At 49.9% G+C, this 69583-nt stretch overlaps 3 protein-coding genes across 4 annotated transcripts; 1 reads left to right on the forward strand and 2 right to left on the reverse strand.

The window, feature by feature from the left end:
* Positions 1 to 6843: 6843 nt before the first annotated feature.
* SF3A3 (splicing factor 3a subunit 3) lies at positions 6844 to 13330 on the reverse strand. The gene is made up of 17 exons (XM_030964553.1): positions 13194 to 13330; positions 13069 to 13116; positions 12885 to 12937; positions 12331 to 12436; positions 11866 to 11938; positions 11385 to 11476; positions 11177 to 11259; positions 10707 to 10845; positions 10319 to 10387; positions 9830 to 9897; positions 9385 to 9492; positions 9112 to 9181; positions 8489 to 8653; positions 8266 to 8376; positions 7794 to 7884; positions 7456 to 7511; positions 6844 to 7126 (listed from the first exon to the last, which is right to left on the reverse strand). Exons 1-17 carry the CDS (start codon positions 13287 to 13289, stop codon positions 7049 to 7051), a joined length of 1506 nt encoding a protein of 501 aa, XP_030820413.1. The 5' UTR covers positions 13290 to 13330; the 3' UTR covers positions 6844 to 7048.
* A 2880-nt stretch (positions 13331 to 16210) lies between these two features.
* Positions 16211 to 41739, reverse strand: FHL3 (four and a half LIM domains 3). 2 transcript variants are annotated; one of them, XM_030964660.1, is made up of 6 exons: positions 41612 to 41739; positions 20638 to 20819; positions 20359 to 20533; positions 19584 to 19753; positions 19236 to 19422; positions 16211 to 18104 (listed from the first exon to the last, which is right to left on the reverse strand). In XM_030964660.1, exons 2-6 carry the CDS (start codon positions 20791 to 20793, stop codon positions 17953 to 17955), a joined length of 840 nt encoding a protein of 279 aa, XP_030820520.1. In that variant the 5' UTR covers positions 20794 to 20819; positions 41612 to 41739; the 3' UTR covers positions 16211 to 17952. The 2 variants fall into 2 exon arrangements, with proteins under 2 accessions (XP_030820520.1, XP_030820519.1); XM_030964659.1 differs by having other exon boundaries at positions 20638 to 20822; positions 41612 to 41735.
* A 380-nt stretch (positions 41740 to 42119) lies between these two features.
* On the forward strand, positions 42120 to 47640 carry UTP11 (UTP11 small subunit processome component). Its single transcript, XM_030964575.1, has 8 exons — positions 42120 to 42266; positions 42382 to 42443; positions 42927 to 43029; positions 43274 to 43387; positions 44937 to 45030; positions 45256 to 45386; positions 46685 to 46795; positions 47351 to 47640. Exons 1-8 carry the CDS (start codon positions 42204 to 42206, stop codon positions 47432 to 47434), a joined length of 762 nt encoding a protein of 253 aa, XP_030820435.1. The 5' UTR covers positions 42120 to 42203; the 3' UTR covers positions 47435 to 47640.
* Positions 47641 to 69583: the final 21943 nt, after the last annotated feature.

A 69583-nucleotide genomic window follows, 5' to 3' on the forward strand; every position in this document is an offset into this window, starting at 1 on the left:
TTTTGCACTGTCGAGACGGATGTAGCTCCTTCCACAGATGTAGATGTAGGTCGAAAAACCCGAGTGGTGTCGGTCAGTGACAGCTCTGCACCAATTCCCCCCAGACCAGAAGTGGGTGAGTCCCACCTCTCTGCTCACCAAAGTACAAGAGAACAGCCTGAAAACGCTGCTCTAAGCCCCAAACCTTTCAGGAATTGTGGTGCTGGGCTGTGTTTTTGAGACAGAAGAACCCTTGACGTGAATACACTGTCACTGGCCTGAAACAAATTAAACACACACCCCAAAGGCTGAGCTGCGGTTTTACTGTACCAGAACAGGCTCTGCAGCGTGGGAAGGGCTGGCTGTGGTAGAATGACGTGTTATTTTTTTTTACATCCACCCCGTTAGGGCTGGCACTGCTCCATGAGGGCCAGCACCACTGATTCTCCTTGCTGGGAAAGCACACGAGGCTCCAAGGGCTCAAACCCACCCAGCCCAGCTCTGCCGCCCTCCCACGGGTCACACTGTGCTCAGCCACACTCCACACACCAGCACCAAAGGGGGCTGACACAAAGAGTTTTTAATATTTTGCAATCTTTTCTCTAAGGAACAGCAGAGGACAGTGGTGGCAGGGAACAGCACCAGGTAATTCTGCCTGGCCATGCTCTGTGTGCTCGCCTCTGGGCTCTGCCTTCAGCAGCAGAGAAGCCACAGAGGTGAAACAGAATCATCTAGAGCATGAGATGCTTTTAGATTAATCCCACTTCCCCGCCTGAGGCTGGGAGATGAAACACAAAGTTACTGTTTTATGTACACGGGCAAGAAGCATTTCATTGCCAGAGCACTTTAGAGCTGAAAAGTCAGAGGGAGCGCAGGGAGACTGTGCCACAAGCAGGTCATTGATTAGAGCAGCCCCTGTGCCTCAGTCAATGCAGAATTTTGGGGGTTTTAAGGAGGCCTAAAACCCTCTTGTTCCAGCTCCTGAGGTCCCCCATTCCAGCACCACTCCCAGGATCCACAATTAGCTTGCAGGTCTCTCAGACCTACAGGATTTGGGCAGGGCAGGGTAGAATCCCTTGATGTAGCTTTCTAGGTGCACAGATGAAGTGCTTTTCCTCTGGGAAAATGGGGAAATCTTGTTTTCAAGTACTTAAACTTTACTGAAACGCCAGGACTCACCCATGCTGGGGGGGTGCAGGATTCAGAGTGCAGCTTAAGGGGTTAGGATCAACAGCAGGGTCCTATGGGCCTCAAAGGTCTAAAGGGGGGTTTAGGATCAACAGCAGGGTCCTATGCAGGGTGAGCAAAGTGCCCCCCAAGGGTGTGCAGCTGCCCATGAGCAGATGCAGAGGGCTCAGACACCTTGTTGGTGGGACAGGGACAGTACAGAGGGCGTTTGCTAGCAGCCTTGGCTGAAGCCAGAGAGCAGCAGATCCTACTGATCCTACAGGAGAGGCTGCAGGGCTGCCTGGCTGCTGCCTAGCCCCAGAGGGAGGTGGAGACCCTGTAATTCAGGAGAAGGACCACCCCACATGCCATGAGCTTCAGGAGTGGGGCCAGTGTTGCCTGCCCAGCACTGTTGAGGTGAATTTTGCCATCCAGTTTCAGACAGCTGCCTTTTGGGGTGGCTGGGCAGCACTCCTGGTAGCAGGCAGCCTTCATCCCGCCAGCACAGACTGGTTTGGCAGCCTTGCAGGCTTTGCTACATCCTGCCATGTAATTCAAGCCCATCTTCTTCATCTGGAAGGAGAGAGACATGAGCCTGGGGGTCATGCCTTTAGTATTAGCATTACAGGAACACAGTGCTCTGCAGCCCCAGGCCATACCTCACAGAAGTCCTGTCCCAAAATGCATCTAGTGGTGGTCTTCCTGCCTTTGAAACACTGGTCCCCATGACAGGAAAATGCTGCACACACTTTGCCCTGTGAGAGAAAGGACAGGGAGACACCATCTGTCCATCAGGACAAAAACTGCCTTTAAGACAGCCCTGGGCTTCTCTCCACCCCCCTCTGTTCTGCTGGTTTTTGTGCTATCAGGCATTTTAGATCCAGAGACAAAGGAGTATTCTGAAACTGCAAGAAACTACTGAAAGACCCGCAGAGCAAGAAAGTTTCAAGCCTCTTTTTCCTTCCTCTTAGGAGGGCTCTGCAGAGATAAGCACCTTCCCCTCCTCTAGGCTCAGGAAAGGGCTGCAGAGCCCAGTGGGTGCTGCTGCAGGAAGGCTCATCCATCCCATGGTCAGGTCAAGCTGCCTGAGGTGGTGTGAGTGCTGCACTGGGGAACAGGACTGATGGACAGGGACAAGGCCCACTGCACAGGGCTCCTTATGGGCTCCTTTCTTCCAGTAAATACTCATTCCAGTGCTCATTCCAGTGCTCATTCAGGATTTGTTGCCTTCCAGAGCCAGCATTTACCCCATAAATCAAATGGAGGGGGGACCTTTTCCTGTCCCCTGGCTCAGGGGGGAGCTCAGCCACGCCAGCAGCCCCAGACCCCGTGGGTGCAGCAGCCTCTCCTGCTGGGGTACCTACGTTCTGGGGGGGAGCCCGAGGGGTGCTGCTGGTGCTGGTGGTTGTCAGGGGCGCTGTGGTGGTGGTGGTGGGTGGCACGTCACCTGCAGGCACAGGAGGAGCCCTGTGAGGCTGGACACAGCCCACACAGGGCCAGATCCACCAGCACTGCCAGGGCCACCCTGCCCCTCACCCAAGGACAGGGTGGGCCCAGCAGAGAGGCAGAAGCAGCCACAACCCCTCTGGATTGTGCCCAGCAGCAGAAGGCAGAACAAAGCTGGGCCATACCATAGGCAGTGGCGTTGAGCTGCAGGCAGAGAGGGCCAGCACAGCACTCCAGGGCACACTGCTGCCTGCTGCTGTTGGTGCTGCAGGGCTCTGCACTGCACCCCCTGCTGCAGCCCGCCGTGTAGTTCGTGCTGGAGGAACGATAGAGCTGCAAGGAAGGGGTAGAGCCAAGGGATAAAGTGAGTGTGGAGAGGGGCTGCCATAAAAAAACAGAAATAACTGATAGGCTGTCAGAGAGGAGAGGGAGATGGAGGCAGATTTAATAGAGCAGTGTGGATTATTGCTGAGATGGAGAAAGGGGAGGTTTTCCCTGCTGCAGCCCCCTGGCAGCTCGTACCTGGCAGTGAGTCTCGTTATGGCAGGTGGCTGTTCTGTTGGCGTGGGCTCCATCCTGGTAACACCTCTCTCCCGAGCACTGAAAGCTCTGGCAGGTTTGCTGGAGAGACACCAGGGTGTCACCCTGCAGCACTGCAGGGCTGTCCCCAACCACAGCCTCGCTGTCTGCAGGGGCCACCCCCACCTGGCCACCCTCTGTGCTCCCTTCCACCACAGGAGATGCTCCCATGGCACTCCTGTGACCAACCAGCCAGGCAGGTGACGCTGCCCATGGGGCTGCAACAGCCCAGCAATACCCCTCTTTCCATTCCTTGCCTTACCATTGTCTCCTCTGCTCCCTCCATAGAGGTGTTGGTGGCCACCACCACTGAGGTGTTCCTGGTGGCCACTGAAGCCTCCTTGGTAGTTGCCACAACCACCACGGCATTCTTGGTGGCTGCTGAGGTGTTCTTGGTGGTCGTGGTCACCACTGAGGTGTTCTTGGTGGCCATGGTCACCACTGAGGTGTTCTTGGTGGATGCTGAGGCCTCCTGGACGCCACCATCACATTGGGGCTGCTGAGGTGCTGTGGTGGCCTGGACCACTGAGGTTTGGACCATTGAGGTGTCCTTGGTGGTTGCCAATGCATTCTTGGTGGCCCTGACTACCGCCAAGTTGTTCTTGGTGGCCATCGAGGCCTCCTTGGTAGTCACCACCACCATGGCATTCTTGGTGGTTGCTGAGGTGTCCTTGGTGGCTGCCAATGCGTTCTTGGTGGCCACAGAGGTGTTGGCAGTGGCCACCACTGCAGCATTCTTGGTGGTGGCCACCACCATGGCATTTTTGGTGGCCGTCACCACTGCAGCATTCTGGGTGGCCACTGAAGTGTTCTTGGTGGTCACAGCCACCTTCTTGGTGGTCACTGCTCCTACCAAGGCTTTCTTGGTGGCTGCTGCGGTGTCCTTGGTGGCCATCACCATGGTGTTGGCAGCTGTGCTGTGCGCTGGAAAACAAAAAGCTCCTGCTTGGTGAAGGAGACACCAAGGAAGGAACAATGTGCTCAGCAAGCCCTGTGTCCCTTCCTGAGCCATGGCACGGTCCAGAGGGACCTGTGGGAAGCGCCTGTCACACTGGTGCTGGGAGTTGAAATGGCAATCAGACTCAGGATGTCCCCAACAGAGTCCACTTGCAGCCACCAACGGGGCAGCCCAAGAAGCAGGTGAGGGCCAGCAGCCACCACAGCAGCACTGTGTGGATGTCACAACAGCCTCTCCCTCCCACTTCCAGCCATGTTGCCTGGGAAGAACAGGCTCTATGGGGGCTAAACCATGGGGAAAGGTTTCTCACCCATCCTGCAGCTCTGTCCTACAGAGCACAGCCTGGAGAGGACAGGCACAAAGCCCCTGGTGCACCACTCTGCCTTTGCCCCACTCCCTGCAGCACCCCAGATTTCCCCTTGGGATCCAGAACTCACCTGCTGTGGCAGGAGAGTCCTGAAGACAGAGCTGCAGAGCCAAGATGCAGAGCAGCAGGCCTGGAATGGAGTGGGAATGCCTGAGAGCACCACACCTGCTGTCTGCCTTACCCACCCAGCAGCACATCCTTGAACAGACAAGCAGGGATCTCCTCCACCTCCCCAAAGCCCCAGGTGACCTCAGGGAGGCCTCTGGCACAGCCCCCAACAGCTGGAGCAGAGATGGAGCCAGGATGGGGAACAGACAGACAGACAGACACTGCTCCTTGTGCTGTACCACAGCCCCCTTACCTCGAGTGGGGGGCACGAGCCATCGGTGTCCCGCCATCCTCATCCTCCAGCAGCTGCACCTGGAGCTGGCAGGGGGAGAGGGGTCAGAGCTCACCGAGGTGCAGGGGGGACACCCCAGGACAGCTCTGTGCTGTCCCTGCAATGCTCAGCCCCGGGACAGCCCCTCCTGGGCGGCTTCAGGAATCCACCGAGGCTGCTGACGGGATCAGGAGCCCCGGGGAGCTCTGTGTGTGCTGTTGGTGTGGCAACAACTCCCTGGGGCTCACAGCCCTGCAGAAACTGCCACCAGCAGGGCTCAGGGTGACACAGGGAAAAGTGCCACCACGAAGCAGTTCAAGTGAAGATGGCACCTGGCTCTCCATCCTCTATTTGCATTCCAAATGTTGAGCTGTTTTGCTAAGGAAATGGTGGAGGTGTGACCCCAAACAGGCTCCAAGGAGAATGGTAATACTCCCCTCCTGTTTTATGATTTAGGCTGAGTCACCATTTCCCCAGGACCTGGAGGGGCTGAAGCTCATTCAGAGACCTCCAAGGCCATTCCCTCAGAGTGACAGAAGGAGCCAGCTGGCACCTCACCCTGCAAACCAGCCCAGAACAGCTCTGGACATCCTCACTGAGCCCAGAGCAGGCAAGGAACCAAAATCTGCCTGACACAGCCTCATCCCAGAACAACCTTCCCCCCAGGCAGGGAAATACCCCACAGCACTGACTCACCTGTCTGCTGCTCCTGAAGCCCCAGCACAGCTGCAGGCACTGCCAGCACTGGAGCACCTCTGAGCAGCTGCTGTGGCACAGCCCCACCCCTGGCAGCCTGGCCCCAGGGAAGTGTCACATGCAGCTCCGCAGGGACAGAGACACAAATGTCCCTGTACAGCACTGGGGAAAGGGCTTGTGAGGTGGACATGTCACACAAAGGGCTTGTGAGGCTGGACATGTCACAGACATCTTTTATGAAAAATCTTTTCTTTAAGATTTTTCCTCCTGAGAAGCTGAGAGGCCTCAGGAACAAAATGTAAGCAATGGTTATCTGCTGCTGTGGAATGCAACAGGTAGATCTTTGATTGGCTTATGTTAGTTGTTTCTAATTAATGGCCAATCACAGTGAGCTGGCTCGGACAGAGAGTCCGAGCCACAAGCCTTTGTTATCATTCTTTCCTATTCTATTCTTAGCTAACCTTCTGAAAAAATCCTTTCTTCTATTCTTTTAGTATAGTTTTAATATAATATATATAATAAAATAATAAATCAAGCCTTCTGAAACATGAAGTCAAATCCTCATCTCTTCCCTTATCCTAAGACCCCTGTGAACACCACCACAGGACATGTCACACAAAGGGCTTGTGAGGCTGGACATGTCACACAAGCCACCTCTGCACTCAGGGGACCGGAGGACACAAGTGCCACTGCCACACCTGATGTGTGTGAGTGGCCTCTGCACAGTGGAGCTGCAATTCTTGAGGCATCATGAATCCATGGGGTATGTACAGACATCTCCAAGTGTGACACCAGGGGCCAAGGATGCTCCTAAAGCCACAACAGGCACCTCTAAACACAGTCTCTGTTCCCATCTCCATCCTCCAGCACCACAGAAGGATCTGCACATGAATGACCTACCAGGACACTCAAGCCAACAGCAGTGCCACAGAAATCACCCCAGAGCCAAACGTGAAGCTCAGTTGGTAGTTCTCTGAAAAAAACAATGGTCAAAGCTCCCCAAGGAGACAGACCCAAGGTAAGAACAGTTCTGTAAGCCAGGTGAGCTTGTTTTTTAAAGAAAACCACAAGTTCACAACAAGATCTAGAAATAGGACCAGTACCTGTCAGCACACAGTGTCCATGTGCTTCAGTGAACCCTCACCATGAACATTTCCAGCAGAGTGGAAATGAGAGAAGGAATTTTCTGACAGCTGTGTAAAAAGCATTTTAAACACACTGTAATCAAAACTCTTCCTTCCAGCATATGAAAGAAGACAAGTCTCTCAGCACTTCCTAAATTACAATGACTTTATTTTTCAAGGTATTTTTTAATATAAAACAATGTCACAAGTCTAAGGGGCTTACTAGAAAGTGACTCTATAAAGTATTCTTGAAATCTATATTCATGCACATACAAAATCCAGACAATGAAGAAGTCAAAGCTGCTGCCAGATCCACTCTCTCTGCAGATGTGGGATCCATCACCTGGGGACAGCTACAGCAGCCCTTGGCGCTTCAGGTCTTCGTAGGTCTTTTTATTCACCACATTCCCACTGGAATCCTCATATTCCTCCTGGAACAGAAGCACAGTTTAGAGACAGCACTCAAATGTTAGTTCCAAGAGCAGTCACTGAACATGAGCACCCTGCCAGAACTTCTGTGCAGGAAGGCAGGCAGTGGATCTGGCAGCAGGTCCTGGGAGAAGAGCTCAGCCAGGGCCAGAGTCATTAGAGGTTGTACTACAGATTTTACTTCCCACTTTTGCCCTGTTCCCTGTTGAAAAATGGCTTTGGAACAGAAGTTTAGGAAAAGACACCAGAGTAAGTGAGGCATTGCTCACACCCAGAACAAGGGGTTCCCATGGACACGGTGGGGAGACACTGAGTGCCTCTCACTGCTCACCTCTGTATCAGGCTGCCACCTCTCTGAAGCCTTCTGCTGTTTCAGCTTCGCCCACACTGCAAACACAAAGTCAAACAGGATCTATGACACCTCCCTCGAGATACTGGTTTCTAAATAATACACAATGAGATTTTTCCATCCCTTTTAAATCCAGGGATGTACCTAACACCCATTACAAAGTTATCATTCCACTGTGTGCTCACTGAAAGGCACTGAACTGCAGCAAACAAGACTTCAAATAGATTTTTGGGATGGGACATGAGACCAAGGTCCAAAGCCAGCCCTTCAGAAAAGGTGGTGCTCTTTAACATGTTCCCTACCCTGCCATCACTACTTACACGAGACTGCATCCTCAATCTGTGTGACATTGGCAAAGTGTGCTGTGTTGGGAATGCCCAGGCACCGCATCCCGTGGGCATGTCTCCACTCCTGGGGAAGAGATGAGACCAGTGTGAGAGGCAACACCACAAGACATTAACATCTGAACAGGGTGCAAGACATGCTACCACAGTACAAATCTACCAGTCTTCTTTAAAAACATTATTTTCTTGTCCTGCAGACAGTAACACCACACCAGCCATCAACAGCCCCACTGCACCCATCAGACCTGAGCAGTGGGTGTTCAAATGGGCAGGGATGGTAGCAGAAGAGATTTCTGTATGCCTAACACCATCTCTGCATGGCCCTGCAGCACAAGCTCAGACCCACATGGCAAAAATGCTGCTCAGGGACCCCAAGGACTCAGCAGTGACTCATTACAATCACTGAATGAATGAATTCACGGCTGTTCCTGCAGTGAATGTCACTTACTGCAAAGTGCCTCTGGAAAGCCTTGGGCCCTCGGTAGGTGTAGTTACCACAAATCTCACAGTTGTAGTTGATGTTCAGTCCATGGAGTTTATACAACCAGTATGGGATGGGCTGGAGCAAGGAGACAGCAGGATTAGCTCACATGGCAAAGAAGCTCAAACAGAGAAGCAGTGTGGAGTCAGTGACCTGTCCCACTTCTCCAGGCCTGCTAAGTCTCAGTTACCTTCCCATCCCAACCAAGAGGCAGATTCTTAGGATTATAAATGATTTCATTTTCTTCATCTTCACTCTCACTCTCACTGATCTGCTCCTCCTCCTCCTCCTCTCTCTCCTCCCCTGTCCGTGCCTGCTTGCGCTGCACGTTCTCATGGGTGAGGTGTCTTTGTTCCTGGAGGGGAAGAAAGGAAGGGATTGTCCACACACCATGGCAGCAAAAAGTCAGGCCAAAATCTTGTAGTGAAAAACTCAGCGCACAGAGGGAGGAAACAGAAGACCAATGTGAAGCAGAGAACTCCCACCTTACTTACAGCCAAACAGTTTCAGTTTGTAGTACCCTGACATTTCCTATTTGCAAAGAATGAAACCTTGTATCACCTATTAGCACTTCCAATGTTACTACAGCAGCAGCCACTCCCCTGAAAACAATCCCCCACCACTAAAAACAAGGAGCAAGGCAGACCAAAGTAAAGGTTTGCAGTACTGTATGACTTATGCACAAAATAGATGTGGTGCAGCACACTGATGTGATACTGTCTATGAAAGCACTATCTAAAGATAAGGACAACATTCCAGTCGCTATTTGACAGCTCTGAAATAAAAAGCTTAAAAACAAAATAAAATCCTTACCCCAAGAACTTCCACATACTCATAAATCTGAGCTTCCAGGAATGCAAGATCCTTATTTCTTTCAGTGTCCCTGAAACAGATGAGGTATCTTCATTAAACACACGAGTTCAGCTCTGGTTCCTTCTGTTTGGTTCACCACTGTTTGGTCCAACATGAAAAGCTTCTAATACTCTAGAATCTCTGTCCTAACTACACAGGAGTGGTGATTATAGAACACTCCTCATCCAAGAAGAGAGAACATTGCCAGCCTCAGAATGACCTCTGAGAACTCACCTTTTGCTTCCTTTTGTCTTTGGATTCTTAGCAAACAAGGAAGGATCAAGTGCTTCCAGGGATTTGCCTTTAGTGCTAAAAAGCCTCTGGGCACGCTCCTCCAGAGTCCTGCAGAGAAGCAGGGAAGGGATGAGTCTAGACTGCAGTTTTAATTTCCTGAGAATTGAATTCATGCAATAAAAATCTAAATCTAGCTTTTAGGAAACCATGAGATTCATTTTATCTTTGTCTTCATTCCTCAAGTCAAAGTCTACTGTACCAGAGACTCCTGTACAGGAGCAGTTCAGAGCAGCAGATCCCACTGCTTGGTTCTTAATGTTTTGTCTTTCAAACATCAATAAGGTAATTCTAGTACAACAGAGATAACCACACAAGTATCCCAGACAGAAATGTGATACAGGAACACCTCAAAAACTGAAGGGAACTCTACAAAATTGCACCTTACCCGCCACACTTCAGCCCCAGAGCCAGCAAAGCTGATTTTAACCTGTCCAGTCCCAGGGAGGCCAATTCCTGTTCAATTAAATAAACCACTGTAAGAGACAAGCTGTTCAACACATACAATATAGATATAGCCCACTTTATCTTAGTAAATATAGCTAAATACAGCAAATAAATATAGCTTATGAAATATAGCTAAGTATATCTATTAGCTTATTAATGATGAAAAAACCCTGATGAACAGCATTTAAGAAAGGACTGTCAACAGTGTACCCCTGCTCCCAGGAAAATGAGGAATGTGACAAATCTAACCAGGTCTTTCAAGTTACACCCCCCCAATGGAGAAATCACACCATCAGCACCATCAAAGTTTTACCCAGGAAGCACAGAGCCAGGGACAAAAATACAGCACTAAAACTACACAAAAAACCCAAATTGCTGAACTTCCATCTGCTCAAAATGTGGTAGTAGGTGCAGAGCACTGGAAAATTACCTCCCAGGAGGAGAAGGCCGAGAGGTCCAGGTGGGCACCAGCATGGGTGAGGGCACTGCTGGTCTCTTTCTGCCAAAAAAAAAACACATGCAAGAGCTGCACAACAAACTACAACACTTGTGGCCATAGAGCATTTTAATCTCCAGTAAAGCAGTTCATTTCACAGAGAAAAATCCTCTTCCTAAACTGAAAATGGAGCAGTAGTAAAGACGCAAAATAAGCCAATCTGAAACAATGCTCGTTTTAAACCAATTATGCTGGGTTTTAAATTCAGGTCAGTATGAATTTAAACACAGAGCTGCAGCCTCACTGTCATGGTCCCCCCAGCACAAATGACTCCCACAGCCTCCTCCCAAACACAGAACATCAGCCAGGCTCAGGTGCTCACCGGCCAGCCCGGGAACGTGCCGTTCTCCCACTTCTTCTCAAACTCCGTCTGGATTTTCCCAAAAAGTTCATTCTGGTCCAGTAATGGCTTCACTCGATCTGTGTAATCCTGCAGGTACTCAAGGAGCATTTCCAGATACCTGGCAGGGGAATCATGAGCACAGGGAATTCACTGTCACCCTCTCACCACATCTTCGGACAGGCACCACCCTCCTGTGCTGCAGAGGGACGTGACCAAGGTCAGGCCAGTTTTCCACACAGGATTTTCTTGACATAACAGTTCCAAGGGTACATTAAAGCTCTTCCTCCAAGCTGAATGTGGCTCTCCACATCTCTCCAAGTTTGCTTGGGGCTCAGACACATGATTGAGCTCAGGGACCCAATTTATGTGAGTTAAGTTTGACTGTTAATTATAATCTCTGGACACTTCAGAAGCAAATTCCTTCTCACCAGGCAGGCAAACAGGCTCACCTCTTATATTCAGCATTTTTTCTCTCCTTGGGAATATCGAAGAGCTGGTCAAATGTGGATAAGTAAGTGATATAATCCAATTTCTAAGAACAGAAAGTCTGAGTCAGAGTTCATACATGGCCAAATTAACATCCAGCTCCCAGAAAAGAGAAGCCCCAGCCTGTGCAGGGCCTGGAGATCCCCGAGGCCACACACAGCAGCCACTCACCTCTGATGATTTCAGGTTAATGTACTTGAGGTAACAATCATGCAAATCCAAGTATCGCCCATACCCTTCCTCATCTGTGAACTCCACCAGATCTGAAGGAAAGATCAGGAAAAGCTTTATTTTCCCTACTTTAACATTCCCTACTTATTATTAAAGCTTTATTTTCCCTACTATAATATTCCCTACTTAATATACAACTGCTTTTGAACTGGAAAAGGATCAGCTGTGAAGTCATTTATGCTTAAGGAAGGGGCTATCATGCCTCTGACACTCATTGAGCAGCCCCAGCTGCAAGCACCAGAACATTCCTCAGGAACAGCAGCCTCACTGGGGAACATTCCATAAACTGCAGTTCAGAAACATTTAGACAGGAGAATTTTCAGAATTTATTTAGTGAAAGGGAGGTGATGCCCTGAAACATGCAAACCAGATCAAACAACCCATTAAATAATGCCAGAGCTGGAGCAAATTACAAACTTACTCTGAGCTTCTTCACTGGGGTTGTCTCTGGCCTTCAGCAGCTCCTCAAACTCCACTGACATAGGAACACAGATCTGCAAGGCACACAGTGATTTACTTCAGCTCCTGTCCCAGAATAACTAATATAAAATCACACAAGGTGGCACATAATGAAACTGCAAACAGAAAAGAGACTCAAAGCTTTGTCACTTTTCTTTTTGCACAAAGGTAGAAGTGTGGCTTTAGCCAACACGAGAAAGGTGAGATCTGATCCCAGCTCAGCTGAACATCCCTGTTCTAGCAGGGAACAGGGTGAGTGTCCTGTGCTGCTCCCTCACATGCTCCTGACCCTGAGCAGCTGTGCTCAGTGTTCTCACTACTTGTGTATTAATGCAATAAACTGGGGAAACAAAAGCTCTGTTTCCTGTAGGGATGAGACCCAACAGAGCACATCTCACCTGTTCCTACGGACCAGGTATCAACTCACCTCATTTGGGTGCTTCCGGTGAAATTCCTTAATTTGCTTCAGTCTGTTGTAAAACTCAGCAAATTCATTTGGCCCGGAGATGGCACTGAGCTCTTCCTTACGCAGGCTGTGAGTTCATGGACAACAACAGAGGGAAGGGAAGGGAAGGGAAGGGAAGGGAAGGGAAGGGAAGGGAAGGGAAGGGAAGGGAAGGGAAGGGAAGGGAAGGGAAGGGAAGGGTGACACTGACACAGCCTTAGTCCAGGTCTGTGCTGCAGTGTCTGACTGCAAACCTTTGAGTTATGGGGGACCTCCCAGCCCAGCAGGATCAGGGGCTTGTGGCCACATCCCCCTGTACAGGCTGCAGCCCCTGACAAACCCCCGGAGCAGCCAGGGCCTCCCCACGACATGACACAACACAACAAAACGTGTCCATCCAGCACGGATGTGCCCTCGGGTCCTGCCCTGCCTTCAGTCGCCACATCTCCATTCGCGTGTCACTCTCGAGACATTCACACTGACTTCAAACAGCAGGACACGCTCGGGCACACGAGGCACACCCCGGGCACACTCACCCGTCCTTGTCGTCGTACAGGTCCCGCAGGTTGCCGCTCACCTCCATGTACCTCTGCGGAAAAAAGGAGAGGCCCGAGCGCCGCCGAGCCCGTTACCGGGACGGGCCCCGCTCGCTCCGGGCAGCCCAGCCCGCCTCGCCCCCGGCCCCAGCCCCGCTCCCGGCCCCAGCCCCGGAGCACTCACGTCCTGCATGGCCCGGGTGCGGTGGTCCGAGTTGATCTGGTCGCGGAGCTGCGGGCAGAGCAGAGCAGAGCGGTGAGCGCGGGCCCCGGCGGCGCCTCCCGCCCCCCTCAAGGCCCCGGACGCACCGTGGACTTCTTGGTGAGCATCTCCTTCACCATCACGTCCATGAGGCGCTCCCGCTCCTCATGGTACCGCCGCTGCTGCTCCAGGATCGTCTCCATCCCGCGCACGGCTCCCGCTACCGCCGGAAGGTCCCGGTGAGGCCCCGGTGTGTGCGCGGGCAGGTTCCGGTTCCGGGGCGCTGCGCGGTGCCGCGGGCCGGCCGGCAGGAGGCGGCTGCAGCCCGGCCGGGCCCCTGGTAGCGCGGGGCCGCGTCCGAGAGCGGCGTCGGAGAGCGGTGTCCGAGCGCGGAGCAGTGGCCGAGCCCGGGGCCGTGGCCGAGCGCGGTGTCACAGCGCAGTGTCCGAGGGGGGCCCGTGTCCGAGGGCGGTGTCCGAGCCCGGGGCCGTGGCCGAGCGCGGTGCTTGGGGCACTGAGTGGCCCCCGGTGCCGGTTTGGGTTTGGGGCTGCCCCAGCCTGGAGGCCTCTCGGGGTTGCCCGGCCGCAGCAGCGTTGCTCGGTGCCGAGCCGGGCCGTGCCGTGCTGAGCCCGGCCGGGCTGTGCTGAGCCGGGCCGAGCCGTGCGGGACGCGCCCGCAGCTCCCCGCGGCCGGTGCCTCGGTGCCCAGCAGTGCAGGCTTTGCTTTCAGCCCCACAATCGCGGTGCGAATCCTCCCACAGACACCCCACTTGTTTTCAAATCCCTTCTTCAGATCCACCCTGCATCCAAGGGTGTCTTGCCCCAACATTGCCAAATGCAAAGCTGTAATTACGTTTTGACTCACTGTATGTGAATGAATTATTCGTATTTTTTCTGCCATGCACAATAACTCTAAGCCAAAAGCAAGAAAAAATTTTGTTTTAATTAATGGAAGACAAAGATGATCCTTCACTGAGGAGAGGATGATGCTGCAGGTATGAATATTGTCTGTAATTACTCCCTTGCATTATAGGCTGCCCTGAAGTACATCACTTTTCTTCATGAATGCCTGCCTGAAAATAAAAACAGAGATATGATTCTGAACTTCGTGTTCTTTCATTTCTCTTTGCATGAAACTTCATCTCTGGGAAGGGAAGGAGTTGAAATCCAGCAATGTCCCACACAACCACATGGCCTCCTTGTTTTGGGCTGCTGGCATCAGGAGGGTCAAGGTGGGACAAGTCCAGCCCTTGCATGCCCACCCTCCTGCTCACCCCACAGGTGGCAGTGCACATGGGAGGAGGTGGGAGAAAGTTGCCCCAAGAGATGCTGTTTCATTTTGGGGCAGCAGTGCAGCGTATCAGAGGCTGGGAGCAGAAATGTAGAGAGCCACAGAATATCCTGAACTGGAAGGGATGCATGAGGATCATCTAAGTCCAGCTCCTGGCCCTGCACAGAACTCCCAGGCAGTGGCTTGAACCTGGCTCTGCCCATTGGGGCTGCAAACGCTGTCCCTGATCCACAGTGGTGCAGGAGGGCACAGCTTGGGCAGATTTGGTCAGTGCCAGGGTCTCTTTCTACCCCTGCAGTGCTGCCCCACTCCCACCTCACTAGCACAGCAGCCCTGGCCTGATCCCCCTCACACTGCTCCTCATGCTTGATAAAATTTCCATGACTGTTTCAGACCCACACTCCGGAGTCTCGGGGGATGTTTGTGCATGACATCACCCTCCCCCTCCTGTAAATCAGGCACCGGGCCATGTTCAGCCATGACCCATTCATGACAGGGATAAAATCCAGATGTTCCAGTGCTACGTGCAGCTGGGTCATTTCCTTTTTTGGCTAAAAACGTGAGGCTCTGGAGGCTGACTGAAAGAGGAGCCTGGGGGCCCCTTGTACAAAACCTTCTGCGGTTAATCCCTGGAAACAGCCCTGCAGAAAGCCCAGCTTGTGCTGCTGCTGCTGCTGCTGGAGGACAGGCTCAGCTGGGAACCTCGGGGCTGGAGCTGCTCAGTCACCCTCCAAGGCCCAGCACAGCACCAGAGCCCAGCCCAGGTCACAGGGCAGCAGCAGCAACAAAAACTGTGCTAGAGCTCCATCAGCCAGCAGAGCAGAGCCTTTGAAGGAGCCAGGAATGTGCACACACCAGTGCCATGGTCCTACAGAGGCACCCCATGGGCTGTGCCCATCCTGCCACCAGAGCAGCACCCACGGGAGCCCAGCCTCTGTGCTGGGAGGGCTGGGGCGGGCAAGTCCAGAGCAAGTCATGGCAGCTGTTGGTAAATGTAAAGGATCTGTGGCAAATAGTTTCATATGTTAGGGGATACATGGCTCCCTGACTGTTAAACATGAGTAAAGAGTGTGCAGCACTTCAGGGAAGGCTGCCAAGAGAGACCACGGATATCCTGGCTGGAGGCTGCAGCAACATCTACCCAAGGAGTGCCCTTGGAATGTGGTGGTGTGGGCAGGCAGTACTCACTGCAGGGCAGGGAGGCAGTACTCACTGCAGGGCAGGCAATGCACACTGCAGGGTCAGCAGGCAATGCACACTGCAGGGCAGGGTCAGCAGGCAGTGCTCACTGCAGGGCAGAGAGGCAGTACTCACTGCAGGGCAGGCAATGCACACTGCAGGGTCAGCAGGCAGTGCTCACTGCAGGGCAGAGAGGCAGTACTCACTGCAGGGCAGGCAATGCACACTGCAGGGTCAGCAGGCAGTGCTCACTGCAGGGCAGAGAGGCTGCTCTGCACAGCAGGGCTGGGTCAGTACCACAGGGATGCCCACGGTCCCACAGCCAGCCTGCAAGCACAGAGCAGCACCCCACGTCCTGCTGGGGCCTGTCCTGCAGAACTGCCTGCCTGGACAGAAAACAAGCACGGACAGATGGACAGCCCCAGCCCCAGGAGGCCACTGCAGCCACTCAGCAGGAGGAGGGAGGTGCTGTTGCTGTGTCACACCCACAGGGCCGGCAGGGCTGATGGGGCTGTGCTTTGGGAAGGCAGGCAGGAGCATCTGGGGCTGCCAGTCCCCAGAATGGGATCAGGGGTGAGGCAAGGCTGAGCAGAGCCCAGCACACACTCAGCACTCTGCCCTGTGCCTGTTGTTCAAGAGACACAGAAGAGAAAGTGTCACGAAAACAGTTTATTGTATAAAGCTGTAGGAAATACAGAGGACGCTGAGGTTTAGGACAATTCCTTCTGGAGATGGCTCCAAGCTCCTCTCATAATAGCAAACCCACAAACTCTGATTTGCTGTCATCAAAGCTTCCAAACAAGGATTCAACAAGGATCTGAACACAGAGTAATAACACTTCAACATGCATAACATTTTCTGTTCCTAAGTGAAGCCCGGGTGGGGGGCTAGCCCCTTTATCCTGTAGTTGTGTACAAAATGATGGATATTTATGACAAATGAGTACAAAACGGAAAACACCCACAAGAACAGGTTTTCAGAAAAGCATGTGGCTGACTAAGCAGGAAAGCAGGGTTGGCAAAAGTGTCCCAGTGAGACAGAAGCAGAAAGATGTAGAGACAAGGCAGGCAGGAGCATCCCACTGGGAGGGGCCTCAGCCCAGGGCCAGCTCAGCCATTGGGCAGGGATTGCTCAAGGCCTCATGTGAGTCTGGGATGGCTCAAGACACCCTGTTTTGCAGTTAGGGCCAACTGGGACCTGGGCAATGCAAAGTCATCCCCCTCCCACCCCCCAGGTGCCATCTTTGCTTTGCTTCGCTTCTTGTTTGGGACCCAGGGAAGGATGAGTGTGGCTGGAAGGAGCCACCACTCCCTGCCTAGCACAGGGGACACAGGCAGCCCTGGAGGAGCAGGTTGTGGACATCCTGCTGCCCCCTCAGCTGCTCTCTGTGCTGCAGCCCTGTGCTCCTGCAGACCCTCCCAGCAGCTGCTAATCACAGGCACAGTCTGTGGGCAATTCTCCCTTCTCTGAATTAACTATCTCTGGTGCTCTGATAGCTGTGCCCATCCCATGGATCCTCATGAGAGGGATGGAGAAGGAATAAAGCCCTGAGTGCTCTCAGCCTCCAGCATGCCCTTCTCTAGGGCTCTGCCAGATGCACCTGAGCATCAGCAGGCCAGCACTCCCAGGCTCAGCCACCCCAGCCATGGAGGTCACAGCACAGGTGGATGGCAATGGGGTGGGTGTGGGTGGGCTGAATGCTCTGTACCTACAAGTGACTTGAACTCCTCATTCACAGCTAAGAGAGCACTGCCAAGGAGTGCTGAGCAAAGGGTCTGGCCTGCAAAGAGTCAGGTGCTACAGAATTCCACAGGTAGATCCCATCTGACAGGATGTATGCTCTTCTCCTGGCCACACTCCAGCCTGGTGTCCCCAAACCTCTAGAACAGAAGACAGTGCCCTTCATGCCTGGGCCAGCTGTGCATATGGGAAGGCTGTGCAAAGCCAGCGTGGCCAAGCTGCATGGCCCCAAGACACTGCCTTGTGTCACCTAGAGCGAGGGAAGCATGTGGAGAAAGAAAAGAGGGCAATGCCAAGGGGTGAATACATCTGCCAGCACACAGATCCAGCAGCCCAGTGCCAAAGCCACTCCTGCCCTTTGCTCAGCTGGGGGCCTGGGCTCGTGCCTGGTTAGACTGGAAGCAAAAAGAAAGAGTAAATAATGGGGGGGTCTCAAAGCTCCTTTTTCAGCTTTATTTAGCTTTGACTGCACAGAGCCATAGCACAGCATACTCTAGCCTTCAGGGAGGGGCCACAGGAGCCCCCTGAACACACCACAGCTCAGGGTCAGCCCCCATCTCCTGTGCCTCGTGCTCTGCCCCCGCAGTGCTGCCGGGGAACGTGGCACAAAGGAGAGCAGAGGAAGGCCCTGGCCCGCCGTGCCCGCCCTCGGGGGCTCACAGGTCGCTGCTGCAGTCACGGCACAGGATCTGGTCGTTGTCGGGGATGAAGCCCTTCCCCACCAGCGAGGTGCTGCAGCGCGTGCAGTTGAAGCAGTTGTGGTGCCAGTGACGGTCCTCGAAGGAGACGTATTTGCCACCACCAAAACCTGTGGGAGGGACAGAGGGCAGTGTCAGAGGCTCTGGGGAAACTGGGCTGAGCTTCCTGAGGAGACTGTTCATCTCCAGGTCAGGTCTTCACAGACAGCACTGGTGGTGGCACCCAAAACACAGCCCAAGATCAAATAATGCGGATCTCCACTCTGGTGGGGGAAAAGCACTAAAATTGCTTCAGAGCAGACTTTGCAGGGTTGACACATTAGGACCAGAATCATGATTTTCTCCCGTAGGAGGAGCTGGGACAGGAGCTGCACCATCACAGTGGATGAAGTCAGACAGAACTTTTCAAACACGAAAAGTTTTGGTTTGGCACCAAAACCATGCACATGCCACGTGGTTGTGTGTCCACTGTGATGTCTGAGAGCCAGGCACCCTAAGGGAGATCTGTGTGTGCCCAGCTGCCTGTCAGAGACCCACACTCAGCCCTGCATGGTCTGTAGCAGGATTCCTCACAGTGGTTGAAAGCTCTGCCTGAGGGGCTGCTGGCAGCTCAAACCCTGGAACTTCTCCAGAGGTTTAATCAAATCCTGGGAAGAGCCATCCTACCACCAGCTCAGGCCAGGCTCCTGCAGAGGCTCCACAGGAGTTTCCTTTCTCTGCTGGCAGTTGTTGGACTGGTGAGCCGTGACCCTCTTCTCCCCAGGGCTGAAACAAACTGATAAGGACCAGGGGGGAAGTGGGTGCCTGAGAGCTGTCCTCAGCCAGAATCATCCTCTGAGTCACCAGCTGATTCACAGCTTCTCCTGCCTTCCCAGCAGCAAGAACCTGGAGGTGCAGGGGGGAAGGTCAAATGGGGGAGGGCAGGAAGGAAGCCAGACTCTCTTAGGGGGCTCTGCAGAAGAGGATCCCTTACTTTCCCTGCCTTAGGCAGGTACAGCAGGTCCAGATTCCCTGAACCAGGCGCTGTTGTAGGTTTTCCCTGTCCTTTTCATAGGATATGGTCATCAGTATCAAGAAAGGCAAGCTAGAGACATGAGATCATGCTTTGAGGGGTCACTTTGGAGCCTTTAGCTGTGGGTAGAGGGAATTCCTCCCACAGCTCACCACTGTGAAAGATGCAGACAAAGGGACAGAAGCAACCCCAGGCATCACAGGGCTCCTCAGAGAGCTGTTCTGCTCACCTGTGATGGGCTTTGTGCAGGCACTGCACTTCTTGGCATACAGGTTCCCAAAGCACTTGATGCAGTACGGGTTGTCATCCTGGGAGGTGAACTGCTGCCCAGCCAAGGGGGTCTTGCAGCCCGTGCAGACAAAGCACTCCTTGTGCCAGGGCTCATCCCGGTAGGTCACTCCTCCCTTGGTGAGGGTCTGCAGGGAGAGAGCACGTGCTGGTGGCACACAGGCAAAGGGAAACAGCCCAGCCGGGGTGCTGGCACCTGAACCCTCCTGTGACAGGGCTCAGGCAGGAGCAGGGAGCTCCCTGTCCCTGCAGCAGAGCTGGGTGCTCTGGGCTCTCAGGCCACACGTACCTTTTTGCAGCGAGTGCAGCGAGGAGCGAACTTGCTCTCGTAACAGGGAACACAGTAATAATCCTTCTTGTCTGGGATGAAGGACCGGGACCCAATGGGCTGCTGGCAGCTGCTGCATATGAAGCAATGCTCGTGCCAGGTCTGTCCGTTGTACTCCAGCTTACGGGAGCCTGCAAAGAGAGCCCTGCAGTGACACAAGGGAGCAGCACACACACACACAGGGACCTGGGCAGGATGAGCTGTGCTCCTGCACACCTGGCTCTATGTTCCCCTCCCTGTGGCAGTTCAGGACATGGAGCTGGAGAGGGGCTTCAGGCCCACAGCACAGCCACAAAGGGAGGGCTGCAGGAACATGTCCACAGCACTGGCACAAAGGCCATGGCAGAGATGCCTGACGTAATCTACATCTGATGATGGTGCTAAAATAGCCAAGTAAAGACACACACGCCTATGCCTCAGGCCTTCTCCAGAGACACTCACACATCTTCAGTCATTCTGTCTCTTCTTGCCAGCACACAGCAGAAAATGCCCAGGAAACCCTTTGTTATCTCCTCCCTCATTCACTTCCCCATGAAAAAGGGGAACAGATAGATGGGGCTGCTGTGGTGATCACAGCTTGTCCAGTAGTGCTGTCTTGCTGGACAAACAAAGGACAGGAGGGCAGGAAAACAGAGACCCAACTCTCTTCCATGCTGTTCTCATGCTGGACCTGCAGCCCCAGCTGATACCAAGGGACCAGAAACAGACTGCAATGCTCCAGTCCAGCTGCTCCTACCTGGCATGACAGTCTTCTCACAGGCGATACATTTGGAGGAGAACTCGCTGCAGTAGCAGTCGTTGCACAGCAGCTCCTTGCCCTGGCAGGTGAAGGGCTCATCGGCCAGGGAGCGGTCGCAGCGGAAGCAACGGAAGCAGTGCTCGTGGTAATGGCGGTCCTCGTAGTACAGCTCCTGGGAGTACAGCCAGCATGAGCAGGGGACAAAGGCCTTGGGAGCTGCCCTGCTTGTCTGCAGGGCCTCTACTCACCCTGCTTGTCTGCAGGGCCTCTACTCACCCTGCAGTCATGGCCGATCAGCTCCTTGCACTCGTCGCAGGTGTTGGCGAAGTGCGCGTCGTAGCAGGGGATGCAGTAGGGGCCATTGTCCATCTGGATGTACTTGCGCCCATACAGGGACTCCTTGCAGTTGTCACAATCGAAGCACTCTGTCATGGTGCCGGTCTGAGGCCCTCCTTCACCTGCTGAGATCAGGGAGGTGTGGGTCAGTATCAGCTTAGGCTGTCTGAGATGTCCCTGCACAACCCTGCCAGCTCCAGAGTCCCTGCACTGAGCCAAGAGCTGCTGTCAGCACAGGGGACAGACCCACGCTGTGCTCCTGCTCTGGGGCTGCATGCACTTCCCTAAGAGCCTGCACACATCAGGCCCTTCAGGCTTATTCTCCACTTCACAGCTGGAGAACTTTGGCACCACTCAGAAAACCTGGACATGTCAGCATGCAGCTAAGCTTTGCTACCATCCTGGGAAGTGAAGTGTAAAATAAAAAGGGAGAAATTTCCTGCATGAAAAGTTTTGGGTTGGGACCAAAACCATGCACATGCCACGTGGTTGTGTGTCCACTGTGATATCTGAGAGCCAAGCACCCTAAGGGAGATCTGTGTGCCCAGCTGCCCTTCAGAGACCCACGCTCAGCCCTGCATGGTCTGTAGCAGGATTCCTCACCATGGCTGGAAGCTCTGCCTGAGGGGCTGCTGGCAGCTCAAACCCTGGAACTTCTCCAGAGGTTAAAAGCAGCAGCTCCATAGGGAAGCAGGAATTGGGCACTCTGCTCTGTGCCTTGGCTGTGGAGCCTCGTCCCAGCAAACTGTTCTGCATGTGTTGCTCCGACTATAAACACTCCCCAGAGAGAAGCTACAGGGGCAGATGGGTGTTCCACAAGCACCTGTTGGGGCTTGGCATGAAGGAGACCTGACATCTCTCCTTGCTGCTTATCTCCCTCACAGACAACAGGTTTGTGGAACTACTTTGCTTTCTTTGGAGCATTAACTCCAGAACAAGACTATCTTCCTCCTGTTTAGTTCAGCCTGGTTATTCCTAAACATGGAGTTTTCCACTTGCAAAATCACACCCTTAAACCCGGGTTGCTGTCAAGTGTAGACAAGCCCATTGAATTACAAGGGAGCTGTCAGCTGCAGAGCACCTCCACTGCTGAGTTCTTCACAAACCCACCCACTTCACAGGGAGCAATTACAGCTCAATCTGCAGTTCAGCATTTAATGGTCAGCGAGCTCCCTCCCAGCCCCTGCACCCCCTCCCCAGAGCCAGCTGTAGGTTGGGAGGCAGCCTCCAGGGCAGGAGCTGATCCAGACAGCTCTGACTCACAGCCCAGAGCTCCCCAGGGCTATTCTTGGCCAAGCCACACAGCTCCCAGCTGTTGTCAAGCCTGGTATGTGCCGATAGGACTGATGGAGAATAAATCCAGTGCTCCCACATGGCTACGTGACCAACTGAGGAGGAACAAAGTTCCTTTTCAGACACGGTCACCAGCTGCCACCCAGGCCATGCCCGCTCCGTGCCCTCCAGCGTGGCAGCCCAGCGTGTGTGGCTGTGCCTGTGGCAGCAGCTCCACAGCCTGGGGCCAGTGCTCCAGCAAACCTCCCCCAAAGCTCCAACCAGCAGCCCTGTGCCTGCAGAACAGGGCAATGCCCAGTCTGTTACTGGGCACAGGGCAATGCCCAGTCTGTTACTGGGCACAGGGCAATGCCCAGTCTGTTACTGGGCACAGGGCAATGCCCAGTCTGTTACTGGGCACAAGGCAATGCCCAGTCTGTTACTGGGCACCAGGCAGGCACGTGGGGGTTTGGTTCAGGGTGCTGAACTGTGCTGGCCCCCCCAGTGTCCCTCCCCTCTGGGGCACCCCCAAGGTGCTCCCCTGACTGGGCAGCAGCTCCCCTGACCCCCACACAGCTCCTGGCTGCTTCTCACCCACTGCTGCCCTCTCTGCCACCCCACTTGCCTTTGCTCCCTGAAGCTACCTGGGACCTTTCTCGCTGGTAAAGAATGAAATAAAATTTCCAACTCTCCTCCTCCCCTGTCCCAGCCCTGGTGAAGGGAACTTTCCAAGGTGTGTCTGTACTAAGAGGACCTGTAATGAGCACTCCTGCTCATTAGAGGCTAAGGCACTGCCAGAGCAGGGAACTGCCATGTTTCTCAATGGGCTGCACTTCAGCTCTGTGGTCCAGTAAAACAAGCTCAGAGGACATCAGAAAACACAAAGGAAGGAAAAAACAACCTGAATGAAGAAGGCTGGGATTTTACCAGTGATGAAGAATAATCCTCCTGAGCACCACTACCCTGACCCTGATGCTGTCAGAAGAAGAAGTGAAAAACAAACCCCTCCAGGAATGATATACCAAGGAGGACCCTAAAGCAGAGGGACACTTTGAGCACTTTTCCCCCAAATCTGTGTTCCTGCTGCACACTGGGAGCTGAGTGCTGCTCCCCAAGCTGGGGGTGCAGCAGAGCCGGGACCAGGAGCCTCACGTGGCCAAGGCTGCACACGGGAACAGACTTTGTGCTGCCTTTTCAACAGAACAAGAACAGGCCCAGGAAGTTTGCTCAGGGTTATTTGTGTTAGATAAGCTGTTTGCTCCCTTTGTTCTGCTCTCAGATGCAGAGCTGGGCAGGGGTGTAGAAGCCTGGGCAGCACCAAAGCAAACGCAGCATCTTCGTCTCTGAGATGTGGTGCTGTGAGACAGGGAAGAGGAAAGTGGGACAAAAGAAATGGAGTAAAAGAAATAGTAGAAAAGCCCACAATTCTTACTGTGATTGTAATGATGAACCTGGGAATTGCCTCCCTTATGAAGCACAGGGTTAGAGTTTTAAAATGCATTAAACCCCCCTTTAATCGAGGCTCAGACACAGATTGTACAACACAGGCAATGCTCTGGTGCCAGGGAGCATGTGCTCATCCTTTGCACCACCCTGTAAACATCAGCTGTGTGTGGAGCGTGCTGGGCTGATGGCAGCAACGCCTTCCAATGCTAACCAAGGTGTTGCCCTATAATGATGGGATTGCAGCTGTAAATAGGGTGTTTGAGCACTGCCAGATGGCTCCAGTCTGGGGGGATAAGGCTTGCTGAAGCAGGAAACTTGTACAGGGTGGTGGTGGAGCTGGATGTGGGATACTGCTCAGCTGTCTCACTAGCTGTTGGAGGGCAAAAATAAACACAGATATATGCCTGCCAGCTGCCTCCTCTTTCCCTGTAGTTCCCTGAAAGATGTAGCTGTGCTCATGGAGCAAAGGAAGTTCAGATTTTCTCCTGTGCCCGTGAACAAACAGCTTTAGGAACAAGAGCTTCACTCACAAACAACATTCAAAGTGCTCCACGATGCAAATCTGATCAGCGTGGAGCAGAGCTCAGAATAGCCTCATGTATGGAAAAGGTCAGCAATTTGTCAAGGAAGCACAGCAAAGTCCACTTTCTAATTAGAGAGTAACATGCACCCAACACCACCCTGGTGTCATTGTCCCAAGCCATGGCTTAGCAACAGCCCCAGGAGATCACTGCATTAATTTTAGCACCAATAAACCAGGGATTTGTTATGCAAAGGAGGCAATACAGACCAAGTAGGCCTGACCCACACAATCACTGAAGAGTTTAACTGACTTTCTGAGATGGTTCCTCCTACAATGAACTCCTCAGGTGTGGAGTCTTGTGTGTGTGGTGAACCTGTAACCCCCTGTAACTTCACACCAGTTTGTTGTTTGTTGTCAGCTCACAACCAGCTGCTCCACAGAGTCACCCTAGAGTAATCCATGGGGCTATTCCTAGGGAAACACTTCATCTTTCCAGGACACAGGAAAAGACCTGCTTTTGACTGTCTGTCAGGTCCCTGCCTACTCTCACCTCCCCGGCTGTCTGAGCACAAATATAAGCAATTGCAGTTCTCACCTAAACAGACACACAGAGAGAAAGCACCACCTCACTGGGACAGTCAAGTATTCCCCATGTAAGGATGAAACCCTGCAGGGACATGGCTTTGAAAGACAGTCCCCAAAGCACTCCAAGGTCAGCAGAGGAGAAGAACACTTTTTGTTCCTGCTAGCTTTCCAGAACCATTATGGGTCCTGGAATCTGCATGAAATTGTTTCTGCTTGCTGCCGACCCTAAAAGGCAAACCAGCTGCTGGCTCTGAGGAGCAGCTCCAGCCCCTCTGTTATGCTGGGAGTGCTTTCATTCCCCGTTTCCTGACACCACTTCTGGCCATCTGCACAGGGTCACAGTGCACCCTGGCCCCAGCCCAGCCCAGGTTCCTGGGGTAGGGGTGCTATGGAGGTTTCTCCACACTTCTCATGCCTACCTGTGCCCTGCCACTCTGCTCCCAAACCCACCAGCACTGCTACAGACCTGGAGCATCCCCAGGGCTGTCAGAGGACAGCTTGAGGCAGCTGGGGAGAGGTCCCAGAGTGACCCAGCCTGCATGGGGCACCCTTGGGAGCAGAGTTGCATCAGAGCTTCACCCTCCTGCTTGCAGCACCAGTGAGTCACTTCCTGCCCTCAGCTCTGGCTTCCAAGCTGCTTTCCAGCCTCAGCCTTCCCAGAACAGCTCTGAAATCTTAAGTAGGAAGAGCTCCAGCATGGCAAGGAGGAGATTCTTTGCAGGGACCATCAGGACAGCAACAGGCATCACACAGCAGCTTCCCCATGACCAGCACAACCAGAGGATGCTGCAGCTCCTTTCTCCAACACACAGGGAAAGTTTGGTTCTTACAGTCAGCCTCAGAGGCAGCAGATAAGCAGATCAGCTGGGTGTATGGCCATATCCTTCCTCCACTGTGACGGTGTTCGCAGGGGTTTTAGGATGAGGGAAGAGACGAGGATCTGACTCCATGTTTCAGAAGGTTTGATTTATTATTTTATGATATATATGATATTAAAACTATACTAAAAGAATAGAAGAAAGGATTTCATCAGAAGGCTGGCTAAGAATAGAAAAAGAAAGAATGATAACAAAAGCTCGTGTCTCGGACAGAGTCTGAGCCTGTTGACTGTGATTGGCCATTAATTAGAAACAACCACATGAGACCAATCACAGATCCACCTGTTGCATTCCACAGCAGCAGATAATCATTGTTTACATTTTGTTTTTGAGGCTTCTCAGCTTCTCAGGAGGAAAAATCCTAAGGAAAGGATTTTTCATAAAAGATGTCTGCAACACTCCACCACTGGGGTGTTGTGCCATGCATGTGCACACAGCAAGTTCTGCTGAGCAAGCTGCACCTCAGCCTTTCCCCAAGCATGGGCAGGACACCCTCCTGCCCAGAGCTGTCATGGGCTGCTCCAGGCTGTGCAGCAGATTGAGTAAAACGGCTGGCAGCACTCTAAAGAAACACCTTGCATTTCAAATAAAATAACTTGCTGTCAGCAAGGTAAGGAGCTTCCTGAAAATGCCCACAACTCTGTGAGGAAGAAGCAGTAGAATCCGTTAAAACTGAAGGAGCAGAATCTGACAAGCCACAAGACCTAAACGGTTGCATGACTTTAATTCAGTCTTGGAATGACAAAATAAGGGTTTCCCATTGTTCAAGAGGGATCTTTGAGTTGCCCCATCCAAAGAACAAAGCCGTATCACAGACTGCTCCTGGCAGCTCTGCATATAGATAAAGGACAGTGCCAAAACCACACCTATCCCATAAATGTCTGATTGTACTCTTAAACAGAATACAATCAGTAAGAAAATCACACCTGCCTCCAGCCCCCAGCCTGCCCGGGGGTGCCTGCAGGAAACTGTGACACAGACATCACACCTGGTCCAGGGTGAGCAAGGGCAAGCTGCCACCACTGCTGTGCTGGGCTCCTGAGGTGCCAGCAGCACAGGCAGAGGCACAAGAGACAATTCAGCCCTAATTCAGCCCTTGCTCTGGACTTACTTTATTTAAGGAAAGCTAATTCTACCAGGGTCTGAGAAAGAAGCTGAAGAGTCCCTACTATGCAACCATAAAAATAAAAAACTCTGCCAAGGAAAAAAAAGAGGAAATTATTTCAGTGTTAAAAATGTATTACTAGACATCTGTAGGGGTTAACTAACCATTTTAGGTTCTGAACAAAATCTTGGTCTTTCAGAGGTGTAGCTAACAGCAGTAAAACTATTTGGGAACACACAGAGCAGGCAGCCTATGTCATTCTGCTGACATTAAATTGGAATGTTTGCTCAAGAGATCAACTGTAATCTTACTCAAAATGAGCACAAAGTAAGCAAATTCTGTGCACTCAACAGGAAGTCAGGAATTGAAGTCATTTGGGCACTTTGGACCCATAACATTCAAACAGACCATTAACAGATGGAAGAAGTCTGAGAGCAGAGGAGCAAGATAGGAACACTCCAGAAACTTCTGGCCAGCTCTGTCAGGCAGTTAAGAAACCCATGGCTTAAAACCATGCCAGGAGAGGTTCTGGCTGGTCTCTGAGGAGGCTGCAGAGAAAAGAGAGACTCCTCGTGACAGGTACCTTTGGTGCCACGTGCCAGTGACAAGCAGGGGACACTGGCAGCCAGGCACAGCTACCACTGAGGCAGGGGTTGGCTGAGGGCAGCAGCTGCACACATGGTCACGGCGGCCATAAGAGGAAGAAAGATGCTGAAGCCAAGTTTCAGGGAATGTGACTGATCACAGGAGCTTTGGTGTGATCGGAGGAGCAGGAGCTGCAGTCCAGGGAAAGGGCTGCTCCTGTCAGTTCTCAAAAAGGAGCAAGGGACAGGTCTGCAATTGCTCTCAATAAGAACGTTGTGAGCATGCTACAATCTGGCATTGAAAGTTTAATTTTGAATTGGTTTATACCCCTGTAACCCAGAGCCATATCAATTCCTCTTTGCTTATCCAACTCAACAATCTGAGGATTCCTGGCAATCCTGTTTTCAAGATCTCTTTGCCCCACAAAATAAAGGTCATATGCAGTACAACAGAATTCAAACATGCAAGCGTGACAGGAAATGACTAACTGCACACTGAGGCCAATGTACCTTCATCTTGGATCAGCTCAGCACACAAGAATCTTGCAACTCAAACAGACATCACAGCCTATATGCAGAAAAAATAATCTGACTGCTCTAGTTGCTAGTTCTTGGGGCCTGTGCATCTCAATGTAGATATTACTGCAAAATAATGTAATTCCGCTCTATTTCCCTAAAGCTGTCTCACAACTGAATCCTTACACTGTAGTTTGCACTTTTCCTTCCCTTAGAGACAGCTGCTTTTTAAATTGAGGATGAAGCCCTTCTTGTTTCTGAATTGACACATAATTTAAGTCAGTATTTCCAAAGCTTTTGCAGTCCTTAATAAAAGATCCTTACGAGATTACACCTCTGTTTTGCCCAAAAAGGCAATCAAGGGACTGCCTCAAGCACTGGACACAGCCCTAGTGATGGTGTTTTTAGCTCATGTCCCAAAAACCAACCTGTACAACTTGGACCCAGTCCCTATTCCCTGTCTCCCCAGCAGGCCTGAAAGCTCTTTTGCTGATTAAGGCTCTGCTCAGCTTCATGTTTCTTTTCAATAAACAAAGCAACTTTGACTTCCAGTAGCAGGAAAAGACACATATCCCAGACACGTTTTATTTAATGCACGCCTATTACTTAAAGGGCAAAGTGAATTTTTTCACCAAATTTGGTCAAAATGCTCCCTCTTCCGATTTGATTCTTTGCCTCCCAAACACAAACATTTGCAGTTGGTTTCTTGCATATAAGCAGACTGATGGAGAGAGGTAATGTGCATCTGAGCTCTGGCAGTTTTGCGCTTTTTGGGGCTCTCCAAAATCAGCAGAAGGAAGAGAAAGGCAGGAAGGTGACAGGAGACGCTGCAGTGACATTTGTGCACTCTCTCTGCCACAGATCCCCGAGGGCCTCCCCACCTGTGCTGGCTCTTGGCCCAAGGAACACGGCCACTCTCCCTATAAAGCGCTTTTTACAGCTGCTCGTGTCCCTTGCAAGCCAAGGCAATGCCAGCCCTGCAGCACCAAGCATGCGAGCAGCTTCTAAATCTGGGGGAGGACTGAGTCCTGGCAAAAGACAAATTGTCTCATGTTACCACGCCGGGAACGGCTTGGCTTGATGGTTGTCCGAAACAAAAACGAGGATCATTTGTTGCCAGGGAGATGCTGTGTGTGCCAGCTGCAGCCCTCCCGAAACAGGGCAGCGCTCCCAAGGGCAGCACAGCCGAGCAAAGGGGACAGAAAGGGGACACACGGGATGGCTGAGAGGGGAAGAGAACACCTTCCAGTCACTGCCTTGCCAGGGTAAAAGCGGAACAAGCTCCCTTCTGTGACTGAAGACTTCTCTGCCAGGTGATCTGGCCAGCACGTGTCATTTACTTTCATGATAGAGAGCTGGTTATCTTCAAACCATTCCCACTGACACCTTTAAAATTACTTTTAAGTGCTGCAAAACTTAAATAATAGAAGCCATCAGTTGCAATTGTCACGTATTTTGCATAACATCTCCACAAAGTAACTCCTTGCAAGGACTACAAGGAAATTTGCAAGATGTAACATGCGCTCCTGTTTCTGTGCAGAAATAGTCTTTGGTGGCACCCATGAAAGGGAAAACTGTGCCGCATCCAAAAGACTGTGTGGAAACAGCTATTTTAAGGAACACAAATGCCCACAAAATGTAGGAATGCCTTTCTATCAGGCAGCTACACACGGAGTTTCCAACCCCATGCCCCTGCCCGCTGGACGTGTCTATGTCAGAACTGGAGCTGCTGCTGGCAGGCAGCTCAGTAACCATGTGGACTGACCGTGCCTAAAAACTCAGAAAGAAAGGAAAAGCTGTTCCTTTACAGAAAAAAAAAATCCAACATGAACAGAAAAGAAGTAACATCAAGAGTCCCTGATCCAGGTCTGTGGCTCCTTTTCAGAATCTCATTCTCTAATTCCCATCTGAGATTTACAAGGAAACCTACATGAAGCACATCTCCCACAGGTTAAAAAGGATCAGAAAGACCAGAATTTTCTCTAACAGAGGCTCCTCTCTTGGCAACTTTCAGCTGAAGACCAAGAAGAGCTGCTGTTGAAGCAGCAGATGTGCAGCAATGCCTCCTTTCTTTGCTGCAGGGAAGGTGCTCCACACTCCTTGATGCTGATGTGCACTCTGACTATTGGGAAAAGGTTCCCAAAGCTGTTCACATGCTCAAGCAGCCTGAGGATCAGGGGCTTCACTGCAAAGCCAACACCCCTCCCTCAGTTCTGGAGCTGATCAGAACAAAAGTGCCCCATTTACAATCTATTTGTCCCAAACTGGCAAAGCCTGGAAATAAAAGCTCAGCCCAGTTCTATTACCTTGCATTGCTGACAGCGATGGAGCAGCAGGAACCCAGCTGAGCAGGGTGCTCCTCTACCTCACCTCACAGCCAGGTACAGCAGGTGCCACCAGCCAGACACTCTCAGGAGTAAATCAGCACTTCACTAGCAAACACTCAAGTGCTTGTCCAGCAACAAAAGCACTCATATCATAAACCAAGGGTGACATCAGCACATGGATTGTATTTCCTACAGGGGTTTAAATGTCATTACTTGTGACTAGAAATTGGACACTTGCAATAAGTTACTCTAAATTTTCACAAGAGACATGATTCCAGTTTTGTGTAGATGTATTTCACTTCCAAAGCCTTTCTATTGCTCAACGTCACGATGAGAGGAAACAAAACAAAAGAGAAGAAGCAAAACTCCTAACATAAAGTGAAAAACTCATGAACATCATTATCAGCCTGATTTACCAAGTCTGGTGCTAACAAGGTGGACAGCAGAGCCTGGACTGTCACTTGAAAGGGTCAGTGTGGCTCAAACAGCATGATCTACTCTGCGTTGCCCTCTTCCATTTTTATTCAAAGTTCTGCTCTACATCTTCTAAAATTAAAACTCCAAGCTGTCAAGGACCTGAAAGCATTATTTCATCATCCTGAAGTTATTGCTGTTTCACATGGCATGAAGCACAACACAATCTGTGCACCTTCACCAACCTGACGTGCAGTTTTGATTTCCCACACTCAGCTCTGGGCTTTCCAAAAGCAACACATCCAACACTTCTGCACATGCACATTGGGCCAGATTTAATCTTTCTGTGAGTTATATGGTGTTTGCATAAAGTTGTGAAATAGCAGAAATAAAACTTTTCTTGGCTGAGATAGATGCAAAACACTCTGTGCACTTTTTGCTATGAATGACTCTTGGTGAGTTCCACTACTAGTCTGTGTATTCCAGAATGTTCTGAGTTAGGCACTCAGCAATTTTCTTGATGTCAACTGTTCACTCAGTTAAAGGGAGCCACTGAAATGCCTTTAAATTTAGATGCTGCCTTTTCTTTTTGAAAATGTCCATGTGCCAAGGAAAGAGGAAGATGAAAATAAATAATTCAAATTTAAGGACACAAACTAAAGATTTACCTGGGAAGCAGTTTAGCTCCCTGATTCTCTACTGCCAGTGACACAAACATATGTGATGATCCAGTGCAAGTTCATTAATGCAAAAAGTCCTCAGTTTCCAGAACTGCCATCCCACACCTCTCACTGGATTGTGGCTTCCTCAATTCCCTAACAGCTGTCAGCAGCAAAAACATTATTTACCCTTGTAATACCCACAGGTCAGGGAGTAATGCTATCCCCCTCCCGGGATTTGCACCTCAGAGAGTTCTGGCACTAGGCATGGCCTGTAGAACTAAAAATGGAACCAAGGTCCAAGTTCCATCTTTCTTCTCCTTTGGAGATGCAGCACATATCCCTGTCAGTGGAAACTGTGACAGCCCCCAACGTGGGGTAGAGACCTGCAGCTACAGATTGCACAACCCTGACTCTGTGAGGAGCAGGAGAAAAGGGAGGAGGAGAAGGAAGAGAGGGACGTGGTCTTTAAGGTGCTTTCCAACCCTGTAACAGACAGACACAGTGCTGTGCAGTTACAGAGCACAGCTAATCCAGAGTCATTTCCCAACCAACACCATGCCTCTGCTGGCTGCTCCTGCTATTTAAACCTGGGGCTTTAGCAGTGAGCAGGATGAGCTGGCAGGCAGAACTGGGACAGGGCAGCACCAGGAAGTTCTGCAGTTCAAAATGGGTTAGTTTTTAAGAAAGGAAAAATCCACGTTTTCCTTAAATGAGGGTAGTGGAATTCCAAGGTGAGGTCAGAATTCAGGAGTTTAGGCTGGTACTGGGGCTCATGATGCTGACAAATGCAGTCCTTGCACTCAGGGACAACTTAGGACCCATTTTTTCTTTTAATCTTCCCATCCTGAGCAATATCCAGAAACAATGACACCAGGTGTGGACCTCAGAGAGGAATTTTTGTCTTCAACCATGCTGAAGGTTAGGCCTTTCAGATACGTATTTTATATGATTCTCTTTCTTTTGTTTCATTAGAAGAACTACAGAAAGGCATTTTTCACAAGAAGCCTGAGTGCACATGCAGGTTGTGTATGATCTGCAGCCACACAGCCCTGAACCACAACAGAAATTACCTCTGACACACTCACATGAAGGAAATCTTGTGGGCTTGGATCATTCAAGAAATAAGGTTGCTTTACAGCACTACATGAACAAAACATGGCCAGAATGCATTCTAAATGGGTAAGATACATGCTAAAAAATAACTGCTAATTGTTTTTACAATTTGTATTTTATATTAAAAAAACTTCTTTAAGACCTGAAGAGGCAGAGCTGAGCCTAGAAAGGATTTTTATGGCTAAACCTGAAAGCAGGGATCTAGAACAGAACTAGTCCATTACATTTCAAACCTTGATCCTGGGTTCTGCCTCAAGCAGCTGGGATTATTTTACAAGTTAAGCAAATTCCTGTTTCTAAAACCCCCTCTGATATTTAAATAAATTTGGAGAAGATGCTGAGTAGTCACTCTGATTCACAGATAACAAGGTCAGAACTGCATTGTTTGATGGATTTCTAAGAGAATACTTGAAATTTGGGCAAACAAATTTAAAATATCAAGGTCATATTTACATTCCAGGGTAATAATTAAATACTTAATATCTTGTGGTTCCACTATTTTAGGTTTTTCTACACACCAAAATATTTAGTCATGTGAAAACCATCTGTAGCAGCTGGAAGACATTCATTTGGCCTGCCAAGATTAATTAATTTAAAAATACATAAATAAAGCGTTCTTTTTATTTCCAAAAAGCTGTTGCTCTTGGTTCTTTCAGGGTGCTGGTGATTAATGCTTATGGAAGGTTCTCAAAAAGAGAACCTTCCATATCAGATACCAGTTTCACAAATATCTGTTAAGTAAAACAAGGCCTGTGTTTAGGTTAATGCTCTTCTGGATTAAGCCAAGTCATTATTCACAGCAATACAAAAACTAGCTTGCAAACACTTCAATCCCTATTTTTAGTCTTTCCTCCACAATGCTGAAATCTGCTTTTAAAAATTGATGAAAAGAAATTTCTCTTCAGGACTGGGGTTCAGATCCCCATGTTTAAGAATTACAAACCTAAGTCTCCAAGCATGTCTTTTCTCTCCAAGAAGTTCCTGCATAATCTTCAGAGCGCTTTTCAAAGTCAAGTAAACAAGACACCCAGCTGAAACTGTAAAAAGGGTTGAATTTGGCTTAGTATCCATAGGGATCACTTCTCTGGCCAACAGCTTGCAAAGGGTTATTTCTTGGCTCATCATTTCTGTTTTGCTGGAAGATGTTGAGGTTTTAGTGAAGTTTCTGCAGAGCACGCAGCAGCATTCAACATTTTTTGCTCAGCTAATGAGTTAAGTCATCACAGCCCTCCAATGGCTTGAAGATTATGGGTGTAGGAAAAGGGAATGCTCAGAGAAGGGAACTTTTGAGCAGTCACCACTAAACTGTGGTTAAAACAGACACCAATGACTCTATTCAGCTCCCAAACCTCAGACAGTTTCCATTTTCTCAATAACAAAGCATTTTTGTGGAATGAGGTAACAGCTTCCATCTGCCAGGTCGACATCTCCACTAAGATTTCTCAAGAGTGTGGCTGACGAGAGGGCTGGCCAGCAGAGCCAGAGGCAGGAGAGTCCCTTTTGCCTGGGCAACACAGGGACAAACTGCCACGGGACAGACGTGCAGAGGAGCCTCTGTGGCACCATCACAAACTCTCCTGGGAGTTGGAGTCACAAGCAGCCTGGAGCAAGCTCCACACACTGCACAGCTGAAGAGTCAAAAGGTCAGAAAAGGGTTGAGGATTGTCACCATGGACGGCCAGGGACAGGCAGGAGGGAGCAGAATGGGCGCCGCAGGTCCAACAGCCCATTGTGGGTGGGTCGTGAGCAGAAAGTGTGGGATTTAGGAGCAAAATCAGACACACACTGGCAGATGCACAGTGCAAAGGGCAGGGCAGACATTCTGCTCCCTGAGGACAGCACTGCCCCTGGGACTGGCCACTCAAGCTGCCATACACCCCCCACACCTGAAATGCCAAATATCTGAGGCAGAGCAGTTACAGCCTCAGAACACAGCCTGGGAGAGGGTTTGGTTTTGTTCTTTCCTCATTGCTTGAATTTGGCAGTCTATACTTTGACTGTCTCAGTTCCAGGGATGCTGAGCACCCAATCATTCTTTTGATTTCAGACAAAGCCAGCTCAGTTCTTCTGAAAAGCCAACCTTCATTTAGATCCAGATGAAGATTCCAGATCCTGCCAGGACCCCCTCATCTGACCCTTGTCTCCCCGTGAATGGCCAGTCACTGAGCTCCCTTGCAATTTTGAGACTCTCAGCTCCAGGTTCAACCCACCCCATCTGGTTCTCCCATCTAAAGCAAGGCAATTTTCCAGCAGGTTTTCTGATGGCCTTTGCATTCCTGTAACACTTCCTCCTGAAGTTTAGAAAACGTTAACAGTAACCTCCTCACTTTCTAGTGTACTTCCAGCTCTGTGCCCACATGGATACCTGGTGAGTGGCACCTTCCTTCCTGGCCAAAGCATTTCCCAAGCCCATTTTCTTCCTATGAGGAATGCTGCTGTCAAATGTCAAAAACCCACACTGCTAATACTAGCCTTCCACAAGGTCAGCCAGAGAGGACTTCCATCAAGGATGAGCTTTGCTGGAGAAGGCTCCCTGGGGATTTTCAGAATAGTACAGTCAAGCCCAGATGGCCACAATGTGCTGAGCACATTTCCCGCAAACACAGCAGCGAGGCAGAGGCCTCCACAAATCAAAGTCCACCCTGATTTCTGCCATCTGCTGAACACTGAGGGCCAGGCTGAGGCCTTTGGGAAAGGTCAGGATAGTCTTACAGGCTCTCAAGATATTGCTTTTGTTCTCACTATTTGCTTCTCAATTCCTTCGTTAGAAGATACTAATCTTTCTGTAAGGCAGTTACTTGGAGCCAAGACTTTAGATATTATTGCAAAACATATGCTTAAAAGAGACTGGAAATTATGCTGGCAGTGTTACAGAGGGGAGCAAAGCACAGCTTTGGGTCAAAACAAACAAAAAAAATGTAAGCTAGTAAGCAATTCCCATGCAATAGTTTAGGAGAGCCAGCAAAAGCTTCTTCTAGAAAGAAAACAATGCTGTGAGAACGAAGCTAATGAGAGCTGGCTCTTGGAAAAATAAAACAGCTCGTAATGAGCCAAAAGCACATATCCAAGAGAATCTTTCTGGGAAACCGACCCAAGCCTTTACGCTGGAAAGCCCTGAGGGACTAGGGACCTTGAGGCTAAAAGCTGGCAAATTACTTCATCAGTAAAGGTTGGTCTCAATGTTTCCTACTGTGTAAAAATAATTTGTTTTAGCCTACAGGTCTCTACAGAGCACTGGGTAAATTCAGGCTACTTCCTTTGGGAAGGGAAACGCAGTGCCTGGCAGAGCCCTGCCCAGTGGGATATTTTCAGGGGTTTCCCACCATCACTGACAGCCCTCGAGCCCAAGGCTGGCCCAGCACACTCAGGCCTTGGTGAATGAATTCTGCTGAATTCCCTGGGAGCTGCTGTAATGCACTGGGCACCACATGCCCATTACTGGGATGGGAATATCCCCCAAGCTGTCAATGATTACAACAACATGATGAAGGTGCCTCTGTAAAACCACCTTCTGGAGGCTCATTCACCCATGATGGATGCACTCAGGACAATGATCCTGATATATCTCATTCTCCAGAGCGATAAGGAGAAGACTTTGTTCTCTCTCTCTCAGAGATTAGTTCATGTACCCACCATTAGATCTAGGTGCTGGTACAGAGTGGCAAAGGCAAGGTCTGTTCATTGCCAGTCCAGCTCCCCAGCCATAGCACCATACCAAGGGCACAAGACAATGAATGTGTGCTCCTGCTCCAGCCGGGCTTCTGCGTCAGCACAGAAAATCCCCACATTGGCAGGGGATGTCAAGGTGCTGTCTAATGACTTTCTTTCTCTTCCAACTGCTCTGATTCACGTTGCCATGTTCCTTGCAACTGACCTAAATAACATGTTCAGGCAGCACTGGAAGTGTTTCCATCTCATACTGCAATAACAGTGAGATCTTTGCATCTGGGAAGGGAATTTCACAGGGAAGTCGCACCGCAGGTGAATTAACAGCGTCCTTCTCAAGAAAGGAACAGAAGCTCCCTGTCTTATCCCATCAGGGAGACTTCCTGGCTGCAGGAGAACAAAGGTTGCCCAGGAGCAGGGAAAACACATACTGAATCTGTGCCCAAGCCCCAGCAGATCTGAACAATGTGGGCAGATTACTCAGTTACCTCATTTCCAGGTGTGCTGTCAGCATGAGCCATGACTGGCTGGGAATTAAAGAGGTAAAACTGTTCCTAGATCTGGACTTAGTCTGCGTAATTTATGGTAATTATTGCTCAGTAGCCATTAATCCTTTAATGCCATATCACACACTCAGCCCTCAGCTCTCTCTAACTTTCTGGTCATCACAGACCATTCCACTGCAGAAGGGGCTGAAGGACAGGCTGCAGGACCACACTGTCCCTCCAGAGCTAAAGGTCACAGGAAGGGAAAAGCAAAGAAAGCCACTGTAGGAGGACTCCAGTAGGTCAGCTCTCTCCAGACACACAGTGAGTATGTGTGCTGGTAACATACAGGCACTTAAAGCAGCCTTAATCCCAAACAATTACAGACCTCTCCAGCTCCTCACTACAGCACCAGCTGTAACTCAGGTGAAAAACAGCACACAGGAATACAGGGGCAATCCCATCCCTGTCACTCCACTGTGATACTCCTCCAATCTCATTCTTCCCTTTACTGTAAACTGGGGCACCTCCAAAAGTAAATATCCATGTAAATTCCACATCAATATCTCCATTCCTTCCAACTCCTAGCAGATTACGGATCTCAGTGTTACCTTACAGCAGTGGCCCTCACGGGCTGTGTGCTGAGGAACTGAAAAAGTCAATTGAAAATGCTTTTATTGCCAACAAGGAAAGTGACTGTGGAGAAATAAAGAAGAGTATTCCAAAGCTGCATGCCCTGCCACAGCACTTCCAGCTTTCAGGTGAGGCAGTGCTCACCTGGGGCTGGTGATACCTTGCAAGGCAGGCACCAGAGCCTCAACAGCCTAAGAGATGCCTTTCTCATTCTGAAGATACACATGGATACAGATACAGTTCCCCTTTTGCAATAGAAAGGAAGTTATACTTGATCCATACCAACTCTTTTTCAGGTAATTGAGCTTCAAAACTCAAGCAGAAAAGCTGCCAGAAAAACTTGTGCCTCTTTGTGCTACAGTTAGTCCGTAACAACTATTCTGAATGTGTTATCTCTAGTTTTTATTAGCTCATATTTACTTTGGCTGCACATCCAAGCAGTCATTTAAACAGGGTGAGAGAGGAAAATCTTGGACTTGCAACAATGGCCAAGCAGTTTAATCTACCACTGGGGACAAAGACTTGACTCCTATTGGCGTGGAGTGCTGGAAGGGTCAAGTGTAACATGTGCTGGAGGAAGCACTAGGGAAGCAGATCTCTGACTGTTCAAACAACACCAAGCATTTCCTTGAGCTATTCAGAGTTCTCTTTGCCCCTCCTGTGCAGAGAAAACAGCTCCAGCTGTCCAGTCACCTGCGCTGGCTTCTCCACTCACTGGATTCATGACATTGGTGGCCGCCAAGAGCTCCAGGTTAGATGCAGCACATTCCTCATTCCTCACAGCTCAGATGTTCAAAGCTAAGTTAGGAAGCAGTCAAGATCATGTCCTTGGCATCAGCACCAAGTTGGTGCTGGAAGATAATTTATATTCCTGAGCAGAACTGGCACTGGGCAGATTGGCCATAAACATCAACAAACTGTTGCTCCAGCCATGACACCAAGCAGAAGGGTTCAGAATTAATTTTTTTTTTTTTTTTATTTGGGAAGTTCAAAATACTTCACATAAAAGAACACTGCAGTTTGCAAGTGGGGGACGATCTACAGTAATATATTCAGAGGCAAATAAAAATGAAATGTATTAATATTAACAATCAGATGACCACAGGCCAAATCAAGTCAAAGTGAGACTACACTAAGAACAAGAACGTAAATTTCAGGACTTTCATTCTATTGCTCTTTGGATCCTATGTTAAGACATTACTAAATAATTCTTAATTTAGCCCTAATGAACATGTCCTTCTGATTCCTCCCAGAGTAATATTATTCTCTTGGTGGGCCCCTGTGAGTAAGGGCAGAATAATTTGTTAAAATTATTCTCCATTTAGCAAGTATCTGCAGACAAAGTGGTCAGTTCTGCTGGAGTGAAATACAGGAAGGTGGAAGCCATGTGGCATTCTTCAATTTCCCCTTTCCTTTCACAATCAGACCCTTGATATTTTCTTCAACAGGAAAACTGACATTCGCCTTCCGTGTAAACTGCTGACAATTGTATTTTACACCTGGTAAAACCAGAGCAAAACGGAAGGAAGAGAAGAAACAAAGACCAAGGACTTTTCCCAGCAACTACATCTCCACAGAATGAAGTATTTTCCTTTTCCCACCTCAGAGCAGACAGAGTCCAGTAAACACACCCCAGCCTTGGTGGGAAATGCCCCCTCCTCGCTGGTGAGTGGCTGCAGGACAGCAGCTTCCCAGAGAGCAGCCAAAAAACCAAAACAGCTCGTGCAGCTTGGCCCTTCTGCCACAACCTCACTTTAAAAGTGACCCTGAAGCTCCTGACAGTAGTAATTTGAAGATTAAATACTACTGATAAAGCTTTTAACAACTGGTCTTCTCCCTTTCCTAGATACAGCTGGTATTTAGGGTTACAGCTATCACCTCCTTTTGAAAAAAAACCCACCTGAGTAAAATGCTTAAATTGATTTTGATTTTTTTTCTCTCTGAATTTTTCCAGTTTGGCCATAGAAATTGCACCTATTTCAGCAGAAGCAAAGTCCCCTAAGGAATGAGCCACTTGCACTCTGAGCAGAACTGCAAACATCACTGGCAGCACCTTCCTGCCAGAGCACCAGGGCATGAACAGCACATCTCAACCAGGGATACTGAACATCAGAGGAGAAATGATTCCTTACTTGAGCACTTAAAAGGAATTATGGAGCTGTTTGTCCTGTTAAGAGGTTTAGTTTTTATTCAGAGCAGCCAGACCCCAGTTTTCTGGGTAACTTCTTTATCTCACAAAAGGTGAAGCAGAGCAACAAGGTTTAACTCCTGTTTCTCTCCTGAGGTTGCTGCAGCAACTGTGGCTCATCAAGCACAGCCCTACATAAGCTACAAGCAGCAAAAATCCTACAGACATCAACGAGGATCCTGGTGCACCACCATGAAAATCTTGTGCATCAGTGCTGCAATTACCATAAAAGTCCTTTTTAAGGGAGAGGGCGTTGGAAACACTTTGGGTATTGAGGGTAATGAATTTTTTCCACCTTTCTGCTGGCATTTCAACCACCAGCCAACCGTGTAACAGCAGAAACTCAGCTGCAATTAGGAACACAGCAGAAAGCACCTTACCTCATCAGGCAAGCAATAGAGCAAGCAAGTCCTGGCTGGGAACAGAACACAGTGCTTCCAGAGTTGGTGCACTGGGAATTTCGGGAACCTGCCTGCAGGGAAGTTTATTCTGGCTCCATCAGTTAAGGGTTCACCTCAGTCTTGAAGGTGCTGTGTCCAAAGCCAGAAAAGAACATGGCTAAACTCATACCCCTCAGAAATCAACTGACAACCAGTGAATACTGCCTACAGTCATACAAGACTGGTACACTACAGACAAAAACCCATGATGACACCAGCCAGGAAACAGACTCCTGCCTTTCCACCCCAGGACAGGATGACCTGGGAAAGGTGAGCAATCCTACTGCCAGCTGTGCTCTGGGGCAGCAGGGCTCTAGAAGAAACCACAGTGCAAACCAGGAGCTGAGCTGAGGGAAATGTGCTGCAGGAACAGCAGCCACCTCCTGTCCTCCCAAAGGCTGGGGAGCCACAGTGAACCTCAGCACCCCACTCACCTCTCAGCTCTTCAGATGCTGCTCTGCACACAGGGGAAAAGCACAGATTTTACCCCAAGAGGCATCTCAAAAAATCCAAGACGGAAGCTGAGATCATGGAACAGTTCACAGGGCCTCCTGCTAGGGAATTCTGGCTGTTTCCAAACACTGCCCTGCCTTCAGTGTGTCCCACCACTCCCTATGCACAGGTTTATGGAGTTCACACTCCAAAACACACCTTTTGCTGTAGAGCATCTGCCATAATTAGTGGTATAATTAGCCCACAACTAACCATATCACTATATTTTTGTATCCTGTGCTATGTCACCCTTTTAAAAAGTGTACAAAATTACAGACCCAGCTGGGTAAGAATAAAACTACTGCTGACAATTCTGTGCCTCAAAGGAAGTGGTCAGCAAGAAGAGCAAGGGAACAATACAGTCTCCATGTTAGGAAAAAGGAAAGAGGGTGGCACAAAAATAAGATAGGAGAAATGTCAGACTTCCTCTTTCCTCTTTGCCTATCACGAAGTTAAACCACATATTGACAAAGGAAATCAGGGAAATAAGGCAGCTTTAACACCTGGGCAGCTAGGAGAGCCACAGATTTCTAATGCTTGGTAGAGGAGTCAGAAAAGTAAAAGGAATGTCCCTACACTCCTCCCTAGAAGTCTCTGCTGCCACCACGATGCTGCATCCACCAGAACTTCCTTCCCTTTCCTCTGCTCCTAGGAATAGGTTTTCTACTTTGGGAAGATTCCTTTATCGTTTTCAAAACCGGGAAACACTGAACATAGCAAGCTCAGATTTAAGTAAAGATACCTCAGTATCAAATTCTGCCCCGTGAAGATACATAACCATGGCACATCCCATCCGTTTGTGCCGCAAGCCTGTGGAGAGAAATTCGTCCCACCACGCTTCACCCAGGCTAACTGGAAAAGTTTATCCAACATCCCCATGAGTTCTCATTAAAGTGTCAGTGGTTAAGGTAACCACAACTACAGAACTGGAAACGGATACAGAAAACAGTCAAAAGTTACCTGCAAGAGAACAAAATCTGAAACATAACTGTGTTGAGGAAAAAGAAAATTGCAAAGATCCTGAGCTATTTTTTAATGTGAGATCCAAACTGTGACTTCCGAGTCTTTGTCTAGCACACACACACAAAGCAAGGCTTAGAGTCTTCTCCCACAGCTACTCTGGGATTCTCTACAAAAACAGAAATCACTCCAGATGTGCTGAAAATTTTCCTATGCTACATTTGAGCATTTGGTTATGGTTTACTCCCGGGTCTGTTGGTCGGATAAAGTCTCAGCACGCTCTTCATAAAACACTGCTCAAGTTCTCAACTCCGCAGTCTGGCAAAGGGGCACGGCCCAAAGACTGTGGTTTTCTCCTTGTGGAAAGCGGTGTGCATCGTGCTGCCGGACCGAGCTCTCCGGCAAGCCACGACCCTGTCCCGCCACCGTGACCCCGGCGAGGTCCCGGGGGATGCCCGGACCCCAGACGGCCCCGGGGACAAGGTGCCTTCCCTTCAGCCCCCCGGGGCACCCCCGCCACCGCCCGTCCCGCCCGGGGCTAAGGGGCCACAGTGGGCAGCGCTTCCCGCCCCCGGCCCGGCCCGATCTGACCCGGCCCGGCCCGATCTGACCCGGCCCGACCCACCTGCTCGGCGTCCCGGGGCCGCGCTGCCGCTCTCGGTGCCCCTGCGCTGGGCAGACCCGGCTCAGCTCAGCGCTGCTCCTCAGCCGCGAGCGCGGAGCCCGGCCCGGGGCGGGGCCGGGGGCGGCCCGGGGCCGGTGCCCGCCCAGCACGGCGCTCGGGCGGCGGGAGGCGCTGCGGCGCCGCCGCCAGCAGCGGGGGCAGCGGGCCGGTCCCGCCGCGATGCTCCCCGTGCGGCCGGCAGCGGGATGAGCCCCGTCCCGAAGCGGCGGCTCCGGCGGGAACGGCAGCTCCGCGGGAGCGCTGCGGGCGGCGCAAGTGGGACCGGCGGCGGAGGGACCGGCGGCGCTCGCCCCGTGGTGCTGTCCCGGCGGCGGTGGCGGCGGCCGGGCCCGCCCATGCCCGCCCATGCCCGGGGTCCCGGCGGGGCCGCGCTCGGGGCCGCGCGCGCGTTCCCGCCGTCGCCATGGACACGGCGCCTCCTGGCGGGGGCGCGCGCGGCCTCTGACTCCTGACCCCGGGCCCCGCCTGTTCCGGCGCGCGCCCCGCGTGTGGACGCGCGTTCCCGGGCCCGGCAGCCGCCGCCATCGCTGCCATGTCGGCCGCCTTCAGGAAAGCCGCCAAGGCGCGGCAGCGCCCGCACCGCGAGCGGGCCCAGGTATGTGAGCCGAGCCGAGCCGAGCCGGGCCGGGCCGGGCCCCTAGCCGAGCCCTCCGCGCTCTCTCCCCCTCACGCTCTCTCCCCCTCACGCTCTCTCCCCGTCTCTCCCGTAGCCCGCCGCCCGGACGAAGCTGGGCTTGCTGGAGAAGAAGAAGGACTACCGGCTCCGTGCCCGGTGAGTGCGGCCGCCGGGGGCGGGCGGCGCTGGGTGGGTGTCCCCCCGTCCAGAGGGTTCCCCCTGGGGAATACAGAACCCATCCTGCTTGCCCAGGTTGTGACACTGGCTCCAAAATGCTCTGCTCCTTGTGAGGTCCCTGATGCCTTTGAGTTGGGATGATATCAGGTGTCCTTTTCCCTAGAATAGTACCAGAGTATTGTAGGAATGTGGATTTGAGTAACTTAAAATTGTGCCTTCTTTGGGGTTATATGCTGCTAATAAACACATTATTTTACTATAAAGTGATTTTAAACAGGTGTGATACCACACTATCGGCCCTGCCATGGCTGTGCTTTTGCAGGACCTTGTCCTGCCCGAATTCTGGGATAGGGATGGGGACAGGCTGTGTCTGAGCTCTGAGCCTCCCTGGGAAAGACTTGGCAGGGATGAACACGGAGAAGCTGCTGAACAACTCCCGATTGTTGGTTTTATCCTCCCCAGTGACTACCACAAGAAGCAAAATGCACTCAGGGCGCTGCAGAAGAAAGCTCTGGACAAGAACCCCGATGAGTTCTACTTCAAAATGATACGTGCAGAGGTCAAGGTGAGAACCTCCCCTGCCTTCAAGCAGGATTATGCTTTGTTGCTCCAAATAACATTTTTTTCCCTCTACTTTGTTTTGATTCAAATTTATGACTTAATAGGTAAATGACTAAAATTGGTTTGGTTCCTGTAGAAGGCTTTGAAGAAAATGAGGGACAAAGGACAAAGTTCTGCTGTTAGCAGGCCCTACAGTGTTCTCCAGTTGGGATGGGCTGTCTATAAGTGCTGTGTTTGTCTGGTTGTAGGATGGAGTCCATGTAATAAAGCAGCCAAAGGATGAAATTACCCCGGAGCAGATGAAACTGATGAGGACACAGGATATTAAATACGTAGAAATGAAAAGAGTTGCAGAAGCCAAGGTAATAACTCGTATTTTTAGTGTTTTCTAGTTTGCTCAGAATTGTTTTTTTACTGTGTTGTTATTGGTACTGCTGGCTACTTTGCTTGTTCAGTGAAGTCTGATTTGTACAGTGCTGGAAAGGACAATGGAAGTGTCGTGCTGGATGTAGAGCCTAAGGTGTGATGATAATCAAAATGACATTGTGCATTGTTATAAAACACAGTGATTTTTACCTAACTGCCAAGACTTTAAACATGCTTAGCATGTTCATAGAGAAGTGGTGAAAGGGCTGAGGTTGGAAGAGTGCTCTCAGATCATGAAGTGCAGCTGTTCACCCACCACCACCGTGGTCACCTCTGACCTGTGCCCCCAGGTGCCACAGCCACATGCCTTTTGAACACTTCCAGGAGTGGTCATTCCACCATTTCCCTGGGCAGCCTGTTCCAATGCCTGACTACCCTTTCAGGAAAGAAACTTCTCCATATACCAAACCTGAACCTCCCCCAGCATAGCTTGAGGCTGTTTCCTCTTGTCCACAGAATTAACTATGTTGACAAAGACCTTTGAGATGATCAAGTTCAACCTGTGACCTAACATCCCCTTGAAACCCAGACCATGGCACTGAGCATCACATCCAGTATTTTTTTAAACCCCTCCAGGGTGGTGACTCCCACACCTCCCTGGGTAGCTCATTCCAGTGCCCAGAGATTTTTTTCCCTAGTGTCCAGCCTAAACTTCCCCTGGCACAGCTTAAGGTCCTCCTCTTAAGGTTGTGTCAGTGGTTACCTGGGAAAAGAAGCCAAACCCCCACCTGGCTACAGCCACCTTTCAGGGAGTTGTACAGTGATGAGGAATCCCCTGAGCCTTCTTTTCTCCAGGTTAAATATCTCTCTCAGCCATTCTCCATAGGATTTATGTTTCAGACCCTTCACCAGCCTTGCTGCTCATCTCTGCACACATTTGAGCCTCTCAATGTCCTTCCTAAACTGAGGGGCCCAGAACTGGACACAGCACTTAAGGTGCAGCCTCACCAGTGCTCATACAGGGGAAAACACTTGTTACTTGAGAGAGCTGGCTAACTGCTCCCTGGCTACACTCTCCTGTGAGAGTATGAGAAGGTTTCCCAGCTGAGGAGAATAATGTGGAGTGTGTTTTTGGAGTATGGTAGGCTGGCAATCCACAAAAACACACTCCTTTTCTGAAGATGTTCCATGCTCTGATGTTGATTCACAAAACAGAATCAAATTCTCACTGGAGATAAAAAAATCAAAGCCAGCTTTAAACTTTCCTTCATGCTTTTGCTGGCGGTTCCATGGCAATCATTCCCCTTTGCCAAACAGAGGGCTCAGTTTTGCAGGTGGGTGTGTGCCTGGGAAACAGCAGGAATCACTGTGACCCTGTGTCTGGAAAGGTTGTGAAGACATAAATATAAGCTAGATGTGTTTTCAGAGATGACAAAAGGAAGGAGGAGTTCAGCTGTTTGTAACCTCGAGGAACAGACACAAATGTCCTCGGGGGAGACTTGATTTTACTCGCTCCCAATTTGGCCAAACTTGGACTTTCCGCAGAAAATCGAGCGCTTGAAGGCAGAGCTCCACCTGCTGGACGCCGCGGGGAGCGCCGCGGGCCGGCACCTCTTCTTCGTGGACACGGAGAGAGAAGGTGAGACCTGAACTTGTTCTGTCACCTGTTCATGTGCACTGTCATAAAAGAAAGACACTTTTATCTGTTAGGAATAAAAATTCAGGTGCTCTAGAAACCCCTCGTGGTTACTAGCTGAGGCATCACTTCTGCAGGAGCTGTGTGGCTGGCTGTAGCAATGTGTTTGGAAGATTTGCTTATTCAAGGAGTCCATGGGAGTTTATTCCTATTTTTTTTCATGTATAGTTCGGGAGTTTGACATTGCTGCTCACCTGGACACTGTTCCTGAGCTGGTGGATAGAGTGTACAACCGACCAACCATTGCAACTCTGCAGAGAGAGGCAGTGAAGGGACCTACTGATCCTGCCCACCTAAAGGTACTGCTGCTGTTTGTGCTACAGACTCCTTCATGGTTTACATCTTTTATATGACAAGCACTAAAAAGGATTGATTGCACCACTGTGGAGGTGAACAAAACTGTGTTCTTAAAACTTTTGTTGGTGACACGAGGCAGTAGTGGATGTCACTGAATCACCAAGTGACTGCCTGGAGCCTGCAGTCACATCTTCTCCTGGACTAACACAGAGTACTCTTTCACTGCATCCCAATCCACCATGGGAGACCACCATAAATTGTGATATACAGGCCAGAAAAGAGTGCTGTGGATCCAATTAGGCAGTGTCCCTGCAAAACTGAGATATTTCCCCTCTATATAGGAACATATACCTATGGGTCTGTCTTTTCATTAGACTGCTGCAGTTTCAGGTGTAATTTTTTTCAGCATCCACTGTTTTAAGTCTCCTCTCACACTTCCCCAAAACCCCTTGCACCCCTGAATTAGGTAAATAGGAAGAAGCTTATTCCAGCACAGATGTCTCTGTTGCAGTGTTCCTGCTCTTACAGTATTTTTCAATTTGGTTCTGAGCCCAAGGTCACTTGAGATTTGTCTCCTCACTTTCCTTCCTAAAGCCATTTAAGCAATAGTCTCACTTCCTGGCTTTCCTAATTTGAAATGTTTCATGATTCTTCAGCATGAATTGCTTTAGCAACCAGCTTTGATTCTGATGTTTTAGTATCACAGAAGTAACTACAGTTGTCTTTACTGCTGTAGATTCTGCTCAGGTAACTCAGATCTGTTGGAAAGTCCTCTGAGTACGAGTCACTTGTGTCTAAGATAAAAATAGTTGTTTTAAAACTGCCGACTGGTAAATTTTTAACCTGTTTTTTCTGACTCAGATGTCAGATAATAAACACCCTGTGGTCCCTTTCCTCCTGCCAGCTGTCTCAGTTTGACTTGTCAGTAAAGCAGTTGGACGAGTCGTAGACTGACTAGTTTTGTCCTAAATGTCTGAGTCATATTTTAAGCATGTTGGGATCTGTTCTCCTTAATTTAATTACTTAAATCACACCTGCAGTAATACTGTTCCTGTGCTGGGAAAGCTAGCCACTCTCATTAGGCAAACTTGACCCAACAAGTTGCATTTTGAGAGGCCTCTGCAGGCTCTCAGCACTTCAGGAATTGGTCTCTGGTTTCCTTTTTTTTGTTTTCCCTCTTCTGGATTTTCATTAGAGAGTCAAATGTTTTCTTGCATTCGACATTGAAATTCAGAGGATTTTGACCACAGTGTCTTGTTCATCTCTGTGTTTTAAAAAACCTTTTTTTCCTTGTTTCCAGAAATTAGCCCAGCAGAGGAAGAACCAGTATGACCTCCTGAGGCAGCGCATCGAGAGGGAGAAGGCCATGTTTGTCATCTCACAGAAAATCCAGACACGGAAGGATCTTCTGGTGAGGGATTTGCTTCTGCTCCTCCAAATCTGTTTTGTTCAGCTCATTAGGTCTGGTATTGTGTGTGTTGTGTATGTTGTGTTTGTTTCTTTATTCTGGTTTTATATTGACACCTGCAGATAACTCTTAAAGGTAAGTAATCCTCTTTAATATGGAAAAAGCCAGGAGATGAAGCATTTCAGTAAATTATATCTGCTTGTCAGCAAGGACAAAGAGTCAGCTGTAAAATGGTGCTCACAAGGAGCCCAGAACAGTGCCACTAGGAGTCAGAAGCAGGGAACCATTTCTGTAAGTTAAGAGAAGGTCTTAAAAATCCAAATGACCACAGAAATAGTCTCAATGGGACTCCTGTTCTCTGGTGCTTGTGAGCAAAGCAGATTCTGCCTGACAGCCTGAAGGGGAAAAGAGCAGATAAAATTATAATCCCCACCTAAACAGTGCAAAGTGACCAGTTTTCTTTTATGGTTAGTCCCAGACAGGGACTCTCTGATTTGTGTGGGTGGGGGTTTTTCTCCTTGCATGGCAGCAAATATTTCTACTTGTTCTTTTTTCCAGGACAAAACTCATAAAGTAAAGGTGAAGAAAGAAACAACGACTGGACCAGCTATTTACAAATTCAAGTTTCAGAGGAAACGTTAGCCATTTCATGGAATAATTGTTACAGTCTTTGCTCAGGAAGGAGGAGCCATCTCCCTTGGAGAAGGGCTGGTACCAGCCTGCTTTTGTCTGCAGCTCAGCACTTTGTTGAAACAAATCACTGTGGGCCTGTGGTAGCCATCAGTGTGTTTGTTCTAATTAATTGATTAATAAATCAGAGTTTGTTCTCTTGATATTTACGGTGGGAAGCCATGGGATTTGCCTGAGTGTCCTGGTAAGATGATCAGTGAGCAGTTGAGGTCACAGTGGAAAAGCACAGCCCAGGGACAGGGACTTGGGGATTGTCAGCTCTGGGGCTGAGCAGGACCTGGCCAAAGCCATGAGAGTGGAGCTCAGCTTTTTCAGCTGTCTTTTCAAGCAGGTTAAAGGTGAATTACTCTCTAGTCATTTCCCAGCATCCCCCAATCCCTCTCATTTCCTATTTGCACCATTCCACTGTGTGCTTTTCCTCCAGAGTTGCTTCCGTTCAAACTGAAGCAGTGCCAAAGTTCTGTGTAAGGGGAGACAGTGCAGCACCAAGTGTGGGACAGGAGTTTGTCCTCTGGGTTTTCCTTGGGCTGGTTGCATTGCCAGGGGTGGGGGATGTGCAGGCACATCCTGAGTGTCCTGGAGCAGCCCAGGCACGTTCAGAGGAGCCTCCGTGTGAACATTCCTTTTCTTATCTCTCCATCTCCTGTCCCTGCCAGCAATAAGCACATGGTCTGCAAGGGGGGGAAGAAAAAAAAGATGCTCTTCTCAGGCCCTACCTACTCTGGAACTTTTCCAGCAGCTCAGTGATGAAACTCGAAGTTTTTACCTGCTGAAATGAAGCTTCAGACATTGTTCCTGCCAGAACAGGAGAATTTTTCAGGGGAGCATCCACGGAGTTCTGCAGAGCTTGGAGTCTCTGGATTCTGTAAGGGCTGGGTGAGCAGGAGGGGACAAAACCCCACGTGTGAGAATGGTTTGGTTTGCTAGAGCAAAAGGAAAACGAAGTCCTGTGTGTGAAAATGGTTTGGTTCGGTTTGCTAGGAACTGAACAGGAAAACCAAGTCCTGCATGTGAGAATGGTTTGGTTTGATTTGGTTCAGTTTGGTTTGCTTGAGTGAAAAGAAAACAAAGTCCTGCGTGTGAGAATGGTTTGGTTTGGTTCGCTAGAGCAAAAGGAAAAAGTCCTGTGTGTGAGAATGGTCTGGTCCAGTTTGATTTGGTCCAGTGTGCTCAAGCAAAAGTAAAACAAAGCCCTGCGTGTGACATCGGTCCGGTCCGGTCCGGTCTGGCTCGGTTCCGTTCGCTCGATCCCAAGCCCCGCCGCCGTTCGGCCGTGGCGCGGAGCAGCCGCAGTGCCGGGCGCGGCCCGCAGGGGGCAGCAGCGCCGCGCGGCGGGGCCGTGGCCCGGTGCCCGTCACGGGCTCAGTTCGTTCCCGCGGTGTCACCGCGCACCGCGGGGCCCCGCTGCCTGTCAGGGAAAGCTCTTTTAGACTAAGGGTTAAATAGATAAATATTTCATCCTTGCCCTTGATTAATTTTACCTGCGTCCCGAGCGCTGCTGCGAAGGATGGGAGAGGAAAGCCGCAGTTCTGCTGGGAGAGCTTCAAGGAATCCTGGAGCAGGAATTGAAAAGCAGTGACCTGGCCATGTCCAGAAACTGCCTGTCCACCTCTGCCCCACTGCAGAGCAAGTGCTGGAATGGGCACAAGCCCTATTCCCTGGAAGAAAGGCATCCATTCCCAGTTTTTATGGGATGCACTAGGCAGCTGTGAGGCTTTCTTTGAGCAGGCACTGGCCACACTGCTTGTCCTGGGTGTGGTGGTGTTCCCTGGCACCTGGGAGCTGAGCTGCCAGCCAGGACACACAGTCTGGTGATCACAGTCTGGGGTCTGGGTAGCAAAAGTTGTGCCTGTTGTGATTTACCTTTCCCTGGGCAGCCATGGATGCTTTAACAAAGGGAAACCAGAGCACTGTTACATCTGTGGTGCTCACATTGAGCAGACTTCGTGCTGGCCCTGACCTCCAAAGCCTGGCTACAAATCCCATAAGCTGTGGAGTGGTTTATCATCTTGTGGCCATAACAGACTAAAGGAGGTGCCAGCTCTTGTGCACAAACATTTTTCACCTACTCCTGCCTGCAATGGTGAAGGATTTGGCAGGTGCTGATCTCTGAACTTCTACGTTAGCAGACAGAGCTGACTCACACCTGCTGCGCTGCAGAGTTCCCAGTGGCATCCAGGAAAAAATCCACACCTTCTCAAAGACCTTGCTCTTTGCCTCCCAAAGCTTTTAGCTTGGTATCCTCATACTAAAGCACTGGAATGTTTCTGCAAGGATCTGGAAAGAGCCAGTACCTTATAACTGAATCCAAAACCCAGAGCACAGGACTTAAAGTGAGACAGGAGTGGGATCTGCCATCCTCTAGCTGGGGCCTCATGGGGAAGGACAGCGAGAAAATGCCCACAGCTATTTTTTGTTTGTGATAATTATAGCATCAAAAGCTGAACCAACAGGTTCTTTAGCAAGGAGATTCCCTGCAGCTTGAAAGATACAGATATCAAAATTCCCCAGATTCACAGCTCATGTTTTAGGTGACTCAATAATATTATGCCATATAATAATTTGTGTAATTCCTTTTTCAAATCCTGAAGAACTCAATTGATAATGACTGTCTATAAAAGTTAATAGCAGACTACACTTGCAGGATTATCTCCAGGCAGCTGCAACAATATATTTTACTAGCAGGAGAACCATCAGCAGCCCCTAGGCTTCCCAGCTGCTTTCCTGTAGGCTCCATTTTCTGAGCCTGAACCAGACTGGAGAGCACAGTGGGGTCCCTGGGGCAGGGGAACAGAAGCTGGCTTGCCTGGGGAGGCTCTGGAACCCCCAGGACAGGAACTGTGGGGTGCCCATCCATCAGTGTCCCTGTGCTGTGGCAGCCAGAGGAACCCCCAGAGCCTCTGGAGCCCCCCAGGTTGTGCTCTTTGAACAAAGGAGAGCTTGGTGCCACCCATGCCCCTGCTCACAGCGCTGCCCTGTGTGTCACCACCTGCTCTCCCAACACCCCTGGATGATCCCACTGCTCACCCCCCTGGTGCTGCCAGCCCAGGGTCACAGTGGCACTGTGTGGGGCTGGGTGCAGGTGTCTCCAGCTGCAGGACTGGCTGCCCTGGCCCTGCTGCTCCCCAGCATCCTCCAGCCAGGTTCAGCTGAGGTGTCTTGCCCAAGGGCACCAAGGAGAAAAGGGTGGCGAAGTTCCTCCACTCAAGCCTGAGCAGCTTCACAGCAGGGAGTTGAAAGAGCAGAATGTAAATCAGGAATGACTAATTGCTGCTCAGCATGGCTGCCCTGAACCTCTCTGTTCCACAGCTCCTTGGCCACTTGGACCTTTCCCCCCTTGATTAGGAGCAACAAGGGGCTGCTGATGTCTGGGGAGAGCCAGACATGGACACAGCCACCCATTTCCCTCCTAACAAACCATTCCTCTCCAAATTCCATCACAGAAGGTTTCAAATGAATAAATACCTGCTGCTGCTTCCATTGGGAGCTGCCAGGCACCAAGAGTGAAGCCAGGGCTGGGCGAGGTGAAAGCAGCAAATATTTGCTTTGCTGTCTCACAGTTGTGTTCCTGAAGCCGTTAGTGCCTTGAGAGAGCCCAGGTGAGCAGCACTGCTCCAAGCAGGCAGGAGCCCATTATTTAGTGAGAACTATTCCCAGGATGTCCCTGCCTTGGCAGACCTGAAGCCTGCAATAGTGAATTAGTGCATGCAGATCATCATTTACTGAAACACAAGCCCCGGTGCACCTTTCTAGGGAAGCACTAATTTATTATGCATTGTTATTAGCTGCAGCAGGGCCTTCATTAGAGCTGGAGTTAAGGTCTGTTTTGGCTGCCTCATCAGCATCAGTGAACTGCGTCCCTGCGAGGTTTGATACAATTTAATTAACCTAATTAAAAGCTCTGATTGCAGAGATGATTGGGGTAGAGCCAGCAGCAACTGCATATTTATAACGAGCTAGAAGGTGTGGGACTGGAGCCAAATGATATGCATCTCTAATGAGCTGGTGCTATTGAAGTGTGGATTTGGAACACTAACATTTATTTTTGGCAACAATGGCCAGTTTATCTTCATGATAGGAACGATCACGGCTTGATTGGGTGTAGCAGGCAGCTCAGCACTCTGCTCCCTGGCCTTCTCCACACCACTGGCAGGCACACACGGGCACCCACAGCCCCCAGAGCTCTCCCCCAACCCTTCCCCTGCAGGCACAGCACCTCCACACCCAGCCCTGCAGGGCCAGCGTGCCCCAGCCCCACAGAGCAGCCCCAGTAAGCCCTGGAAATGCCAGCAAGTTCCCCTTCCCCAGCCACCACTCCCTCCAGCTCCACCTTCACTCTCTCCCAGACCTCCTGCTCTGCCAGAACCCAGGAAATTCCTCTGGCTGCCCTGGAGGGCCAATACCCCTGCCCAGGGGGCTCAGAGATCTTGGCACAGAGCCCAAGACCCCTGTGCCTTTGATTCAGCCCTTGGAAAAAACACTTACCAACCTGGTATGAAGAATTACAAGCCATGAAAGTTTAAGTAGGTTGACAGTGAATTTATCACAGGGTGAAAAATAGATTTTTGGGGTTTTTAGAATGGGGGTTCAGGGGGCAAGATGGAGGGATCTGGGCGTGTCCAGCCTTTCTCCTTCTTGGCCTCCATCTCCTGCTGTGATGGTGGCACTTTTGGATTGGTTTAGAGTAGAAGCTCACTGTCTAACACAGGTGATAGGTATTGGGAAGTTATTGTAAACATTGTACATGTAGTTTTTAGTACAAAAAGATAACACCGCCCCAGGGCAGGCAGAGTGCCTGGAACTGTCCTGCTGAGCAGACCTTGGCTGGACAAGAGGAAGAATTTTATAGATAAGAAACAATAAACAACCTTGAGACCGAGAAATGAAGAGCCCTGACTCCTTCTTCGAGTGCCGGGCTGGGAAAAGAGACTTTCCAGCACATCTTGGGGTCACTGTGAGCAGCTAAAGCCCCAAGACTGCCCCACAGCCAGGCTGGGCTCCTGGTGCAGGTAACCCACCTCAGTTCCTCCTCCAGGTATCAAATGCTTCATGCCCTGATCTGCTGGGCACCAGGCACAGATAACACAAGAAGTGCCCAGATAACACAAAGCAGCCTGGAGCAGGGATCAGCCCCAGCTCTGGGGCTTCAGGGTGCTGCTGCTGCCTGGGCTGGGAGCACCAGTGCCTGCCCCTGGCTGACCCACAGCAGCCAGAACCTCCTGCCCTCCTGTTTAGTGCCACAGAGGCTGCCAGCCCCTCACACCCTCAGCTGTGTCAGAACAAGGGGGTTCCTGGCAGCCCAGGTCAGGGAACCCCCATTTCTGGGCTGAAGGAGTTCATCTCATAGGTCTCATCCCCTTTTCTCTCCTCATTTCAAGGCTACATGGTGCTAAGAGGAGTCAGAGGTCCAGTGCACCCAGCAGCAGCACTGGGATGTCCCAGGCACTCTCAGCAGCCAAGGAACAGCAGCCAGTCTGCTGAGCCACTTGGAAAATTTGATCCACGCTAATTATGCTGAAAAAAGCTCTTCTGATAATGAGTATGAAATGGAAGCGTAGCTAATACTCATCTCTGAGTGCCATTAATCTTTAAAACTGGAACAATAAGTGAAAACACTGCAGGGCATATGAAGCAAGGTGTGATTCACATCTGCTCCTCCATGGCTGCCTGATTTATTGGCACAAGGCAACTTTCCTGCACTGTTTCAACAGAGCTGCATTACATAACACCATGGACTGCCTTGCTCTGCTTGCCTTTCCAATCCAAGCATCTCCTCAGAGCTTTTAGTGATCTTCTGTCCTTTCCTGGGACAGAAGGAGCGCAGGACATGAGTCTTCAAAGCCACCGCTCTCTCCCAGGTCTTGGCCTTTCAGAGATGTTGCTTTCCTCCTGGCCATGACAGCTGCTGTGGCAGCAGGGATGTGGTTCTCCAGTCTGGGTGTACTGGGCGTACTGGTGGGGAGGGCAGCAGAGGCTCTCAGGGCTGCTCTGTGCAGCCAAGGGGGCTGGGAGGGATGGAGCAGGGGGATGAGGCTCCCTCTCCATCCCTGCTGTGGCAGGTCCTTGCAGGTGAGCAGCACCTGGGGTACCTGTGCTCCCCCTGCCCTGCAGACACTCTGTGCTGAGCCCAGCTCTCCACGACCTCTGCCACTCAGACAGATGCATCCAGCTCACTTTTGATGCCTTTTATTTTCAAATAGCTCTCTCTGGGGGACTTACTATCTTTTATTTAAATGGTGGGTTTGCTGAAGTGACCTTTTAGCTGGCTCTGAGGAGAGATGGGGAGCTGCAGGAACACTGCTGACCCTGTGGCTTTGAACAAGTTCAAAGCATCTCCTGCCTTTTGGCCATACCCCTCAGTAGTGCCTTTGCATGGATTTTTCTCCCACACTCCTGAAAAGACATCATCAGAGACATTTCCCCTCATGGGCTCTTTAATATTTACAATGACTTTGTGAATAGATAATATATTCCACCTTTTTTTTTTTTTTTTTTTTTTAGCCTTTTAAAAGCACATGCTCCTTGTGCAGCTGGAGGAAGAAGCTGAGTGCTGGCTGCCTTTGAGGCTGGCAGGACAAACAGACCTGGGGGAGATGAGGGTTGCTCTGAGCCTTGCTCCCTGCCTGCCCACAGCTCCTGGCAGTGTCCTGGGGCAGCCACAGACCTGGGCTGGCCCTGCTGAGTCTCCTTCTGCAAAAGCCCTCAGAGCCTTCCTCCCTCCACTGACTAAGCCCAAAGCTGATCGTCTTGGTAGCTGCAAGACAATCCAAATGCAAAACAAAATGCTTCTAAAAACTGTCCCACAGATTGCCAAGCATCTTAAAAAGCCTGGCCATGGGCTTAAGTATATCAAAATCATGTGGATTCCTTTTGTCAAAATGGTTCTAAGGCAGGAAGGCAGCGAGCAGCTTACAACCCAGAAGTGTCACAGATGTACTTGGGAATGCTTGTCCATAATTTTGTTTATTCCAGCCTGCAAGTCCAGGAGGGACTGTCAGATCCTGTGTTCTGATTCTTCTCTGTGCTGCCATCACCGCACTTCAGAGAGCCAGGACCGAGTCCAGCAGCTCCAGCTGGGTTTGGGTTTGTCAGTCCTGAGGAAGCTGAGCCACAGCAGCCTCAGGAAGGAGGGCACAGAAGGGGAAAGATGCCCTGGTGCTCCCAAGAGCTGGACTGTGATCTCTGGGGCAGCAGGAGGCAGGAACTCTCTGATCCTTGGCTTTTTCACTTGGACATAAACTTCTTCCTTGCCTCAGACCTGGTGAATGTATAAACTCAGACACAGAGAGCAGAGCAGAGCCAGAAATGTCAGTGGAGGCTTCATGCAGTGCTGCATGTTGGGTGAGAGGGCCCTGAGCAGGGTGCAACCTCCTGCAGCAGCAACACACAGCAGGCCAGGTGTTCTTTAGGGCAAAAATCCTTCCTGGCCTGCAGAGATGACAGGGCTGGTGTTGAGGCTTCACGTGTTGCTGTTGATAATTGCTGCCCGAGATGTGCAGGATGTCTCTGCTTCGGCCCACACAGCTGAAGAACGAGTCTGGACTCTTCAGTTTTCTGTCTTGAGGTTGTTTATTAATTCTTATCTATAAAATTTTCTTTCTGCCCAGCCGAGATCTGCTCAGCAGGGCAGCCACAGGCACTCTGACCGCCCCTGAGGTGGGGTTGTCCTTTTATACTACAAACGACGTATAACATACTTACACTTAATTCCCAATACCTATCACCTATGTTAGACAGTGAGCTTCTACTCTAAACCAATCCCAAAGTGCCAACATCACTGCAGAAAATGGAGAACAAGAAGAAGAAGAAAGGCTGGACACGCCCAAGTTCCTCCATCTTGTCCCCATAACCCCCATACCAAAAATCCTAAAATCTACATTTTCACCCTGTGATCATTTTGTTATTACACTATTCAAACTTGTGTGACTTTCATGTCCTCATACAAAGCTGGCAACTTGCTCCAAGGGTCAAAATCAAATCCCCAGGTGCTCTGGGCTGTGTGCCAGGGTCTCTGAGCCCCCCGGTGGGTCCCAGCAACTCTGGACACCCAGAGGGATGTGCTGAGTTCTGACAAGGCTGATGAGGCTCAGGGGGTCTCCTCCAGGCTGAGGTAGCCCCTGAGCTGGGCTAGCCATGGTAAGGCTGCTGAGGCACACAACTGTGCAGAGGGGCGCATATTTTTCAGTCCATGTTGCCCTAACAAACAAATGTCCTGGGACACAGACAATAATGTTTTTATGAGACTCTAAATTCTAAACTGAAATGCTCTTTGTAGCAGACTAATAGCCAACACGTGTCCCTTCATCTCATGCTGAACTTTTGTGGTCTTACAGGGGTAAAAAAGGCCCTGGTGAACATTTACACTGAGCACTTTGTTCGCACAGATTTGTAGAGCAAAGAGAATAATGCATTGAGACTCAACCCGTGCCAGCTTGGCTTCATTTGTCCTTCTGAACTTGCCCTGAGAGATAATGTTTCCTTCTAATCTGCTGCCGTCCACCTACAGCAGGGACTGAGTGAATAACTCTCCCAAACAAGCCTTTATTCTTAAAACTCTGCCTGCCCCTAACCCTTTCTCCTCCTTACAGAGTGATTGTTGTGTTCATGACATGCAAACAGCCCGTGCTGTGCTCCAGCCCACACTGGTGCGGCCACACAAACGGGGCTCAGGCCCTGCTGCTTGCAGAAAATGCTTGCAGAAAATGCTGCTCTTTCGGCACGATCTGAAAAAATGTACACCAGGATGATCACTCCCAGCCTGCCAGGTGCAGAGGATTCACAGAAATCAGCACAACTTCCAAGGAGTGAGGCTTTTCTCTCCACACATGATAATAAATAACTCTTGCCCTCCTATAGGAAGGAAAAGGAAACAAGACATCTGAGTCTCTGGTTAATGAGACAAATATTTCCCATTCTTTTCAGTTCAGGTGCTTATGTCACCCTTTCACAATGATATTTTAATAAGCCTTTGTAAGCTCTACAAATTGCCCTTTATATCTGCAGGAGAAGGGAAGCTCCAGGGGATGAGCAATGTATACATTGAAAACACAAGAAAAGCCTTATCCAGCTCCTGGAAATCACTCTCCAGAGACATCTGGAATGGGTGCCCCTCTGAAAACACCCAGGGGAGAGGTATTAGTTAATTTAATATTGTATTACTATATTATATTATTTATAGTATTAGTTTTATTTACATAAAATTATATTATTTATATTATTTATTATTATATTATGTTATTCAGTAATTCTAATATTATATCATGATATTATTTATATTAGTTTTATTTATATAAATATAATATTATTTACATTATCAGATATTATATAATATTATCTATATTATTTAATAATGTTAATGTTATAATATTATACTATATTATTTATATTATTAGTTTTATAGAAATATTATATTGTTATTGATTATATAATAATATATCATATTATTAGTTATGATATTGTATATTTATATTATCAGTAATTGTAATATTATATTATTTATATTATTAGTTTTATTTATATAAATATTATATTCCTTATAATATTTGTTATTATATTATATATATTATTTAGTAATTTCAATATTATATTATTATTTTATATTTATGGTATATTTATAGCATATATTTATATTATATTAGTATAAAATAAAAAGAGAAAAATGGAAAAATATTATATTATATTATATTATATTATATTATATTATATTATATTATATTATATTATATTATATTATATTATATTATATTATATTATATTATATTATATATTTTAAAGTGCTGGCTTGAGGGTGCTTTTCAAACAGGACAAAGCTAAGCTGAGGTCAACCCCCATGGCCAGGGACTGACAGGCAGCTTTGTTCCTTTGTTCCTAACCCTGCTCCTGAGCTTAGGAAACAGCCAAGGGTCACCCTCTGATACCTCCCAGAAGGCTGCAGGGACAAAAGCTGCAGCCTGCACTGCTCTGAACCTTGCAGCTGGCTGGCACAGGGCTCCTGGGAGAAGGGGAGGCTGCAGCCAGCATTGCTCAGTGCCAGGGGATGGCTTTGCTTGCAGTGACACCTGCCTGGCTGGGGTGGCACAGGGCTGGGGGTGGCACAGGGCTGGGGGTGGCACAGGGCACATGCCAGCGCTCAGTGCCAGGTGTTGGGTTGGTTTGCAGTGACACCTGTCTGGCTGGGGTGGCACAGGGCTGGGGGTGGCACAGGGCTGGGGGTGGCACAGGGCACATGCCAGCGCTCAGTGCCAGGTGTTGGGTTGGTTTGCAGTGACACCTGTCTGGCTGGGGGTGGCACAGGGCTGGGGTGGCACAGGGCACATGCCAGCGCTCAGTGCCAGGTGTTGGGTTGGTTTGCAGTGACACCTGTCTGGCTGGGGGTGGCACAGGGCTGGGGGTGGCACAGGGCACATGCCAGCGCTCAGTGCCAGGTGTTGGGTTGGTTTGCAGTGACACCTGTCTGGCTGGGGGTGTCACAGGGCTGGGGGTGGCACAGGGCACATGCCAGCGCTCAGTGCCAGGTGTTGGGTTGGTTTGCAGTGACACCTGTCTGGCTGGGGGTGGCACAGGGCTGGGGGTGGCACAGGGCACATGCCAGCGCTCGGGTGTGGCACAGGGAGCACCCACAGGTGCAGGTGAGCTCCCACGTGTGCATGTGAGTGTCAGGAGCAGCATGCACAGGTATTGAGGTGTGCTGAATGCAAGCTGTATGGGCTGCTCCCAAACTAGTCCCAGCACGGCAGGGGGGTTTCTCTCCAGGAAATGGAAGGAAAAACCCCTTTCACATGCAGGCTCACACAGCAGCGTGTGCGTGCAAAACCAGGCAGGTATCTGCTGTGCACATTCACCCCAGTGTGGGTACAAACACTGCTCAGAGCAGGAGAACAACCAAAAAGGCACCGAGAGAGGCTTGGATTCCCCAGCCTGAGCCCCTACACAGCCCTCCCTGCCCTAAACCCTTCTCCCCATCCCCATGGCTCAGCCCCTGCCCTATTCCCAGGGCTCCTGAGCTCCCAGCTGCCCAGGCAGAGTGCAGAACCTGTCAATGCTATATTTTCTGAAAAATCCCCTTGCATTGGATTTCTCTCCTGGGAAGCTGAGAAGCCTCCGAGAAAAAGGAAAACCAATATTATCTCATTTGCTTCTCCTGTGTTTTGCTGCTTTGGAATGTGGTTGAAGACTGTTTTTCCTACAGGTGAATTGTTTTTATTTAATGACCAATCACCATCAGCTATGTTGGGCTCTGAGGAGTCAGTCATGAGCTTTTCATGAGTATCTTGTTAGACCTTCTGAGGGTATCCTTTCTCTAGTATAGTTTTAGTATAGCATTCCATAATTATAATATAATATAATATAATATAATATAATATAATATAATATAATATAATATAATATAATATAATATAATATAATATAATATAATAATTTACAAACCCTATATTATATATGTATGACATACAATATATAATTATATATAATATAATTATATCTTATATATTAAATTTATACTATATATTATATATATTATATATATTTATATAGAAATGTATAATATATAATAAAATATAAATATAAATAGATAATATAAATACATAATATAAAATATAAATATAATATAAATATATTAAATATAAATATACATATTATATATATATAATATAATAATAAATTAGCCTTCTAAGAACATAGAGTCAGATTCATCAATCCTTCCTTCATCTTGGGGACCCCGAAAATACCCCACAGCCCCTCCACAGGACAGTTTGTTCTGGGAGAGCAGAGCTCAGAAAGCCCAAGCAGGAATTGCAGATCCTTTGTGTCTCATGATCCTGGGCTCCTGCCAAATTCCTCTGCACCCACTGCCTCCATTAAATGCATCAATCACTTCTTGGCAACCCAAGCCCCAGAGAAGAGTTGAGAGGCAACTTCAGGCAGTTCAGCTGCTTTCATTAAAACGTAAAAATACACGCTGAGCAGGAGCTGGGAGCAGGACTGAGCTCTGTCTGCACAGAGCTGCCAAACCCTCCCTGCTGAGGAAGGGCAAGTGGCAGCAGACAGCAGAGCTGCCCATGGTCACAGGCTCTGCCAGGCTGTGACATCCCCACCGTGGCCACTCGAGGACAGCTGCAGATCCCTGCTCGTGGATCTCAGTCTTGTTGGTGACTGGGAAAGCAGAGGGAGAGCACCAAGTGCAGGGGATGCAGGGGTGCCCCTGCATGGCTGCCCTGGGACAGGCTCTGGGGTGCAATGTGTTTTTTGGCTGGGACCCACTTAATTCCTGCACCTGTAGAGACAGGAGCAGACCCTTTGCCCCAAGTGATTAATCAGAAGGGACCTTCAATTTGTCCTGTCTCAGGGTTTCTGATTAAAACAGGGCCATTTTCTTTCAGTTTCTCCTGTGTGTTATTTGGAAAATGCCTAAAAATCGGTGTGTTGGGTTCTGCAACAGAGCTGTTCAAGAAATTAAAAACATACAAAGCTTCGTTCAGCCTCATCTGTGCTGTGATGGTTGAACAAAAACTCCCCCCTTCTGTTGCTCCAGAGCTGGGCAGCACAGCCCCAGCTCCTGCAGGCAGCACAGGGCTGGGGCACACCTGGGACCCAGATCTGGGGGTGGTGATCTCTGGGGAGGAGCTGGGGGCTCATTATCCCCCTCAGACAGTGGCTGGGGGTTCATTCCCACCCTCAGACAGTGGCTGGGGGTTCATTCCCACCCTCAGACAGTGCCCAGGGTGCTGGGGGGGCAGGTGGCCCTGTCCCAGGCTGGCACCTGGGCTGCTGTGGCAGTGCTGGCAGCAGGGAGCAGCAGGGCTCTTGGGAATGGAAGGGGAAAGTCCTGGTGAGTCAAATATTCCTGGCACAGAGCACGAGGAGAGGAGAGGAGAGGAGAGGAGAGGAGAGGAGAGGAGAGGAGAGGAGAGGAGAGGCACAGGCAGAGAACCCTGGAGCTCAGGAGTGGGGATGAGGGGCCTGGGGACACATCAAAAGGCCAGGAGGGGACCAGGCCAGCAGGTGCTGGTGGCTCCAGGGATGGTGAGGAGAGCAGCCACACACACACACTGTGGTGTCCAGAGGGGCTCCCCCTGCCAGGAGCTGCCCTGCCCAGGCCACTGCTGCTGCTTGGCCACATCTCAGGGCTCCTGAGAGCCACTGCCTGCCTGTGCCACTCTTGCTCAGGCAGCTCTGTGTCCCTGCCTGTTCCCTCTGCTGCTCTGCTCCTTCCCTCTGCCTCCTCACGCAGTTGCTTTGATCTGCACTCCAGGGGCTCAGTGTTCAAAATTAATGTTTCATGGATGTTGCTGCCCATGGCTTGAAAAATGGCTTTTATTTTTTCCCCCAGGTGGTGGCTCACACCAGCTCCTGAAGGACTCTTCTGCTCCAAGTTAAAAACACAGGCCAAAGCCTCTGGTGTTCCTCATGCCTTGGTTTAGGGCAGGATGGGACCTGCTCCTGCCCTGCAGAGCTGTGCTGGAGGGGGGAGCTGGGACCTCATCCTGGTGCCCAGGCCATCCCAGCAGGCTCTGCCAGTCCCAGAGCAGCCCTGCCCGCCTGCCTGGGCCCCACCAGCCCTGCCTGCTCCTCCAGGGCTCCTCAGGGCTCCTCAGGGCTCACCTGTGCTGCCTCCTCTGTGTCAGCGAGAAAGGGGCCATGAACAGAGCTGGGGCTCATTCCCCTGAGATGGACAGAAGGTCCAGGTGCAGTGTGCCCTCCATGCCCTCCCAAAGGGGATTTCTCCCCAGGTTTCCTCATTCCCAGGTTCCAGCAGCCAGTGGAGAGCACTGGCTGTCCCAGCAGGTGACAGAGCAGTGAGCAGCAGCATCCCCCAGCACCTTGTCCCCCTCACAGGCAGCATGTCCAGGTGGTGCCATGGTGGGAAGGATGAAAGTTTGACAAGAAAGTCTCACAGATATGTGTGCTTAGCAGAAAGATTTTTAAATGTACAGTCTGATGAAGGAATAGAGATGGAAGCAAGTTTTGATATAGAAGAAAAGAATTGCTGAGCCAGTCTTACTGGATAACCAAGGAGGCAAAGAGGGTGTTAGTTAGAAGGGGGGTTTATGATTTAGGACAAAGGATAAACCCACCCCAAACAAGATTTTTTTTACCAAGCAGAAAGATTCCACAGGCAAACAAGTCAGCAAATGTTGCAAGTAGAAAAAAGGTCTCAGAATTTTCCACTGCAAGAAAACTGAAAAAATTCTAGCTTAAACTGTAATGTACTAACTTTGAGTGATTGGAGAACAGTAACATGAATATGGTAATTATAATAGTTATGATAGGCTATAGATAAAAGTTAAGGTATAGATTGGGTCTACTGTATTAAGATGCTCAGCAAAGAAATGCATTGTAACCAAAAGAAAAGTATAGAATGTAATTTAACCAAAAGAAAAGCATAGAATGCATTGTAACCTAAACTCAGGGTCTCCAGGCCTGCAGCTGGAGCTGACAGCTGTAGGCACAGCTCTGCCACCCATGATTCTGGACTGCTGTAACCTCTTGGATGGAATAAACTGCATTTTGGAGAGCAGCCTGGAGTCCCACATCTCTCACTCAGGCTCTTACAGTGCCAGGGGCTGTCAGGGGTCCTGCCCCATCCCCGTGGCCTCTCCCTGTCTGGGTGCAGTGCCTGGGCCAGGTGCTGAGCCCGGGGCAGGTTCACAGCCTGGGAAAGGCCCTCTCTCCTCCCTGGTGTCCTGTAGGGTGCTGGGGAGGGAAGGGATGCAGCGCCTGGGGCAGCAGGGTGGGTGCAGCAGGAAGTCAGGCTTGCCAAGCTGGGTGTGCAGCATGTGGGGATGCTTGTCTGGGCTCCCAAAGCATTTTCCAAACACTTTAATTACAGTGATTTATATGGCAAAAGTGTGGGGGCGAGAGCTTGGGAAAGGCATTAGCAGGTTTGTTCTGAGGGCTCTAATCAGAGGCAGGGATGGGGAGAGGCAGGGACAGCACTGGGGCTCCTTGAACTGCGGCGTCAGGACAGCTTTGGAGGATGCAAAACTTCCCAGCTGTGCCAGGGATGGGCTGAGGGCACCCCTGAGGCCTCAGTGCTGCTCTGGGAACAGCCCTGGCATCAGGAGTGCCACCTGATGCCCTCAGCCTGTCCTGGCACTGCTCCCCAGCCCAGTTTTGAGGCTCTGGGGCTTCACCAGCTCCACCTGTGAAGGCAGAGCAGCCACAGAGGCCACAGGTGAGCATGGCACACAAATGTCTGTGCTGCAGTCACCACAAAATTATCAACAATCCAACAGCAGCTCAGTGTTCTCATTGGCGTTACCTTGAAAATTAATAACCTTGTCTATAAATATATAAACATTGTATAACTATTATATTGTATAAATATGACATTATTTATATTGTTAGTTATTATATTATATGGTTTATATTATTTAGTAATTTTAATATTATATTTTTATATTATTTATATTATTGTCTGGGGTTTTTTTGGGAAAACACTTTTCTCAAATGCCCAGAGAAGCACACACACTGTTCCCAGCAGATGAAGGCACACAGACAGCAGGGCCCCCAGCCCAGCAGTCAGGGGAGCACCACAGGGCATCTGTGCTTGGTCTGAAATCTCAGCCTGCCTTGCTCTGAGGACACCATCGCTCCTGCAGCAGGGAAAGTGAGAGAATGCTGGGCTGCTGTCACCCTGGTGGCACCAGGCTGGCCACAGGCACAGAGAGGGGCTGCTGGGCAGTGCCCCTGACCCCCCTGAGCCACCGTGGGGTGCAGCCCTGGCAGCGTGGCCACAGCACATGTCACTGCTGCAATGCTACTTTTGGGCCTGTTTTCTGGTAAATAACCTTTTCCTGTCCTCTTTGACAGTGATGTTTGTTGATGTGTGACATCCCTCACAGCCAGGTCTGGCCTCACAGAGCCGCGCTGCCCTGCACACCCCGTGGCCCTGGAGCAGCACAGGCAGCCCTGCTCCTCTCAGATGCCCACAGCCTCCCTCAAGCACTCCCTTCCAGATGTGTCAGGGTGGGAGCTGAGTGTCCTGGTGGGAACAGAGTGAAAACAGAGCTTTAAATAACCCTACCCTGGCCTCTGGGGGCTGCTCCTGCTGCGGGTCCCCTCTGCCAGGAGAGCTTCACCCCCAGCTCCTGCCCAGGGCACACAAACCCCTCTGCCCTACCTAGGGATGATTTGTTGATCAAAGCAATCAGAGCTGTGCCCACAGGCTCAGGTTATCTCTTCATTGAACCCCATTGATGGAGAAGCTGAAAGCAGCCTGGGCTTGGAGTTGCAGATGGTGCTGGGAGCAGGGCAGTGTGCTGAGCCCTCAAAAGCAGCAGGGGCAGACACAGCCTTGCTCTCCTGGAGTGTCTCACCCCCTGCCATGATGGGGAACCAGCAGCAGAGCCGTTCCAGGGGATGTTATTTCATACTCAAGCCTGCACAACCAAGCTCTTATTCTTGCCCTCGTGCCCTCAGTGGGCAGGCCTCTGCTCCCACAGAGATCTCAGGGGAAGGAAGTGTGCATCTGCAGGGTGATGTGGGGGCAGCCTGGCTCTTAAGTGGTCTAACCACGAGCCCACAGTGCTGGGAACAGAGCCCAGGAGAGCTGCTGCCCAAACACAAGCTGCTGTGTGTGTGAGCAGCTGCAGCCTGGGCTGCTGGGGAACCCGCATCCCCCAGGCAGTGCTGTGTCAGAGCCCAGCACATCCCTCTGGGCGTCCAGAGTTGCTGGGACCCCACTGAGGGGCTCAGAGACCCTGGCACACAGCCCAGAGCACCTGGGGATTTGATTTTGACCCTTGGAGCAAGTTACCAGCTTTGTGTGAGGACCTGAAAGTCACTCAAGTTTGAATAGTGTAATAATAAAATGATCACAGGGTGAAAATGTAGATTTTAGGATTTTTGGTATGGGGGTTGTGGGGACAAGATGGAGGAACTTGGGCGTGTCCAGCCTTCCTTCTTTTTCTTCTTGTTCTCCATTTTCTGCAGTGATGTTGGCGCTTTGGGATTGGTTTAGAGTAGAAGCTCACTGTCCAACATAGGTGATAGGTATTGGGAATTAAGTGTAAATATGTTCTACGTAGTTTGTAGGATAAAAGGACAACACCACCTCGGGGCGGTCAGAGTGCCTGTGGCTGCCCTGCTGAGCAGATTTCGGCTGGGCAGAAAGAAAATTTTATAGATAAGAATTAATAAACAACCTCAAGACAGAAAAGTGGAGTCCAGACTTGTTCTTCAGCCACGCGGGCCGAAGCAGAGACATCCTGCACATCTCGGGGCAGCAATTAACAACAGCAACCTGAGAGTGCTGGAGATGCAGGAGCAGCCCTGGGACAGCTGTGCCCCACCAGCGAGCTGGGACAGGCTCTGAGGTCCCTCCAGGTGCAGGAAAAAGGGAGGGAAGCAATGGGAGGCTGCACCTTTGCCTGAGCTGAGAGCACCTGGGGAGCCAATGAAGAATCCCTGGATGCAGCTGGCACATCTCCACACCAAATCACAGCATCAGCTCCACAAACTGCTTTTCTGCTGTGCTCCTGACCATGGGATACCACAGGGGTCAGGGATCTCTCCTGGGACTCAGTTTGTAATGCCCCAGCCCAGACATGCTCAGCCTTGGCTCACCTTGCACTGGTCTTTCTGATCTGATTGCATTTTCCAGGAATTCAAGACTGGCATCCCTGCAAAAGGCAGTGCATACTTTATTAACTATGCAGCTTTCTTGTCCACTAATTAAAATCAAATTATATCTGATGCACACAACATACTTTGCAGTGAAGGAAACCTCCTTTCCCAATCTGCTCTAGGAAGCAATTTATTTAGCCCACTGAGCTGAAAAGAGTGCAGCCCTGCAAAGAGCCCAGGGATGCTGAGCACCCAGCTGGCTGGAACTTCTCCTGGGCTCCCCTTTTGGTTTCATTCCAGGCTAGAGCCAGGGCTGAGGGGAATTTTTATAAAAAATATTTTTATAACTATTCTATTATTTATGTTGTTAGTTATTATATTATACTGTTTATATTATTTAGTAATTTCAATATTATATTTCTATATTATTTATATTATTAGTTTTATTTATATAAACATTATATTATTTATAATATTATTGTTATAAATATTCTATCATTTATATTGTTAGTTATTATATTATATTGTTTATATTATTTAATAATCTTAATATTATATTTTATATTATTTATATTGTTAGTTATTATATTATATTGTTTATATTATTTAGTAATCTTAATATTATATTTTATATCATTTATATTATTAGTTTTATTTAGATAAATATTATATTATTTATAATATTCGTTATTATATTATTTATATTATCAGTAATTGTAATATTATATTATTATATTGTATTATATATTATTGGTTTTATTTCTATAAATATTATGTTATTTATAATATTTGTTATATTATTTATATTATTTAGTAATTTTAATATTATATTTTCTATTATTTACATTATTAGTTTTATTTATATAAATATTATATTATTTATAACAATAGTTATATTATTTATATTATTTAGTAATTTTAATATTACATTATTATATCATATTTCTGTTATATTAATATAAGCTGTAAATATAAAATATAAAAATATAAAATAGATTCATAGAAGAGCAAGGGAGAAGTGATCCCAAGGGAGCAGCTCATGGGAAGGTCAGCAGCAGCAGCAGCAGCCATGGGCTCCTTTTTGGGTCCATCTGTCTCCTCTGCCACCACACATGCCACCCTTGTGTGTCACCCATGCAGGTTTGGCTGCCTGGGGACAGGAGAGGATGAATTTCCTCAGAGTGATGCAGCCCCTGCTCGAGGGCACAGCATGAAGGACACGGGGAGCAGGAGCCCAGAGCAAACCCTCACAGGGGGTGCCAGCAGTGCCAGCCCCCCAGCAGCTCTAAAGGATGCTCCCACAAATGCCTCAGACCCTCTGGGTTTAGACAGAATCTGTCCCTCTGTCCAGCAGCACTGGCAGGTCCTTTTGCCCACATTTTATCCCAGATCCTTCTACCCACATTTTATCCGAGACTCTGCTGCCCACATGCACTAAAATGCAGTACTGGGTCCCCAGGAAACAGCACCAGGCTCAGCATGGAGCAAGTCCCAGGAAAGAGGCTCAGGAGAGAGGGGCCAGCCCCTGCCCTGTGTCCCCTCAGTGAAGCCACTACTCTCAGATGTTTTTCCTTAGGAGAAGGGTGAAGTTTCTGCAGAAAGACAAGCCTTCCCCCGTGGTCCTTGTGCTGGTGCTGGCAGGAGCCATTTTTGGAGCAATACATCACCGGGGGAAGGTACCTAATGATGTATTGCCCTAATACATCACCATAGCAACAGCACTCTAATGATGTATTATTGTAATGTGCTGCCCAAGTGCCCATTCCTCCGGATGATGTATGGTTGGGGTGGCTGCGCTCTGCCAAGCCCAGATGCAGCACAGCTCTCCTGGCTGCCAAGCACCTCCAGCAGTGTTGCTGCCGCTGCAAGGAATGCACCACTCTCGGGGTCTCTGCTGCTCAGAGTGACCCCAAAATATTTTAAAAGGCTCTTTTCCCAGCCTGGCGTCAAAGAAGGAGTCAGAGCTCTTTAGTTCTTAGTCTCAAGGTTGTCTATTGTTTCTTATCTATAAAAAATTTTCTCCTGCCCTGCTGAGGTCTGTCCAGCAGGGCAGTCAGAGGCACTCTGCCTGCCCCTGGGGTGGTGTTAGCTTTTTATACTAAAAACTACATGTACAATATTTACAATGACTTCCCAATACCTATCACCTATATTAGACAGTGAGCTTCTACTCTAAACCAATCCAAAAGTGCCACCATCACAGCAGAAGATGGAGGCCAAGAAGAAGAAGGAGAAAGGCTGGACATGCCCAGATCCCTCCACCTTGCCCCCTGAACCTCCATTCTAAAAACACCAAAAATCTATTTTTCACCCCGTGATAAATTCAGTATCATTCTACTTAGACTTTTGTGGCTTGCAGATCCTCATATAAGGTTGGTAATTTGCTCCATGGGTCATAATCAAAGTCACAGGTGTCTTGGGCTCTGTGCCAGGGTCTCTGAGCCCCCTGGCCGGGGTATTGGCAGTCCAGGACAGCCAGAGGGATGTCCTGAATCCCAACACACCACTGCCTGTTTGCTCCCACCTTTGTGGGCAGAGGTGCTACCTTGCCACCCAAGGCTGGGGAAGCCCCCAAATTTGGTGCCCATCACAGCTCTCTGGCAACTACCCTGACTGTTGTCCCTTTCCTCCCCTCCCCACAGCCAAGCTACAGAGTCACTTGTGGAGCTCTAAAAGACAATTTTAAAAGCATTCCTTCCCTGGCATTTGGAAAATCCAGAAGGGGAAGTGACAGGCTGGTTTGTGCATTTCTCCAGCCCCTTCCAAGGTATTAAGGCCACACAGTGCTCTGGGTTTGATCATTAACAATGAAAATACCAGCTGGAATTCTCCTGCTGCCTGTGACAGGGACAGCATTGTTTCCAATTCACACTATCTTTTTGAGCATTCAAATGCCATCAATTCAGTCACCCCAATGCGTAGGACAGTTATCTGAAATGTTTTCCCAAACAGCTCAGTGACTATAGAGCAACAATTCATGGCATTGCTTGGGGACATCTGTGCAAAGCAAGGCTCAGTTAAAGAGCTGCTGGCCAGCTGAATGCTCCCTGTGTGGACCTCAGATTCCTGAGAGGAGCAGGGAAGCTGGCAGACAGAGAGGCTGAATGAATGGCAGGAGAAATCATTTCATCTATGCAAACCCATGCCAAGCTCTCAGTGCAGCTGCTGGCAGTGGGGAGCTCTGCCGCTCTGGACTGACATGGGAGAGGATTTTATTGAGCACTGAGATGTTCCTCTGCCAGACCAGCAGCAGGGACTGCAGCATCTGGGGTCCTCCACAAGCACCAGGTGAATCCTCCATGGCAGAAACAGGGCCCAGAGCAGGTTCTGTGGGATGTCCCTCTGCTCTGAGATTCCACAGTGCTTCTAGAAATAGTAATTAAAGACATAACAAGTGTTCCACTAGGCAGAATATCAAACACTCCAGATATTGATTCAATTCTCTCCCTTTTAGCTGACCTGTGTCTGTCCCCAGCACCAGCAAGACTGGGCCAGCCGGCAGGGCTGCTCCTCACAGCCAGGCTGGGGGCTGAGAGCCCTCCTGGGACAGAGCCAGCCCTGCCTATTGGAATATTTACCAATACAGCTGGACAGGACGTGCCTGAGCTTGTCTGGCCTTGGTGCTGAACCAAACAGTGGCACTGTGGTGTTCCACCCCAGAGACACTTTTGGCTGGCTGGGTGTGTGGTGTTTCACCCCACAGACACTTTGGGCTCTATGGGTGTGTGGTGTTTCACCCCACAGACACTTTGGGCTGGCTGGTGTGTGGTGTTTCACCCCACAGACACTTTGGGCTGGCTGGTGTGTGGTGTTTCACCCCACAGACACTTTTGGCTGGCTGGGTGTGTGGTGTTTCACCCCACAGACACTTTGGGCTGGCTGGTGTGTGGTGTTTCACCCCACAGACACTTTGGGCTGGCTGGGTGTGTGGTGTTTCACCCCACAGACACTTTGGGCTGGCTGGGTGTGTGGTGTTTCACCCCACAGACACGTTTGGCTCTATGGGTGTGTGGTGTTTCACCCCACAGACACTTTGGGCTGGCTGGTGTTTTTTTTTTTTTCACCCCACAGACACTTTGGGCTGGCGGTGCTGCTCTGGGCACTGCAGACAAGTCCAGGCCTGCAGGAGCTCTGGTGGTGCTGGGATGGAGCTTCCCCCCATACCAGGGGCTGCTCCTCAGGTTTCCCTGTGGCAGAGAAGCTTTAAGGCGATGGTGAAGGAAAGGAGTCGGTTCTGATGGAGGGTTTGGATCCAGAGCTTTATTCTGGCCCACAGGCCTCTGAATGCAGCACCAGCTCCAACAGAACTCCCTGAGCCCGTGGCTGCTGCTCCTTTGAACCCCGGGGAGAGGGGCAGGGAAGGGGCAGGGAGCCACCAAGCAGGGACAGGAGGGGAGGGACAAAGGGACAAAGGACACCTGGATGGCCCAATGCCCCCCAGGGGTAGAGGGCATCCTTTGGATCTGCCAATCACTCGGTGCCCTTCTGGAATTCCAGGATTGACAGACAGCTCTGGGAGGGGAAAGGAGAGGT

This window comes from Camarhynchus parvulus, chromosome 23 (genome assembly GCF_901933205.1).
Source record: "Camarhynchus parvulus chromosome 23, STF_HiC, whole genome shotgun sequence".
In the NCBI taxonomy this organism is placed as follows: domain Eukaryota; kingdom Metazoa; phylum Chordata; class Aves; order Passeriformes; family Thraupidae; genus Camarhynchus; species Camarhynchus parvulus.

Coding starts and splice junctions, on each gene's coding strand:
- SF3A3 (XM_030964553.1), bottom strand. CDS start 13,289: ATGGAGACGATCCTGGAGCAGCAGCGGCGGTACCATGAGGAGCGGGAG. Junction 11,939..12,330: donor ACCGGAAGCACCCAAATGAG/GTGAGTTGATAC, acceptor TGTGCCTTGCAG/ATCTGTGTTCCTATGTCAGT. Junction 10,388..10,706: donor GCACGTTCCCGGGCTGGCCG/GTGAGCACCTGA, acceptor TTTTTTTGGCAG/AAAGAGACCAGCAGTGCCCT.
- UTP11 (XM_030964575.1), top strand. CDS start 42,204: ATGTCGGCCGCCTTCAGGAAAGCCGCCAAGGCGCGGCAGCGCCCGCAC. Junction 43,388..44,936: donor AAAGAGTTGCAGAAGCCAAG/GTAATAACTCGT, acceptor GACTTTCCGCAG/AAAATCGAGCGCTTGAAGGC. Junction 46,796..47,350: donor AGACACGGAAGGATCTTCTG/GTGAGGGATTTG, acceptor TCTTTTTTCCAG/GACAAAACTCATAAAGTAAA.
- FHL3 (XM_030964660.1), bottom strand. CDS start 20,793: ATGACAGAGTGCTTCGATTGTGACAACTGCAAGGAGTCCCTGTATGGG. Junction 19,423..19,583: donor GCTGCACTCGCTGCAAAAAG/GTACGTGTGGCC, acceptor CTCTCCCTGCAG/ACCCTCACCAAGGGAGGAGT. Junction 18,105..19,235: donor CTGCACAAAGCCCATCACAG/GTGAGCAGAACA, acceptor TCCCTCCCACAG/GTTTTGGTGGTGGCAAATAC.